Source organism: Emydura macquarii, unplaced genomic scaffold (genome assembly GCF_026122565.2).
Source record: "Emydura macquarii macquarii isolate MOO-44397 ecotype Brisbane River unplaced genomic scaffold, CSIRO-AGI_Emac_v2 contig_2979, whole genome shotgun sequence".
Taxonomy (NCBI): Eukaryota; Metazoa; Chordata; order Testudines; family Chelidae; genus Emydura; species Emydura macquarii.
Window position 1 is genome coordinate 425,368 of NW_027133116.1, and position 70,435 is coordinate 495,802.

General features: G+C 50.3%; 2 protein-coding genes across 5 annotated transcripts in view; one reads left to right on the plus strand and one right to left on the minus strand.

Annotated features, from left to right (window-relative positions):
- ZYX (zyxin) overlaps positions 1–3,485 on the plus strand; it is a 15,402-nt gene extending 11,917 nt beyond the window's left edge. For all 3 annotated transcript variants that reach the window (XM_067570020.1, XM_067570019.1, XM_067570021.1), the window contains exons 5-10: positions 196–729; positions 1,010–1,154; positions 1,265–1,434; positions 1,628–1,806; positions 2,002–2,122; positions 2,308–3,485. In XM_067570020.1, the coding sequence (XP_067426121.1) occupies positions 196–729; positions 1,010–1,154; positions 1,265–1,434; positions 1,628–1,806; positions 2,002–2,122; positions 2,308–2,418 (1,260 nt within the window). In that variant the 3' untranslated portion in view covers positions 2,419–3,485. The remainder of the gene's footprint in view (positions 1–195; positions 730–1,009; positions 1,155–1,264; positions 1,435–1,627; positions 1,807–2,001; positions 2,123–2,307) is intronic.
- Positions 3,486–11,068: 7,583 nt separating this feature from the next.
- EPHA1 (EPH receptor A1) lies at positions 11,069–60,380 on the minus strand. 2 transcript variants are annotated; one of them, XM_067570039.1, is made up of 18 exons: positions 60,143–60,380; positions 54,775–54,842; positions 34,036–34,311; positions 29,977–30,367; positions 23,703–23,858; positions 23,126–23,458; positions 21,538–21,662; positions 21,247–21,406; positions 19,452–19,548; positions 17,957–18,012; positions 17,530–17,655; positions 17,225–17,410; positions 16,701–16,762; positions 16,179–16,388; positions 15,446–15,595; positions 14,324–14,517; positions 13,841–13,996; positions 11,069–12,473 (listed from the first exon to the last, which is right to left on the minus strand). In XM_067570039.1, exons 1-18 carry the CDS (start codon positions 60,237–60,239, stop codon positions 12,395–12,397), a joined length of 2,922 nt encoding a protein of 973 aa, XP_067426140.1. In that variant the 5' UTR covers positions 60,240–60,380; the 3' UTR covers positions 11,069–12,394. The 2 variants fall into 2 exon arrangements, with proteins under 2 accessions (XP_067426140.1, XP_067426142.1); XM_067570041.1 differs by lacking the exon at positions 60,143–60,380 and adding an exon at positions 55,169–55,234.
- Between the last annotated feature and the right edge of the window lie 10,055 nt (positions 60,381–70,435).

Below are 70,435 nucleotides of genomic sequence, written 5' to 3' on the forward strand. Positions count from 1 at the left end.
TCCCGTCAGTCTGTGGGAGTGGAGGAGCTCAGTGTGTGTACCAGGCTGGGGATTGGCCCGCTGCCTGAGGCAGACTTACCCGGGACCTTACGCTGAAGGTGCGTGGTGCGTCGACACACAGTGCAGAGCATGATGGATACTCACTTGCATCATACTGATTGGCTGTCCGTTCTCACCATCTCTTTCCCCTTGCAGGTGTCTCCAGGATCCACAGCTCCCCTGGAGACATCTTCGGCCCCTGAAGGCCATGTAGAAATCATGGCTGTGCCAAAAGATCCCCCAGCGCCTGCTGCTTTCCCCTCCAAATTCACCCCAAAACCCAGTGGAGGCTTCACGCCAAAACCTCCTGCAGTCGATGTGGCCCCTGCCCCGGCACCCTGGGCAGCCCCACTGCAGCATAGAGACCCCCCAGCGACACAGCGCCGAGCAGCAGCCCCACCTACTCCCCCTCTTCCCTCCGCCCAGCCTGCCCCGAAATTCACCCCATCCCCTGCTGCCGGCTCCCCCAAGTTTGGATCCAAACCAGCTGCCAGTGCTCCTGGGGTCCCCCCCAGCTCCGTGAGATTTACTGCCCCTCCCCCTGCTCAGGCCCAGTTCACAGCCCCTTCAGCCGTGGGCTCGGCCCCTAGGCCCCAGCCTCCTAGCTTCACCTATGCCCAGCAGCGGGAGAGACCTCAGGTGCAGGAGAAGCCGCGCCCCCCAGGGCAGCCGGCCGCCCCGCGAGACACGGTAAGCGATCTGGAGCATGGCTCTGCCTCGGTGACGGGGAGACTGGTGGGGGGTGGGGAGGGTTCCCCAGTGTGAGGAAGGTGAGCACCCATCAGAGAAGGGTCAGCTGAGGGAGAGACCTCACTGCCTCTTAGTTGAGGGGAGGGGGAAGGCAGTGGGGGAGAAGGGTATTCCCAAGAGATACCCGGGAGGGGCACAGGCATTGCAGGGTGCTCCTGAGTGGGGGGGGGGGAAGCATGTGGGAGCCTGGTGCTGAATGTCTTCCTCTGCCTTCCTGCAGCATAGGGCTCCTGTGGGCACTGGATCCAGCCCCCCCGGGGGAAACACCTCACTGACCATGAAAGAGGTGGAGGAGCTGGAGATGCTGACCCAGCAGCTCATGAAGGATATGGAGCACCCACCCCATGCAGAGGCCTCCACTTCTGGTGGGTGCCAGCAAGCGAGATCCCCTCTCCCCCTTGGAGAAGTTGGGTATAACAGGCCGGGTTGTGGTGGCTGTCGCCCTTCTCTAACCCTCTCCTCCCTCCCATGGCAGAGCTGTGCGGGCTCTGCCGCAGGCCCCTGTCCCGAACGCAGTCAGCCGTGCGTGCCCTCGACCGCCTCTTCCACGTGGAGTGTTTCACCTGCTTCAAGTGTGAGAAGCAGCTGCAGGGGCAGCAGTTCTACAACGTGGACGAGAAGCCCTTCTGCGAGGACTGCTACGCTGTGAGTGATGGAGGGGCCCGCGGTGGGGGGCGCAGCGGGGCTGGAAGGGGATGTGTAGCTGGGCTGCCCCAATCTCCTCTTCCCCCCGTTGCCTGAAGGAAGGCTGCCTCTCCCGCCCAGTGTGCCTGCCCTGGGGACGCTGCGGGGCTGGGCTGCTCCTGTCTCTGGCTCACTCAGCCTCTCCCCTCCCTAGGGTACCCTGGAGAAGTGCAGTGTCTGCAAACAGACCATCACCGACCGGATGCTGAAGGCCACGGGCAACTCGTACCACCCCCAGTGCTTCACCTGCGTGGTATGCCAGACCCCCCTCGAGGGGGCCTCGTTCATTGTGGACCAGGCCAATCAGCCCCACTGCGTGGATGACTATCACAGGTAGGTAGGAGGCCTCTGGCCAGAGGAGGGGCCAGCCCCACAGCCGGCAGAGCCCTCCAGGGGCGGGGAGCTGCTCCCCCACCCAGTCCTCGCCGCAGGCCAGGCTGCCCCGTAGCTCTCCTGCACTATTGGACTGCATCCCCGCTGGGCAGGCTGCTGTTGTCAGCGTCTCCCCTCCTCCTCTGTGTGCTGCAGGAAGTATGCCCCCCGCTGCTCCGTCTGCGCCGAGCCCATCATGCCAGAGCCTGGGAAGGACGAGACCGTGCGCGTGGTGGCCCTGGAGAAGAACTTCCACATGAAGTGCTACAAGTGCGAGGTAACCAGCCGCTCCTCCCCACCTCCCTCCGTTTCCCCGACATCCATCTCCTGTCCGTGTCTCGCCGGGGCATTGTCCTGTTCCCCAGCCCGTCAAACCTCCCAGGTGTATCTGTCTCCGCCCCCTCTGTCTCCTTCCCAGGAGTGTTAGGTGTCACTGAACTTCCTGTCCTCTTCTCCCCCTAGGACTGTGGGAGGTCCCTGTCCATCGAGGCGGATGAGAACGGCTGCTTCCCCCTGGATGGGCATGTCCTGTGTATGAAGTGTCACACCAGTCGTGCCAAAGCTGCGCGCTGAGGGGCTGGGCATGCCCCCAATGCCTCTCCTCCCCCATCCCGATGGCCTGCGTTCCCTTGCTCTCAATGATCCAGTCCCTTCGCCCCACGGGGCTCATTCCGACCTACCGATACCTGGCAGCAGTCCTCCCTTTGCACGGGGATCGCCACTCCTAACCCTCTCCTCCGTAGCAGGATCCCCTTCTGCAGTGCCTGCTGTTCCTGGCCGCAGTGGGGAGTGAGGGAGACCTGTTTCCCCTGACCTGCCATGGGAGGGAATTGCAGTAGTCCTGGAGGAAATAGGCTGGCCTCTCCCGACCCTGTGTGCGCTCACTCTGTCAGCTCCACCTGCGGGAGCTGGGCAAAACTACCTAGTGGCTGTGTCTGAGGCGAAGAGCGCCTTTGCTTCCTGGAGTAGTGCACTTCCCTGGCATTGTGCGATGCTCCTTTTTCTGCTGGCTCCCTCACGCCCACGCTCCCAGGTGGGGTATTCCTGAGGAGAGTGGCTGGGAGGCCTCGCTCCCTGGGCTGGGAAGAGTTCATCTGGTTCTAGCTTTCCTGCCTCTGGCAGATCTCCCCAGCTGGCTGATCCTGTCTAACATTTTTCCCTGCCGGATAAACCTGTCAGCCTGGGGAGGGGCCTCTCGCTGCGCCCCGGTTACGGGGACCCTCTTGCTCCCCTGACAAAAGTGCTCTGCTCCCCACGTCCTTTCACTCAGTCTTCCTTGGGGCTTGGCCCAGGTGCTGCCGCGTAGCGAACTAGCCACAGGATGCGTGTGTTTACAAAGGACTCGTGGCTGGGGCTGGCCATGGGGGTGGGCTGCCAGCGCCCTGTAGAGAGTGGCCCTAGGGGTGGTGTGGGGGTTCACTGCCAGCACCGGGTGGGAGGGAATGTCTCCCCAGGTACCAGTGGGGTTGCTCACTGTCACTGGGAAGGGTTCAGTGAATTGGGATGTACTCGTTGGCTCTGCCTGTCTCTAGGCAGAGCCCCTCTTCTGGGGCTGGAATTTCTCTGGGACTGGACAGGCATTTTGGATACTGTACTTCCCAGCCACTGTTTGCATCTAATAAAATGGGTTTTTATTGAAACTTCCTCTTTGGTCTGTTTAATCCAGCCTCGTGCATGGGAATGACCATGTTCTATAGGATTGTTTTCCCACAGCTGTTGGTCATTCCCCGCCTGAACCCTGGAGACACGGAGTCTGCCTTTGCCACTGGCAAGGAGAAGGGCTGGGTCTCCCCAGCCTCTGTTGTTTGCTTCCACTTCAAACTGTGTCGGCTGAAGATTGCAAGGTCTCTCTGATCTCAGGGCCGGATTTCAAAGGTATTCAGGCACCTGGAGGTGCAGATAAGCGGGTGCCTAATTTGCTTAGGTGCATAATTCCTACTGCAGCATCTCTAAGAGCCTAAATACCTTCCCATAACCAGACCCTAAAGCCCTCCATACTTGATCAGCTTAATCGTTTGTTCTCTGAACTGAAAGGTGCCCAAACCGGAATGCCTGTCCTTGTTTGGGAGTGTGATCGCTTCTCTGGGCTCTTTCACAACGCTCCTGTTGTATCCTCCGCTCTTGGGGCTAGGTGTCAAAGTCCAATCGGTAGGTGACACTGACATCTTCAGATCCCCACTCAGCTACTGCCTAGTCCTCTAGACACTCGAACTTTCACAACTCAAGTCCCGTAGGTGCCAAATTTCTGCCAGTGAGCACGAGCACGGCCACCTCGGTCTAGGCACCCGGGCACTTCTCTCAGCTACGCCCCAGTGGGATCCTCCGAGTAAGTGTTTCCCCACCTGTGGAGCCTGAGCCAGTCGGCGTTCTCCAAGGATGCCAAACCCCACCCACAATGGTAGGAGGAGAGTGCCTCCCTTATAACTCCTAGCCTAGTGGTTAGAGCGCTCGCTGGCACGTGGGAGGCCAGGTTCAATTCCTCCCTCTGCCTGATGTGGAAAGGGATTGGAGTCTGGGTCTGCGCCCCCTGAAAGTCATTCCTTCCCTCTGGCCCGAAGTCCTGACCTAGAAGGGAATGAGAAGAATGCCCCATGGACCAGTGGTTGGGGCACTTGCAGAGGAGTGGGGATGGGACACAAGTTCCCGTCTCTTCTCCACATCAGGCAGAGGGGACAATTGAGGCTGGGTCTCCCACACCCTGGGTGAGCGCTCGAACTCCGGAGGTAAAAGTTATAAGGGGGAAGGGGAAGGAGCAGCACCACCATCTCCGTGTGCTTGTTTTTAAAAAAAACCAAACCCACTCACCTGGTGTAGGGGCCAAGCCCCAGGGAGGGGTGCGTGGCTGTGAATCCTGAGCCGGGAGAGATGCCCAACTTCCTTTTAGCTCTAGTGTCTCTGAGAGTGTAACCGGCGTGAAAAGCAAGAGAGACGTCAGGCACCACAGTGTGTTGCTGGTACTGTGCTACGCCGGGTGCAGGACTATAGAATTGAGGCGGGGCTGCTTTCTCCGTCCCTTTTCTTGGCAGAACCACCCAGTGACCCTTTCACATGCAGCCTGTTCTGTTTGTTTAATCCAGGCGTTCCCAACCTTTTTGGCTCGAGGGCAACAGGGAAACCACACACGCCTGTTGCCCCGTGCAGTCTGTCTGGGTCCCTAGGCAGTGGCTCCCTTCTGCAGCCAGTGGAAGGTGAGCCGCAGGCCACGTTGAAAGCCCCCATGGGCCGCAGGTGGGAACCCCTGGTTTAATCAATACAGTACAAAGGTTGCCTGATTTTTACAATTCCCAGTGAATATCTGGAGTACGGCGTTTTGATTTTTGAGGCTTGAAAGTCAAAGTATGAATGCCATTTTCTATTTTAGAGACAGGCAACTGTTCCCTCGCTCCAAAGATCACTTTGCAAACAGAAGCAGCTGCTCGCTGAGGCATCCCACTAGCAGCTTCGTGGCCATGTAACTGCTTGACGCGTCTAGCTTGCAAGAAGTTGTGCATCTAATTCATAGGCCTTTCTAGCCTGAATAAGAAGCTGGTGGCAATAATGCTACTGCTTTAAACACCCCCCCTCCCATCCAGTCCATCACTTCACAACCATGGACTGCTGCTAAGCGACGTCAGGGCACAAATGCTCTATCTGTGACTGACTCACTACAGTCAGAAAATCCACTGGCTCTTGTGCCTGCCCTCGTACATGTGTAACCTTTTCTGCCCGGTACAGCTGAGTGTTAATACTTGCAGAGCCGTCATAGGTGCTCTTGCTTTTGATGCTAACAGCTTCTGGTTTGATGTGCGCTGAGCACTGGGGGGGGGGGGGGGGGTAGGTATTATATATGCGTCTTACGAGGGCCTCATGTTCTGATCCCATAACGTTAGTCCTCGCTGTCGCTGTCTCTGGGCTGTGAGACCAGGTGCACAATGGGACACGCTTTTCCCACTTCAGTGCAGTTGAAAGCTCAGCATCGCCTTAGCCTACGTGTATACAGAATGTAACCTAGTGCATGTCAGACATTCATTGTTCCTGGTGTCAGGAGACTGAGGGTGGGAGGGTTTAAAGAAACACACCGCCACCTTGAGACTCCTGTTTCCCTCTGCATGCTTCGGTTCTGTTCTGTTCTAGTGATTGTGTGGGTTATTTGGAGGTGAAGGAGATTAGAGAAACATTCTTGGTTTACAGTGTGCATTTGATAACACTTTCTTGAGCCATTTTTACCGTTGTGTTGATGATTGGTCATCCTTCCTGTCATGCTCTAGCATGATATCACTCTAGTAGTCCTCTGGGGAAGCGCATGTACAGCTTGTTCCCCAGGCTCTGCACAAGAGTGTCTGTCTTGTAACAGCTGCAGCCAAGGTGAAACTGAAGAGGTAGCTGGTGGATAGATTGGGGCTGGGGGTGGAAAGGACAGAGCACTCTTGAACTGGTCTAAAAGACCCTCCCGCATCTCACTGGGAAGCAGAAACCCATCACTGCCTGGATGCTTTGAAATTAGTCAACTTAAATGTAACTTAACGTCCAGGTTTACAGCATCTCTAGTGTCTTGCAGGGATAGGTACGCTGACAAAGCAGTTGCAGCGTAGACGAGGCCCAAGTTCCAGTGCTTGAAGCCTTCAAGGCCAAATAAATTAATCCCTTGCGGTCTGTATGGATGTGGCTATTGCTTGTCACCTATACATCCCATGTTCATAAAACTGTCATAGAACTGTAGGGTCAGAAGGGAACACGAGGGCCATCTAGTCTAACCCCCTGCCACGATGCAGGATTTGTGTCTAGCCCACCCAAGACAGATGCTTATCCAGCCTCTTTCTGAAATCCTCCAGTGAAGGAGGGTCCACAGCCTCCCTAGGCGTCTGTTCCATTGTCCTACTGCTCTTACAGTTAGGACGTCTTTCCTGAGATTCACTCTAAATGCGCTATGCTGTAGTTTGAACCTACTGCCTCTTGTCCTGCTCTCTCTGGCCTGAGAGAACAACTTTTCTCCATCTTTTTATTTTTTTTATCTTTCAAATTATCTGATGACTTTTATCATGTTTCTCCTCCCAATCTCCTCTTTTCCAAACTAAATATATGCAGTTCATGCAGCCTTTGCACAGATGGTTTGCAATCCATCCCTTGGATCATCTTTGTTGCTTGCCTCTGGATCCTTTCCGGCTTCTCTACATCCTTTCTGTACGTTAGTGACCAAAATTAGATGCAGTACTCCGGCTGAGGCCTAATCAGCGCCGTGTAGAGCAATATTGTCACCTGTGATTTGCGTTAACAGAGGCATAGCATGCAACTTAAAATTGCATTTGCTTTTTTAGCAACAGCATCGCATTGCTGACTCATGCTGAGGTTGTGGTCTACCACAACTCCCAGATCCTTCTCAGCAGTGCTGCTGCCAAGCCAGTTTTCCCCCATTATGTATTTTTGCATTTGGTTTTTCTTCCCAAAGGGTAGCACCTTACATTTTTCTTTGTGAAATTTCATTTTGTTGTCTATAGCCCAGTCTCCAATTTATCAAGATCCCTCTGAATTTTAGCTCTGATCTTCCAAAGTGTTGGCAAAACCCCTCCAGCTCTGTGTCCTCTGCAAACTTGATCAGTATGCCCTCTGTTCCTACATCCAGGTCATTAATGAAGATGTTAAACAACACCAGACCCAGAACAGATTCCTGTGGAACCCCACTTAAGACCTCCTTCCAATCCAACGTCATTCCACTAATAGTTACTCTTTGCGTATCCACTTAATGGTAGTTCTGTCGATTCTGCATTTCTCCAACTTACTTGTCAGAATGTCATGTGGGACTGTGTCAAAAGCTCCAGGTATGTTCTGGACCTTGCAGAGCTCCAGGTACGTTGTAGCAGTTGTGTGTAGTAAACAAAAGCCTTTCTGCAATGCATCTGTGAGCTGGGTCAGAAGAAAAGTTGCAATGGGAAATCTAATTCTGCACCTCTTGTGTGCATTTAAACCAGTAATGTGCCTGGATTTTTGTGGCATGCTTCCTATAGAAAGATGCCAAAGTGCTTTAATTTGCATAGAGAGAATTGCCCAGCTACCTAATAGCTGGAATGTGGTTGCTGCATACCTGGAACTCTGCACAACAGGACAAGACATGAAGGATGATATTCCAGCCCATTGAAATGGCGTGGGAGTGATTAGGCGTGCAGGAAACTTTGGGCTGTTGGCCTAGAACTGTGCAATTTTACAGATGGTGAACGGGATCTCTTCCAGAAAACTCCTCTCACTGATCAGTGTGGGGCAGGGAGCACTATGTACAAGCCACACAAAATGCATACGCTGCATCTACTACTTTGACTTCGTGTCCTTCCACAGAGAGTTGCTTCCTGCTTGGTTGTGCTGCTTGTATCTTTATGCTGGGGGTATTTTCATGCTCAGATGGTGTTTCTGCCTAGCTTGCCAGAAATTCTGGGGCTGTGACACTACCATTTCCAAGTACAACACAAACACTCCAGCGACAGATACTGGAGTCTCCATTTGTTTCCCTTCACGCACTAATTCATTGCCAGTTGTGACCAACAGGGATGCAAGTCTGAGATGTGCTTTTCAGAGTGTTACTGAGGCAAGCTGGTTCAAGAGGAAACTGATGAGTAGCTGCCTCAACTTGCAGATCTCGTGTTGAGAGAACTTGGACTAGTGTGTCTTTAGGAAAGGAGGTGTGGAACTGCAGCCTGCTCATCCCTCCTCTTGCAATCAGACTGGGATGTACTACACCAGTGTGAACGCGGGGTGTCCAGATTGATGCAGGGGCATTTTGAGAACTGATTGGTCTTTCGATTTAAGGGTTTTAAAAAATCTTTTTGACCCATACCTTTAAAAATGGCTGTGTGGGGAAACTTGCACTTTAAAAAAACAAAAAACGAACAAAAAATGTCCACCCCCACCTTCAAATCTGAACTGATCTACTTGAAACTTATATGTGACCTTAGGTAGAATTGGGTAGTGATTCCCCTTCCCCTCCCCCTTTGAAAAATGAGACCAGAAATTTTGGTAGTTGAGGGGGAATTCTCAAAAGAAAGAGCTCCATTTATTGGCAATCTTCCTCGGTGTAATAAAAATGTGTAGGTGGAGTGCACATCACTGTCTATAGTGTTAAGGTTGTCTAATACTCCCTGTTATAAACCCTGGTTTTTCAATTACTAAAAACTTTGCCCAACTTTTGTCTTTCGGGCTAAAATTTTCCATGCTTGGGCTTTGTACAAGTTGTGTGGATTTTTTGTTTTGTTTTGTTTTGTTTTGGTTAAGTCTGAGCACAAGCAGTTCAGCTTTCCCAGGGTTGGGGGAGGGAGAAGGTAGTTTTGGCAATGTGTGATTTTGTTTTTAACTGTAACACCTCCAGAGTTTGGAGCAGGAACTCAATAACTGGCCAGTCGTGTGTTTAGAGAAGTGTCTTGCACTGTACCTGTGACATCCAACAAGCATTTTCCAAGTTACATATGCCTGCAGACTGCTCACCATTTGTCTGTGCTCAGCACAACTTACTCTACGTATGTTCCTTAATTTTCAGAATGTTCCACCTGTGTGCCCTCGGTCATTAAAATACCCCTTGGTTGAGGGGAAGGTGCCCCAGGCTCGAAGCCAGCAGAGCAGAGCCTCACAGGTGGCCTGGTGCTAATGTTTCTGTGCACTTCCCAAGCTTCGTTGCTAAGCAGGGCAGCGTGCCCTACCTGCGGGACAGACCGATATTCTTCACACTGTACAGATGGAGGCAACTGAGAAGTTGTGCAAGTTCTTGTTCACATTACAGGCCTTCTGTCTCCCACTCGCCTCCCCTACAAAGGATGGATAGTGGCTGAAGAAGGGTTGCTTGTGGGAAGCCTGCCACACTGGAAGATGTGAGAGAATTGGGGAAGTGATTGCCTGAAAAACGATGGCTTTGTCTTTAAAGTCACCGGATTGGCAATTAGGGCTAGTGGTCAGGGGCAATTTTGGCTTTAATCTCTCTGTGCCTGTGTTAGTTCCTCAGCGCTCATCTCTCCATTTCTCAGGGATGTTAGGAAGCTAAATTCAGTTGTGTGGGAGGCACGCTGACACCATAGAAGAAGCCCAGGAGAAAATGAATAATTGCATGTGCGGTCAATAAAAACCACTGGATAGCTGCCTCGGTGACTCTGCACCACAGTTCCTCACTGAACGAGGGAAGGGTCCTAGGGAAGATACGTAATCCTGTGAATACTGTACCCCGATATATACTAGGTTTACAGCCTATGGTAGGATGAGAGCAGGGAACTTGTTACTAAACTTGTAGATTGTGGCTAAATGTGGCAATGGCTGACGCGGTGCAAATAAACTAGTTGGCCCTGTGTTTACTCTGCCACTTTTGGTATTGAATAGCAACCAAGTGCCATCAAGTTGCTGAATCTAGAGCAAGGAGGTTATCTCATCAGCCTGGGATGGTCCGGTTTATTAAGACAAATGTTTGGTTTCAGGTCAAACTGCCCCACTTGAAATCCACCTAGTCTTAACACCACTGCTGCTGCTTAAGAACCAGTGAAGGCTTTAGTGATGCTGTTGTAGCAGGAGGACTGCGTCCTTTTCTTGCCCTTTGTTCTGCAGGGATTGGGAAGGCAGGAGTCGCTTGAGTTCTCAACTTCCTTTCCTGTACCTGGGGAGGCATCCCACCCAGCTATGGAGCCAACCCCTTATGCGCTGAGCCCTGCGGGCTGAGCGTCCCATAAACCAAGATTAAGGAAACTCTGCATACGAAACCTGCCTGTTCCTTTATTTAAAAGGACTACAGCTCTCCTTTCAGCTGCTCTTCCCTTTTATTCCTCAGCGCACAGGGCCAGCCTTCTTCCTCATGTGCTTGCCAGGAGCAGTCCGATTTCCTGCAGCAGTAACAAGGACCGTACGAGCACAGATCCGCAGGATGTGTGTGGGGGGTGTGTGATCATGTAGTTCAGATAACATTTCTTTTCTTTAGGCAGCTGCAGAACTCAGCCCAGGCAGGGGGAAATGATGTCTTCTGAACAGAGAGCCCGGAGCACTGGTGTCTGGCAAGGGCTCCAGGCCTGCATAGTTCTGCTCTACTGTAATTCAAATGCTACCGTGTGCTTGGGGGTGCTAGGCGCTCTCCCGGGAAGGATTGGACAGGTTAGTGTCTCCCTGGAAAAGGTGGTTGGAGACCCAGTCTTATAGCCACATACCTGCAGTGTCTGAGGCTGGCCTGCAGTGGCGTAGGCTCTCTCCTCCCACTGGCAGGGCTGCGGTGCTGACAGGAGCGTCACTTCCACACAGCAGCTGGGAGTGCCTCTTCCATTAGCTTCCCTTGCGTGCTCGCCTGGCTAACAGCTGTGCCGTGCGGCCTGTCGGATCTCACAAGCCAGGCAGGGGCACAGCCGGGAGATCCCCAGGGACAACACAAGTGGTACAGCATTAATAGCTACAGCAGCAAATCCTGCCCCACCAGGGGCAGGGACGCCTGTGGTTGTATGCCTGTTGGGGAACAGGTCGCGGGTCTGACCCAGCTCAGGTCTGAGTAGTGCGCGGGGAGAGAGCCCATGCCTCGCATAGCTCGCCCTTGCAGCTGGGCACATCTGAAGGGAAGCTCCCAGGAGCGCCTACCTCCTAGTCAAGGAAAGCCATGCAGCCCTGCCTCTGCCACAAGTTTATTTACAAAAAAAGTTACAGCCCACGGCGCCTTCCCCACCGGAGCTCGGATACTTAAAGACATCTATTTCTTCCACACAGGCACAATCCCCCCCTGCAGCAAGAGGAACAGGCTGCAGGGAACAATGGGTATGCAGTCAGGGATCCTGTGCTCAGGATTACCCCTAGGTGACAGGCGGAGGGGAGGTACAGGCCACACCTGTAGGGGCAGGGGTGTGATGTACCTGCTCCAGCAGTAAGCCTGCTTCTGTCTCATGGAAGAAACTGCAGGAAGCACATGGGCCAAGAGCTAGGTACCCCATTTCCTTCTTCTTCAGGCTCCCCCCTCCCTCCCTGGGAGGACGGGCAGTGGGCAGCAGGGGACGAAGTGCACCGTGACTTAGCATTGCTGGCAGATACTCACCTCAGCGAGAGCTAAGACGACGCCTTACCCTGCTCACTGCAGCTGACTCCCTGCTTCCTCTATGCCCGTGCAATGAGGAAAGCCGCTGCACCATTGCAGCAATGGGGAACATACACCACGAAGGTGGTGGGGGAAAGCGGGCAGTGGGGTGTCTGCTGCCCCAGCCCCTGGCTCGGTTGCCTAGAGATTCTCCTCTGTACTGCAGCTCTTGTCTCTTAACAGGGCAGTTACCTGTGTCTGTGCATCCCTACTTTTCCTCCTCTGTGTCGCTCAGGCCCCGGCCAGTGCTGCACACATTATAGTACAGAGAAAGTCAAGTGTTGGGGCGCAGAAGTGGGCCCTGACTCTATGTACAGCAGCCTGCAGGCCCCGGTGCAGCCACGCACATGGACAGAGCAGGGGGAGCGGCGCAGGCAGGGTCTCCGGGAGAGTCCTTTTTGTCCTGGTACCTCACGCTCTCCGCCTGGAAGCAGTTGCTATGGGCATGGCTCCCAGTGATACCCAGTAGGCGTGGGCATGTTGGCAGCTGGAGGGCCTGCGGCCTGGTCACTCCTTGAAGCCCTGGATGCTACAGAGAATCCTCTTCTGGTGCCCTGGAAGTGCCACTCCCATCTTCCTCAAGTCCCTGAAAGAGATTAGGGCGGGAGGAGAGAAAGATCAGCCGGAGCACTGCTCTTGCTCCAGGGGGAGGGGGGAGGGGAATGGCACAGGCTTTTACTGTTTGTGCTGCAGAAATAAAAATCTAGGAGGGGTTCCTAGGTCCAGGCATGTCTCCCTGCCCTTAGCTTAGGACCTGCTGCTCCCAGCGCCCTCCCCTGTCGTCAGGGGATGCTGAGATCCCGCTGGGGCTGCGCCCGGCTCAGCCGCTTACTCTTCCTGCCACCTGCGGTCTTCTTGGCATGCTTATGTGGGACAGGGGGAGGAAGATGGACACCCGGGTGACTGAGCCTAAATGTTGCTGCTGTAACTACCCGTTACACCAGTTGTCTCCCCACCAATACCACCATATAAACCAGCCTCTTCCTACGTCCCACTCCTGGGGCTCCTGCCCATCCTCCGGGCACACGCTTCCCTGAATCATGTCCTTTCCCTACACCCTGGGCCCTATGCACTCTGCTCCCAGCCCCTCCCGTTTCCTGAGTAACATCTGTCCTGCTATCCTCCTCCCTGCTTGGGGGTGTCCTTAACAAAGGGGTCCCTGCTCTTGGGAGTCAGCCTTCTAGTCACGCTAAATGCAGCCCACCTCCCGACCCAGCTCCCCTGTGGGGCCCTGGCCCACACTGACACTCAGCCTGTCATGGATCCTCTCTCCTCGAGAGAATCCTATTGCGCATCAGCTGGCTGGGTTCCCTGCTGTCCAGGTGACATGGACGAGCAACCCCTGGTGCAGGCGCTACGTGACCAAAGCAGAGAAGACCATGTCACTTAGCAGAACCTGCAGAGGAATCTCTCCTCTAAGGTAGGGTCGTGTCTGAGGGGGAGACCCAGCCAGAGCCTTTAGCATCTCCCGCCCAGACATACTGTGCCTGGAGCAGACTGTGACGGCTACTGAGATGCAAAAGCCGGTCGAGCATGCAGTGGCTGGCCAGCTGACTGAGCGAGACCCTGGAGAACATGTCCCTGCGGAGCCGCACGTTCTGCCCTCCCTCCCCGCCGAGCCGCTTCAGTCTGATGCAAGCCCCTGCTCCTCCTTTCCAAAGCCCGACACGGGCTGGGCGCAGGCCCGCTCACCACACTGCCTCTCCGTCTTCAAGTAGAGCAGCTACCCGTGCCCAGGACCTGTGGGTTTTACCACCTTCAGGGAAAGCTCCCCCGCTGTGTGACTCCTCCGAGGAGGCTGGGGAAGCTATGATCCCCCGGGGTAATCTGTGTACCCCTTCTGGGGGAGTGCTCAGATGGGGCACAAGGCGTTTCATGTGGGTCTCAGCCCAAGCCCCCTGTCTCTGCTGGGAGCCAGACCTGCCCGCGAGAGCCAAGGTGGCCTCTGCTTACTCAGCGGTGAGCTCCAGGATGGACTCCATGGTGTCCAGGCCAGCGGTGCGGAAGTTGATGATGTACCGCTTCATGCGGATGGACTCCAGCCATTCTGGGATAGACCGATAGGGGATCCCGTCGGACCCGCTGCAGCTGGGGAGCCGCAGCGTCACTCTGGGGACAAAAAGGCATCGTGACGGCAGCTCCCTGGAACTGAATGCCAGCACCGCACGACAGACACTTCTCTGACGGGCAAGAGAGCCCTCTGCTGTCGCCAGACAGATATGTCTGCTCCATGCACGCACCGAGCCCCAGCCAGCAACAGTGCTCTGTGCTGGAACCAAGGAAACAATACTCCCAGTTTCTGCACACGTGGTCCTGAAGGATCCTCTCCCGTGTTGTCAGTGTCCTCTGGTGAGAGCATCCCTGCTGGAGCCCGGAACCGACTGCATCCTTCCCTCCCAGCTCCGGGGAACCTCCCAGCCCAGCCCCACTACCCACCTGGGGTCGAAGTCTGCGACAACGCGGAGCAACTGGGGGCTGGAGATGAAGTGTTCTAGCTGCCCCTGGATCTCCCGGAAGCGGGGCCGCCGCGTGCGGTCGTGCGACCAGCAGCCTTTCATGAGCTCGTAGAGGATGGATGGGCAGTCCACAGGCGGGGGGAGCCGGTATCCATCCTCTATGCTCTTCATCACCTACACACAGAAGGACAGCGAGAACTGTGACCCGATTCTACTCATGGCGGCGACACCACCGAGATTATCCAAGAGGGGCTGGAATGCCTTCATAGGGGGAGCCAGGCGGACGGTCAGAGTCAGCCCACCGTTTTGTGGGGCTCTGTGCAATGAAAAGCAAATGGGGTCACTTCCTACCAGGTGTGGGGGAAGGTTACTGGGCAGTCTGGCGAGGTGCCGGGGAGCGCATTGATAAGTACAATAGGGTTAAAAGAGGCACTTTGTCACTGTGACCCCCGCCCGGCCTCATACACACGTTCATCTCTCAAGACGGGTGTGAGATTTGGGGGGGGGCTATAGTCCTGTCCCAGGATTGGCGGGGAAGAGGCTAACCATCTCTGAGGAGGAATCCCAGCTGGATGACTTTGCTGAGCTGGGGGGGCAGAGGTGATGGAGTCCGATACAAAAGGGAGAGTGGGGGTGGGAGGAGCCCCAGGGGTTTTCAGAGGACTGGGTGAGGAGAGCTTTTCTCTGTACTGCTGGTGGCCATGGCTGCAGTAAGACATCCTTGCTCTTTGTATGGGATTGTAGCTGAAGACGCCCTGGGTTTGAGAAAACTCTTGCTTAACCAACCCTGCTGGGACCAGCCTGTCACCTGGGAGGGTAATAGAGGTGTGACATTGCAGAGGGCTGGCTCTTTGTTTCCTGGCCCCACTAATGCGAATGAGGTCAGGGTGACGAGTTTATTCCCCTGTCCCAGGGCAGGGGACAGCATACGCTGGAGGCAGCGGCTACTCTTAGGGGACGGGGAGTGTCAAAGCAGGGATTGCAAACAGTGGGTTCCCCACAGTGGGTGGTCCTATGAGACTTGTCCATTCCATTCAGCCCCGCCCTGCCGGCTCAGCGTAGGACCCCCATGCCAACACCACCGCCTCTCCCTCGCTGTTACCTCCTGATTGGTCATGTCCCCGTAGGGCTTGTCCCCAAAGGAGAGCACTTCCCACATGACGATGCCGTAACTCCAGACGTCGCTGGCAGAGGTAAAGATCCGATGGGCGATGGCCTCAGGTGCGGTCCAGCGGATGGGGATCTTCCCGCCCTGCAGGGATGGCCAGAGCACAGCTGGCAGGTCATATTTCAGCGCACTCCACCCCTGAGGATCCCACAGTGCTTTACAAACCACAGGTAACAGTGGGCTCGCTTCACCCACCAGCGAACTGCAGCCACCGCGGGGGTAAATAAGGGAAATAAATCAAGGAGACGCCTACGTCCAGCTGACTCAGCAGGGGGAATGCTAGGGAAGCAGCAGGGAACCGCCCAGGCTGGCATTTGGTCAGGACACTGCGGTTAATGCCCCACAGCTCACACAAAGTGGCCCAGCTCTGACCTGACTGCAGACGGGCAGGACTTTGGTTTTACACCTCGTCTAAACGGTAGCCCGTCCAGCACAGCGCTGGCCAGCACCACGCCGAGGTCCATGCCGACTCCAGAGGGAAAAGCACCACCTTCCGAGCCACCCCCACCACTCCTTGGAGGTCTGCCATCCAAATCCGCACCTGGCCTGATTTCCCTTAGCATGAGACGCAGCGGGCTTTCTACCCACCAAGTCCAATAACGCCATTTAAAAACGATAAGACCCTGAGTGGGCCCCCCAGCCTTCACAGAGGTCGCTGCCAGGTTACCTTGGTTTCGTACGTCCCCTCCACGTCGTTTTCCAGTATCCGGGACAGGCCGAAGTCAGACACCTTGCACTGCAGGCCGTGAGTGACCAGGATGTTGCGGGCAGCCAGGTCCCGGTGCACGTAGTTGCGGTCTGAGAGGTAGGTCATGCCTGATGCAATGCCCTGCAGCATACCCACCAGCTGGACCGAGCTGAGCTTCTCCTCGTTTTCCTGCGGGGGGAGAAACAGGCCATGGCAGGTCACTGGAGGCTGCAGATTCCCGGGCAGTGGGCTTAACAGCTCCCAAGGAGGCTAGGGGCCAAGGATGAATGCACCCTCCCAGGTGAGACGATGAGGAAGGAGGAAGGGGAGCCCTCTGGAATCATAATCAGGGAGCTGCAGTTCAGCCCCTGGACAATAAACAGTCTGACTAGGATCCACCCTCAGCTGCTGCAGCTGGGGCTGCAATTTCCTCGCCGCTCAGTCCAGGCAGGCTGGCAGGTGCCCACAGCTCACAGGCACAATGCAAACTCCAGCCCTCACCCGGAGGAAGGTGTCCAGGGCTCCATTCTCCATATACTCAGTGACGATCATCATCGGCTTCCCTGAGGCAAGAGGGAAAGAGAGCGTCACCTACACTGCGCCCCTTCCTGCTACAGGCCCCACCACGGAGCCGCCCGGCTCCCCTGCCCATAAAGCAGCACGGCCCCTCCCCTGCCATTCATCCTGCAGTGCCCTCCACCCCACGCCCCCAGCTGGGAGCCCAGCCCCAGCCAACTCCCTACCTTCCCGCTACAGCACATCCAACTGCCCATCCTCCCTCAGCTCCAGAGATGAACCCGTACCTTTCCCCATGCTCACAGGAGGCACATCCCTTCTCTTCACTCCCCCACCGTCCCTACTGGGGACTCTGATGGTGGTGTCCCCAGGCTAACGCGATGGCCATCTTCCCCTTCTCCCTAGTGGGCAGCACCCTCTCCGCCAGCTCGCACAGGAATGTGGCCATCCTACCCCCACCCTGGACTCACAGCGGGGCCCCTCACGGCCCATCCCACGTGGGCTCTTACGCTTGGTGACGACCCCCTCCAGGTGCACGATGTTGTGGTGATTGAACTGGCCCATGATTGTCGCCTCACGCAGAAAATTCCACCACTGAGAGTCCGAATACGTGGATTTCAGGGTCTTGATGGCAACCACGATGCGCTCCTTCCCTGGCAGGCGCAGGGTCCCGCAATAGACCTCCCCGAACTCCCCTGCAGCAGCACCAGAGACAGTAGGTTACCAGGGAAGCCAGGAACGGGGTTGGCAGAGAAGGGAGGCGTGAGGGGGAGCCCAGGGATGAGAGCATGGAGACAGCCGCAGGGAGACTCACCCTCCCCAATAACGTTCTCCATGGTGACACAGGACACATCTATCTCCTTGGTGAACTCCAAGACCCCCCTGCTGGGGTCCTCATAGGGCTGGAGATCCACGTAGGGCTTCAACCAGACCTTCTCCTCTATGGCAAAGGGAAACAGAGAAAGAAACACCCTGTCACCAAGATTCCTGCAGAAACAGAGTTGGGATGTCTGGCTTCCCAGCCACAGCAATGGGTGAACCAGCCAGCAATCATATGTGGAGCCCCAGAGCCACTAAGGGAAGAGACAAATGAATGTAGAAAGTCAGTGCTGGCAGCCAAAGAAGTTCATCCAGCACCAGGGCCCTCTAGTCTCTCTCATTCAGAAAGTCTGACCCACCCCAGCCGCCCGCCCTCGCTCCCTCAGCAGTGCTCCCCTCCCCTTCCTGGCTTTGGATCTCACCGAGGTCGAAGGCGGAGGTGTCATAGTCTGGCCGTGCTTGGCGACAACGGCCTTTCCTGGAAGAGACAGACAGTCATCATCAAACCCGAACAATCAGCAGAGCAGAGAAGCAGGGAAGTGAGACAAAGATGAGAGCAGGCCCGCGTCCCTTCCCAGCTGGGCAGGACCAGGGCTCCAGGCGTTCTGCAGCAGGACGGATCCAAGAGCTGCACCCACTGCCCTGCCTTCTGATGCTGCAGGTGGGACATTCTGCGGCAGTTTCATTTACAGTTAGAAATGGAGGTTGTAACTCACTGCACATGGGAATGCACAACACCATCACGCAGGGCCCGGGGAAGTTACTTAGAGATGAAAAGCCATTCCATTTACATGGTCCCACACTTTTCGTTTTCAGTGGGCCCAGCTCCTTCTAGTGACAACACGTAATGGCGGCAGGGAAGTTTTGCTGGAGAATTTGGGAGCTGGGCTGGGGAAAGCTGTCTGTGGCATGCGGGAGGCGGAGATTATGGATGTGCACATGAGCTCGATGGTTCTGCTGAAGCAATTAGTAGCGAAATAAGGTGCCCAGGCTACTGAATAACCACAACAAACTGTCTTTAGGTGTCATAGCTAAGACTCCCCTAGTGGGAACAGAGCTCGTCACGCTCTCAGAGCTGTTGTCCAGGCTGTCTGCAGACCCAGCCGCTGCGTCATTTACATTCTCAACGTTTCCTTTCCAACCGGGAGAGCGAGACCCGGAATGGGGGGTGCAGTTTGCTGCAATTTCTGCAGCTGCAGAATACATGGGCCCTGGTGAAGATACACGGGACGGCTGGTCCCACAGAGCTCTGCTGCTGCGCCTCCGGCCTGCCCCCTGCTCTTCTAGTTCAGACCAGGAAGTTTACAATCTTCATTGGCTAAAATGTCACAGACTTAACCAGCAGCTGCTTACTTCCCCTGAAGGAGCGCTCCCTCACAGCCAAACCAGAGTGGGCGACATCAGCTTTCTACGGTTGGGGGTGGGCAAGGCCGGGGTCAGAATTTGGAGCCCCCCACCCCAAACCCGTATGCCCCACTGCAATGCATGAAATGGCGTCCTGACAAAGCCAGCAGCGAGCTGGAGCCCAAGGGGGCAGGGCCCGAGAGGGAATGGGACCGTGGGGAAGCTGGCGTCACAGCAGTGCGTGCCAGCCTCCCAGAGCTGGCATATAAACCTCATGCCAGCCCCGCAAATCATCTTGTACACCATGAGCACGTTGTCAGTGCCAATGGCCAAGTCCCTCAGTACCCAGTCAAACCCCAGCCGCCTCCTTCAGCCCTGCCATGGCCTCCCACCCCTCACCCATCCAGTCACCCCAACTTCTGTCCCTTCTGCGCCCCAGTGAACAGCCAAGCCCCGCCACCACACTGCCTGCTCCTCTCTGCCCAGCGCCTCACCCACCATACCACCTCCCCCTCCACCCCGTCACCCCTCCCTCTGCCGCACCCTCTTCACCCAAAAAGGGGCAGAGTTTACCTTTGTGTGAAGACAAAGATTCCCACGAGCAGCCCGATAAACAGTAGGATTCCGAAGATAATGGAGACTAGCACCCCGCCAGACGGAGCCCCAGTGTCTGCAAGACAGAGCAACTGTCACATCCCTGCCACGCACAAATGCAACAACCCAGCAATCCCATCCCCAGGCTGGGGTGCCTGGGAAGGTACCGGTTGGCCTCACTAGCAGATGGTGCTGGATGCCCCATGGCCATCTGCCCTCCTTACTGCTGGGCAAGTGTAGAATTACAAGTGGCTGAAAATACCTGTAGGGTCATGTGAGGGAACATGGGAATGGGAGCAGAGAAAGAATGGTGCTGACACATCCTGGGGTGTGGCCATCCGCCAGACTGGCCTCCCAGTGTGTAATTATCCATGTGCAGAGCGCATAGCCCTGTGGCACTCTGAGTGCATACGCCATCGGGTCTGGGCCAGATACCATTATTATTGTTAGTTCACGTGGTAGATGGACTAAAATCCACCTTCAAATAGGTGTTTGGCTGAATCCCAGCTAAGATCCTGATGTTCAGCTCCAACTGAATTATTTTTCCACATACTTTCAGATACCAAATATTTCTCTCCCTCCTTCCCATCTGTTTCCACCTACCCCCTTTGTAGCAGACCCTTCATCCTACTCAAGAACCCCGTCAGGGAGCCTGGCACGTAGGTGGCTTGAGTCTCCAAAGGAGTCTCACTTGTCTTATTCCCCATGCATGCAATTTGTATTGGGAAATGTTCATTTCCTCCCACCCTCTGCGCACATGCATCAAACTCTGAGCTTGGTCCCGAGGCTAATGAGTTCAGTGGCAGCTGTTGGGTGCTCGGCACTTTTGAAAATCGACAGGTGACTAATTATGGACTTGGGAACCCAACTGTAGGCTCCCGTTTTTAAAATATTGGTCCTAGTTTTTATTTTGTGACAGGGGTCATGCCCTGTGTTTGGCTAAAGCAGATTCTCTTCTCCATTCCGATTCTCTAGGCAGAGCCGTTCTAGTCCATAACAGTACATGCATGTTTATCACAGCAAGAGCTAAGTGACTAGGAGAGTTGGGTGAATTATAGTCACTGAACTACTTACCTGACACAACTTCTCAAAGATATTATTTGGTTTTGTTTGTTTATTATTGTTTTTCACCCAACTCTAATGATCACACAGGGCTTTAGAAAATTTAACTAGTGGGACGTTTGAGGAAACACCCAGGAGAAAGAAAAACTAAGGAAATTCCTAGACAAAATGTTTCATTAAAGAAGAAAGAAGGATGAGACTATATTTCATGTACAGCCACTGCTAGATAGACCATTACAGTTCAAAAGCCAAATGGAAAGTATTAAAACTAGCAACAACAGTGTGACATTAAAGAATGGAAAGTTTAGACAATGTCAGGACGTGAGGGTGAGATCTCTACGTCTGCGGAATTGCCTCCCTAAAGGAGGGAGAGGGTGAGAAACGTAGGGAACAATCCTGTGCTGAACTAGGGGTGGGGGTGAGAGGCCGGTGACAGTCAAGGTGCCTCCCCTATGATGTCTCTGCAGCGCTAATCACTGGAGACCTCCCTTCCTTCACCTGCCAGGTTCCAGCTTTTAACTAAGGTCACGGCCAAAATCATGCTTAAGTGCTGGGTAAAATGCGGCAGGGATGGCCCCAGTTAACAAGAATCCCAAAAGTGCCATTCCTCAGTTCTTTCCTTCTACAGCTGTGTGTGATGAGGGATGAACCTAGTGCGTAAGTGAGAAGCTCCTGCACCCCACCGATCAGATAGAGGACAGCTGTGTCTCACCTAGGGAGAGGGTGCGGAACTCCTGCTCCTGGGAGAAGGGGCCAGGGCCCAGGGGCGTGATGCAGCGCACGCGGAGCAGGTAGGCTGTGTCCGGCTGCAGGTCCCGCAGGGTCACGTTGGGTTCGTGGAATTGCTTCACTGTGTAGTGTGCATCCTCTCCCTGCAGGGACCAGAGAACAGGTTACTTGGACAGCTAGCACGCACGTGGAAACAGAGGAGGAAAGTTTCTGGGTGCCACAAACAAAGAGCCGAAGAGACACAGGCAAGGAGCTGAGAGGAGACGCCTCTCACCTTCTCAAAGTACATGATCTCGTACTGCACCGAGCTCCGGCTGCGGTGCCGGGGGGCTGGCCAAGACACAGACAGGCTGCTGTCGTCACGTTGGGTGAGAGTCAGGTGGGCCACGGTTACTGGAGCTGTCGGGGAAAGCAATGGTACGAAACAGAAGCAGATGAGAACACAAAGTAACCCTCCTGCACCCTCCCAAGCTGTGTGTGGTCTGCGTGGCTAGATTACAGCTTCTCCCTTTGCTGCCTCGGGGGAGCCTCCAGCACTGCATTCGACTCATCCTTCTCTGGGGTGCTTGAAGGGAAGCCAGGGGTCCAGCGGTAAGTCACTGCTGGGGGTGAGGGCCCCGCAGGGGGAGTGCACCTCAGCTGTGATTTGGTTGGACTTTTGAAAGGTCCTGCACATGAACAGTAGCTCTGTGAATGCAGCACCACGGCAATGACTGCAAATGCAGAAAGGAATTTCCCGAGTTAGCAAACTCCCGGAGCAACATCCATACACCCGCACCTAACACCATATGGGTGCAGCTCAGCTCTGACAAGTGACAGTGAAATGCCATCCTCAGACTCTACCTTTAGCATCTCTCAGTTAGCCCAGGGCAAACATGCTCTGTGTAGGAGTGAAAACATGGCCCCTAATGGCAACACCATGAATTATCTCAGGATCCAAGAGTCAAGCCACGCTCGTTCCATGTCTCGCACCGTCCTGGGCAATCAAGGCTGCACAAGCCACACGTGGCCTTCAGTTTCAGCTGTGAAACCTCCAGCCTTTGGTGCGTTTGCACTAGTATAATGGGCACTTAATAAACACTTCTGTCCATGTGAGGAGAGCCAGAACAGACTCCAGTTCCCGGGTTCTGAGCTGCCTTAGTTCTGTAGGGCAGACAGGAACAAAACACAGCTAAACACTTATTTCTGTACCCAAACCTAGCCGTGGTGACTCTGGAAGTGCACACAGAGCAGGTTTGCTGAGTAAGAAGGTGCCACTTTTCCACAGTTGCTTTTCCGAGTAAAGCCACTTTTTAAGTAGACACAGGATACCCCAACTAGAGAAGGACAGCCCTGCTCTCCGTGTATGCCGGATGGACAAGTGGTGGTGAGGCAGGGACCTGCACTTGTAAATGTCCTGACTTCAGTGTGTTTAAAGGCTCTATTTGCACCGAGGTTTTGTGGTTTGTTAGTGACGTGGGCGGCAGGGAGGTGTTTCACTCTACAGGCCCAGTTCTGCTCTCTGTTACATGGGGGCAACTCCCGTGGCTTGCACCTGTGTAACTGAGAGCAGACTTGGGCCTCATCGTGTCTGTAAAGCCCCTGGAAAATGTGCTGGTTTGTCTGAACTATTATTACAGCCACGGTTTTGGTTTATAAACAGAGAAGGAGAAGGAGTGCCGGAGACAATGGCAGAACTTAGATGCTAGAGTTACAGGCACCTTAGAAAGAGACTCAGTCCATAGGCGAAGGTAGGTGCCATGCTGACAGGCCAGGTGTAAGGAGAGAGAGAAGATAAAGAAGCCTCAGAGACCCATTGTGACTCTGCTCTGGTCTCCCACTCCCAGAAGGAAATCCCTTCCCCGCCCACCTCCGTGACTCACCTGCATGCCCGACGGCAACCCAGACGTCAGGGGAAGTCCTCTGGGGGGAAGGACTGACCTCCGAGACACCGTTATACGCCTGCACGGTGAAGCTGTAGTTGGTGTAAGCCTCCAGACCATCCACATCCACAGAGGGACTGGTGAGGCCCGAGGCGCTGGGGGAGAAGACCACGCCCGCCTCGCACGGCTCACGTGCGAGGAGGGAGCAGCGCTGGCACGAGACGCTGTAGGTCAGATCCTTGCGCCCGCCCTGGTCGCTGGGTGGCTGCCACCACAGGGAGAGCTGCGTCCCCAGGAGGGAGAAGCTGACATTGCGGGGAGCGGAAGGGGGGCCTGCAGAGAGTGGGGGGGAGAGCGTTAGATCCAGCATACAGGCTCCAATGCACAAACCAGCCCAGGAGTCTCCCTTCCCCTCATGCAGCTCAAGACCTGCCTTCGCCCCGGCCCATGAAGCATTTCCCTCTCCACAGCACCAGCATCCAAAGCATTCTCCCTGCCGCCGGGTCCCTGCCCTCACCTCTCCCCCACCGATCCTTCCTCTTCTCCACCTTGGTCTCCTCCCCCAGCCCTGACTCACGGGAGCAGGCAACACCTTGCCCCTCAGTGGGGGCCCGGTAAAAGCCTGGGTTGCAGGGACAGGCCGTGGCCCCTGGAGCACTGGACGAGCTGTGTGGAGGGCACTTTTGGCAGCGCTCGGTCTCGGTGGAGTGGCGGTAGAATCCTCGCCGGCAGGCTGTGGACACACAAACAACGGGGCAGGGCAGGGTTAGTGGGAAGTAAGCAGCCAGCCCTGCCTGTCTCCACATCCCCCTGCGTCCCTCCCTCGCTCCTGTTCTCAGGGACGGGGAGTACAAGACCACAGCTGCCGGAGATTGCACAGGGGAGGTCCCTGGAAAAACCAAGATAACCCTTAGGATTTGCTCAGCCTCAGAGAGCCCCCTGCGCACATCAATCAGTCCAGCACATTCCCCATTCGCCAACCGGGGCTGCATACGCCAGAGCCGAGTGTGCCTATGCACACGTGTCTGCTGGCACCTCGTTTTCTCGCACTGCACCTTTATGTTTCTAGGGGGGCGCCCTGTGCAACAGGCAGATCAGATGCAGCCTGCTCCCAAGGAGATGCACGCGCTCTCTCCTGGAGACCTTCCTTTTGTTCTTTCTTATTTGATTGTTTCTCCATAATCTAAAATGAAAGTCTCACTGGGAGTGCAGGGTTCTCTTCGGACAGTGGAAATCCACAACAACGAGGGCTGCCCACCGCCGCCCCAGGTTTCAGCCTGGGGACTGTGAGCGTGGAGGCGTTTGCTGATCGTGACTGTTGCACCAGTGCGTTGCCCAGCCTGCCTCAGGGCACGCAGGGATTTCCAGACCGATGGGAACCCCCTGAGCTGCACTCGGATGCAGCCGGACACGAAGCCAGCGCAGACTGCAGAGAAGAGGTATCACATGCTCCCTATGCACAAAACCACTGAGTCGGTGGGCAGCTGTATTCAGCAGCTCAGGAGTCTTCTAGGGAAGCCCAATGAAGAGCGCGATGAGGAGGTGACAGGCACGGGTTGCACCACAGCAATGACTGTAATTGTCTGACCCAAAGAAGACGGAAAGAGGTGCTCCAGGCCACCGATGCTGTCTGGAAATTGGGGAGCAGTTGAGGGGCGCAGAAATGTTTCCAGAATCCAGGTGCTTATTGCCAAAAGGGCAGGCATACCTCCTACAGCAACAGGAGCAGGCCTGATCTCTGCCACACATCCAGGCTTCTCCCTAACTTCTGTCACCACCGCGCTGAGCCTCAGCCTTTCATTCCCCTCCCTCCCTTGTCTTGGCTGGGGAGAGTAGGCAGACTGCACCACCCAGGTCTGATGACACAGACTTGCGTGTCAGGCACATAATAGTGGTATCACGACCCAAAGAGTGTCACAGCCTCACCCATCAGCTGTGGATGCACATTGAGCAGGTTGGGCCACATGGAGTGAAGCCTGCAGAGCACAGGAAGAGGGGACCATCAAGGACGTGTGAGCACATGCCCAACAGCACCCGCTTGTCATCTTTCAGGAAAAAACATTCAAATACGAGCCCCTCTTTCCTGGCCAGGATCTGCAGGTGAATCCACAAAACTACGTGGCCAGTGGTATTAAAGGGTGCTGTCAGGTTGAGAAGCATCAAGCACGGAGCCCTGATTAGAGCTGGTGATTTGTCAGTTCCCGCCAGCAAACTGAAAAATCGGAACGAATATTCAGTTCTGAAAACGTTCTGAACTTGTCAGCAAATCGAAAAGGTCGAAAAAAGTATAAGATTAAAAAAAGCTCTGGATGCCGCAATCAGTTATGCTTGGGAGAGTGTTGCCAGGAACCGGAGCGCTAAGAAATGCCTGGCCATAGACCTGGAGAGCCAGAGAACACCAGAGAACGCCTAGAGAACGCCAGACTCCAGAAATGACCCTGCTCCCCCGATCCCTACCCAGCGATGCTGCTGGCGAGCTGTCAGCAACCTGACAATGGTGGCTGAAGTGATGCAGCCTCAAGGGTGGGGAGCAAAAGCCATCTGCCGTGCATTGCTCTCTCTCAGCTTGCCATAGGCGTGGATAAAGCACCATCCCCACAGTATCTTTAGGTTCAGAACCCAAAGCAACATAACCCAGCGAGAAAGAAAAATACAAGTTCAACCTTCTAATTAAACCCTAGTCAGATCACCAACACCCCGGAAGGGGCAGCCTCTCAGCAGGCAGCTCCCAGACCAACCACTACAGACCTCGCCCTGCTCGTGGACTGGAGGGACAGAAGCACTTGTGTGATGCTCACCCCCCATGGACCTCGAAACCCTTTATAAACCAGGGGGAGCCGCGGTATTATCGCTCCGCTGGAGAGACCGGAAGCTGAAGCACAGAGGGCAAGTGACTTGACCAAGGTTGCAAAGCAAGTCAGTGGCAGAGCCAGGAACGGAACTCAGGTCTCCTCACGCTCCCTGGACCCCACTGCCTGCCAGGTGTGTGTGGAGATGGCACACCTACTCAGCCCCCCCTACCACCAGGGGGAACAAGGGCTGAATGGGGAAACAAAGTGAGAAGGGACTCTTGAGACAACCAGTTTAGGGGATACCCAACCCGCATCCTGACATTGCCCCCAGAAGCTGACTTCCTCCTCCCCACGCTGAACTCCCACTCCTCCAGAAACACCAGCTGCATCCTTTTGGCACCGCAGCAATCCTGCCGCCAAGGGGCTTTTGGGGCCTCCCCCCCGTCCCCAGGTGGCAGAGACTGCCAGTGGTCTGCTAGCGTTCGACAGGGCCTGGTGAAGCAGCAGCCTCCAGGGGTTTCCACGTGCTACAGCCAAGGGAGTGGGACGCGTGTGTTTTTATAGCCTCCTCTGACGCCATCCGGCTATATTTCCTCGTGTACCACCCTCCTTCCCCCTCCTCCCGAGCACGGCTGGTCTTGGTGACAGGGGGCAGGACCATCGGACGACACTGGGAGGGGATGAGGCATCACTTGGTGTGCGGCAGAAAGGAACTTTGACCTCGGTTCACCCCTGGCCCCAGACTTTTGGGCAGCAGATTTGGTCATTGCGCTGCCTCTCTCTCCCTGCCAGCCAGCTACCAGGAAGCAGCAGCAGCTGGAGCAGAGCATGGAGCAAGTTGGGCCCTGATCCTTGTGCCCGGCCAGCCATCGGCGAGGACAGCTTGCCACCTCACTCCCCATTCCCCAGGATAGGGCTGGGCAGCCTCTTTTCCGCCCCTCTCCCGGGACCAGCCTGCTAACGCCCCCCCAGCCGTGACGGCCTCAGCGGGCAGGCGGAAGCCGGGATGCCGCTGGCACAACTTCGCCCTCCCCTCCCTGAACTTTTCTGAAATGATGCCCCTGGGTGAGGAACGCCTAGCTAGACAGGGCTACTGCTTCTCACGGTCGGAAAGCAAGGTGGGAAATGGTAGCGTGGGCCGAGGGAGGGTGTGCTGGAGACGAGGGGCGGGAACCCGCCTAGGAGCTAACAGGGAATTTGCACACCAGCCAGACAGGCTCATGTCACCACCCTGCGGAATGAAGCCAGGCGAGATGCAAGGTGCAGTGGCACCAAGGGCCAGCAAGGGGCAGCACCACCCCGGGAAGGCAGATTCTTAGCCTGTGGCAGCCTGGTTCCCGTCCTGGGGTCCTCAGGGACCCGTGCACCCGCTGCCCCCGGGGCCAGTGCCATTAGCACTCCATGTGCTGGATGGCACGAAGGGGTTACGCAGGATCCCCCTGGGGCCGGGGCGGCAGAGCTGGGGGAGGGGTCCGCGCCAGCGCCCAGCAGTGGGGATATTGTGAGAGCTGATCTAGGCTGGGGTCCCTCCGTCCCTGGGGAGGATGCACTGTCAGACAGGGCAGCCCGAGCCCTGCTTCCCTTGGCACTGGGGGGAGAGTGTGCCTGGAGGCGGGGGCCGGAGCCAGGCTGGGTGGGAAGGGGTGGCCAGGCAAAGCCGTGTCATTTCAGGGGGAGCCGTGTCCCCTCCAGGGCGGGAACCTCTGCCGATAGGCTAGGAGCCGCAGAGGAGGTGGGGAGCAGGCCGCTGGGCGGGGGCCTCGCTGGAGGCCTGGGGTTGCAGTGAGGATGCCATGCTGCTGCAGCTGCTCCAGGTGCCACTTCTTCAGCCTGCCCCTCGTGCCTAGGCCACGGTGGGTGCCTGCCCCACTGCCCTCCCAGCCCCATCGCTACCAGAACCCCGGGCCCCCTGGCACACACCCCCTAGCCCCCCACCCACAGCAAGGTTCCACGGCCGGGCCCCCGTCCCCCGAGCTGCGGAGAGCTCTGAGTCACACCCGGGAAGAGGATAGGAGGAGGGAGCGGTTTGCCTCTCAGAGCAAGCGGGGTGACCCCTCCATGCCAGCAGGAAGTGAGGCAGCCCTCCCCTGCGGGGGCGGCAGCGAGTGTGGGACTGGCCCAGGGCCAGCTGCCATCCCTGCCGCCACGTCCCGCCCAGCAATTATCTTTGGCCAGGCTTGTGTGGGCTCATCAGACAGGAAGAGGCACGGAGAGGCTCTGCCCTGGGTGCACCCGCAGTGGGAGGTGGCTCCCGTTAGAGATGGCAGCTGGCCCCTCCCACACGTCCCGTACCCGGCTCTCTGCCCCCCCTCCCCATCCCTAGCTCTTGCCTTCTCCCCCCGGCCTTCCCAGTGCAGCCCTCAGCGTAGCAGCTGCTTTATCTTTTGGAATGAAAGTTAGAAGGAATCAGAAGAGGGAAAACGGGTTCTGGGAAAGGCAAAGGTCCAGGACCGCCCTGCTGAGGGCAAAGATCAGCGCCGGCTGCACCGCCCTTCGTGGGAATCGCAAGGGTTTATTTGGTGCCCGTCACCAGGGGGACTGGCCACCTTCCCAGGATGAAGCTGAGGCACTCAAGAGTTCAGTAACAGGAGAGCAAAGCACATGCTCCCCGCTGCTTTGCCAGGCAGCCAGGAAACCGGGACCCCACCAGCGTGGAAGGCCTGGGCAGAGAGCTGCACCCTGCACCTTGCATCCACCAACAAGCTGCCACCCCAGGCTGTCCCGTCCCCCTCACACACAGCCCAGCACCTCCTCACTGGGAGGCTGCCCGGTCCCTGCTGTCCCCTCGGGAGGACGGAACACTTCTGGCTTCAGCTGTACTTGGGGTGGGTGGGGGAGTGGGTGGGATCTGGAGGCCGCCCCACCCCATGATAGCGGTGAGGAGGGACCAGCCCGGGCATGATGGGTTCCCTGCCTCTTCCCTGGAGGGCGGGGAGAGTTCAGCGCAGCAGCAGCGAAGTGGAAAAACTGGCTGAGCCATCAGGCAGAGCAGAGGGGCAGGGCAGGGATCCCGTGCTGGAAGACTCCCTTAACCCTTCGTCAGCTCCCAGAGCGGGGCTGGCGCGGGCAGGCCGCGGAGATCCAGTCCCCACGTGGCAGCAGAGACAGCAAGGCCCCTGCAGACGCTAGGAACCCAGCGTGGGTTGCCTGACACCCTGTGCATTTAGGTGCCCATCCATTTGCCCTTTCCTCTTCATTCCTGCAGCTGGAGCCAGGCAGCACCTGGGCAGAGATTAACGGCCTGGGCACAGTCACCACCCCCGCAGCAATATAGGATCAGCAACGTGCCATCCACGTACCCTCAGCACATCCCCTCTCCGCCCCAGCTGCTACAGGCTGGACGGCCTAGCAGCACCTTCCTTCCCTCGCTGGCAAGGGGAGAGGCAATCTATGCTATGATGGGCCCAATTCGGGTCACCAAGAGCTCTTCAAATACAGCAGATGTGCCCAGGCTCTCTCCTGAGTCCTTCTGCCTGAGTGCGGAGCCGGGCCATGCCGCGGGTGCTATGCTCATTCCCCGCAGCAGCAGAACTCTTCTCACTCAGGGAATCCAGGTGCACCACACAGGGGGAGCTTTGACCCCTGCCCACCCATGCACCCAACTTCCTGGCCAGGGGACAAAGTGCTGATCTGTGCATCTGCTCTACCCTGACCGGGCGGCTGCACCGCAGAGAACAAGGCAGCCATTTAATAAGGCTTGGGAGCCAGTGGCGGAGTGAGTCAGTGTCAGTCCAGCTCCCAGAAACCGGCTCTAGACTGAAGGGCTGCTGGAAGGAGACCAAGAGGGTGTGGAGGAGTGTGTACAACTGTTACACCTGCCAGAGAGAGAGATGGGGACAGGAACAAAAGAGAGAGAGAATAACTGAATCACTGACAGACAGACGGCACAGACAGCAGCGATGAGAGACAGAGAGACAGGAGGTAGCAATGTCAGACACACTCGGGTTGGCTCTTGGTCACCTTTCACCCCACTGCAAACACTGCAAACAATGGATCACTCCCCAAAGCTCCATCTCCCCATCTTCTCCCTGGCAGCCCACTGCCCCTCTGCACACCTACCTACACAGCTTCTGTCAGCCTCCTCAAACCCAACAGCACACCGGCAGCGGCCCATTGGCACCAGCCACTCCCCATCAGCACTGCAATGCATCCGAGGTGGGAAGCCTGCTTCTTCAGCCGCCTCCTCTACACAGACGCCGGGCACCTCGGTCAGTCCCTCTGAGCCTGCCAGCGTCTCTTGAAAGTGCGCCAGTCCCCGCACTGTTTCTGGGCAGGTCTTGTAATATACCCGGACAGAGACAAGAGCCACACAGGCCCCAGAGTTTTGGAAAGCCAGGTAGAATCCGCGCTGAGACAGCTTCCGTATCACGCATACTTCCACATTCAGCTGCATAGCACCTGACTCAATGTCCCGGCTTGTGAAACTCCGATCTGCTGCCACTGTGTTGACCTGAATAGGAGAGGAAGAATCAGGATCTGTGGCACCCAAGCAGGCACCAAAAGCTCTTTCTCCAAGGTTACATTTGTCGTGCATCTTTCATCCCAAAGCCCCTGTGACCGAGTGCTGAGGCCCAATAGATGGGTCAGCGCTCTGATCACTGTAGCCTCAATTAGTTTCCCCAGTGACAGCTGACTGAGGAAATACAGAGGAATTAGCTCATCAGCTGGGGAAGCTGGGTGAGTGAAAGAAACACTTGGCCCATCTGCTGACTATCTTGATACAAGGCAGGCAGGCAGGATGGGTTAGCAGGAGGGGAGGACAGGGCTAGCCGTGCCCAGAGTGAAGCAGATCCCAAGCAAAGGAGAGCTCTCTCTCTTCCAGGGCCTAGATGAGGAGGTAATAGGGTCACAGGTGTTAGAATCGTTGTTACTGCTCTGTGCTGTTGGTGCTGGTGGAGGAGTCTTGGATAAATTATATGGAGTGGTCACTAAAAGAAGAGAGTCTGAAGGGTTTTTGCAGTGATCAAGGATCAGGTGAGGGAAGAAAGCCTATGCCCTGTTACAGCCGAATACAGCCTTCATTCTAACTCCTTTTCCTGTGGTCACTCTAGCGCTGGTGCTCTGGATTGCAGGATGCTGCGCATCTTTGTACGTTGATGATGAAGTACAAACACATTGAACCAGTGCACTGGTTCCCCGTTGTTTCTCTCGTTTCATATAATCCCTATGGATTTAGAATCATAGAAGATAAGGGTTACGGACTTCAGGAGGTCACCTAGTCCAACCCCCTGCTCAAAGCAGGGCCAACCCCAGCAAAATCATCCCAGCCAGGGCTTTGTCAAGCCAGGCCTTAAAAACCTCTAAAGATGGAGATTCCACCACTTCCCTAGGTAACCCATTCCAGTGCTTCACCACCCTTACTTCTCCCATCTGCCTCACATGCCTTGTTTCTATTCATTCCTCCCAGCTCTCCATTTAGCTTCCTTTCCAGAGCTGTGTAACTGGTTCATTGTGTTTGTACAGCACCTAGCACAACGAGGCCCTGATCTCAGCAGGGCCTTTGGGCACTCCCACAGCACACTTACAAACGAATGCAGGTGGGTTCTTCTGAGCTGGGTTGTACCTTCTGCCGTCAGCAAACTGTCTGTCAATAAACGGTGGCTCTCTTTGGGTCTGTTTATTTGAAATTACTTTGATGAATAAAAACGGACACCAACAATTCTCAGTCTGGCCGGTGCTTACGAGCAGCCCTGCGTGTGCGTTCAATGTTTCACATCTGTTGATATGGACCCATAGGGGACAGTGGGTGTGCTCCCTGTTCCTGACTAGATGGGCATCACTCCTACATGCAGACTTCTGGCGCAAATACAAAAGTCAGTGGGAGCTGGGCGCCTAACTCCCTTAGACTCCTCTGAAAACCCCAGCCTGAAATGTCCATGCAGTCAACTGGTAATCAGTTCACCAGAAACTTCAAGGATGCTTCACTGCCATCTTTGGATGCAGAAGCAGATATGAGGGGTGGAGAACTGGGAGAGCTGTTGCTGTAAAGCTGGTTGCAAGGAAATAGGTGTTTAAAATTCCACACACAAAAATGTTTCAAGTCACTTCTGCCCCAAAAGGGGGGAAAGAGGAGCTGCAGGCAGTGTTGCCTAGTGGATACAGCACTAAACTGGCACTCAAGAGACCTGGATTCTAGTCCTAGTCCTAGTCCCCTGGATTCTAGTCTGCCACTGGCCTGCTGGGTGGCCGTCAGCAACCCACTTTACCTCTCTGTGCCTCAGTGTCCCCATCTGTAAAATGGGGATATGATACTGTCCTCCTTTTTAAAGTGCTTGGAGATCTACTGGCAAAATGTGGTAAATATCACAGAACATAGGCCATACCGACAGGATGTGGGACTTTGCCCTGGGAAGCAATGACTCTGAAAAAGACTTGGGGGTTGTGGTGGATAATCAGCTGAAGATGAGCTCCCAGTGTGATGCTGTGGCCAAAAGAGCTAATGCGATCATGGGATGCACAAACAAAGGGAAAAGGGGAATCTCAAGTAGGAGCAGAGAGGTTATTTTACCTCTATATTTGACACTGGTGCAGCCACTGCTGCAATATTGTGTCCAGTTCTGTGCCCACAATTCAAGAAGGATATTGATAAATTGGGGAGAATTCAGAGAAGAGCGACAAGAAAGATGAAAGGATTAGAAAACCTGTTTTATAGCAATAGACGCAAAGAGCTCAATCCATTTAACAAAGAGTTAGGGGGTGACTTGTTTACAGTCTAGAAGTATCCACAAGGGGAATAAATATTTGATAATGGGCTCTTCAGTCTAGCAAAGAAAGGTATAATACGATCCAATGGCTGGAAGTTGAAACTTGAAAAAATCAGCCAGGAAATATGATGTAAATTGAACAGTGAGTGTAATGAACTCTTGGAACAATTTACCAAGGGTTGTGGTGGATTCTCTATCACTGACAATTTTTTAAATCAGGATTGGATGTTTTGCTAAAAGAGATGCTCTAGGAATTATTTTGGGGAAATCCTATGGCCTGTGTTATACAGGAGATCAGAGTAGATGATCACAGTGGTCCCTTCTGGCCTTGGAATCTATTAATAAGGGACGGGTGGTGATGATTATCTTCTCTTTAGTACTAGAAGCCCCAACTTCTTCCTGCCTGTCAAAATCCTCAACTACCTCCTTTGCAGCTGCCTAAATCTCCAGCTTTATCCCCTGAAAATGTCTACTATGCTGTTACACGTTGCCAGGAGCAAACACTAGAACCCAGTCAAAACGTGGGGGCAGTGAGAAGGAATGGAAAAACATGCATTTTAAAATAACCATAACTACGTTGTAACTACTTGTATTTTTCATTTTTCCTATTTAATTCAGTGCAACTCTCCGGGCTTGAGTTAACTAGAAGCTGCTGCAGAAATGTCGAGAAGAATTTATCATGAAGTGTTGCTGAAAATGCAGAGGGGAGGCCGGGGTTGGAGTGAGGATGCCATGCTGCTGCAGCCGTCCTAACAGCGCCACTTCCTCAGCCTGCCCCTCGTGTCTGAGACCAAGGTGGGTGCCTGCCCCACTGCCCTCCCACTCCCATCGCTACCAGAACCTCGGGCTCCCTGGCGCACACACCCCCTCAGCCCCAAACCTCTGCAGGAGAAGCGTAGGGTGGCAAAGTGTAGTTACACAAATAAGAATTTGGTATAGTCAATGGGACCAGTGCCTCCACACTCAAAGAAAATGCCATGAAGTCTTTTCTGACCAGGGATTAGAGTAGGAGATTAGAAGCCAGGAGACCTTGGTCCTATTTCTTTATCTGTCCTAACTTGCTTTATTACCTTGGCAGGTCACTTGATCTCTCTTGGTCTCAGTTTTCCTTTTGGTAACATGGGGATTATGTGACTTGTAGGAACAATTCCCAGTCTTGGATAAGTAAGTGCAGCAGCACCATAACTAAAGGTGCTCAGCCCCTCTATTCAGCTCATTGGAAAACTGGCACTGCCTGCAGCGAAGAGGGCCCTGACCATCATGCTGGGACACTGGGGAGGAGCATTTCCTATCGCATCACCCTCTCTGCTCCCTGTGGGACTCTTGATTTCCTTGGAGATCTCCAATCTGGTCAGCCCCATCTTGTTTAGGTTGGGGGGATCTAAAAGGATCCCCAACCCGCACTGCTACAGACCTTGGTGAACAGCGGGCGACGGAACTGGATGCCAACATCCTGCTCTGACTCCATGTAGTAGAGATTGAAGGTCTCTTTGCAGGACACCACCTCGCCCCTGAAGCTTTTGCAGTCACGCACGGTGAACTTTAGCTCCACGTAGATGCGGGAAGCTGCCTCACCCCGGTAGATCCAGTTGGTGCGGAGCCAGTGATCAGTGTCACCCTCAGAGAGCACGCTGCAGTCCTGGTACATATAGATGGGGGTACTGTTGATCATCTGCTGCACCTCACTCCACTGCTCCCGGGAGGACAAGAAAACACACACACAAGCTCATGTTATACAGAAAAGAGACATGTGGCATTTAAATATGCAATAAAACTATGCCCACAAGACCCAAGCCCCTGCAAACTTGGGACTCAGATCCTGACTCACTTCAAGGCCTTGCACACTGAACAAAATCTCTTCTGGTTCAGAGCCCTGAGCCCGCTTTAACTGTGAGCAGGGAGCAATAAATGTAATCTGCAATCCGGGTCTGACTCAGCCCTAGCTGACAATGACTCACCATTGCTCCTGAGCACAAGCTCCCGGTGCAACTCTGTGGCCAAAAGGGCTAATGTGATCTTTGGACGTATAAGCAAGGGAATCTCAAGTAGGCGTAGGGAGGTTATATTACCTCCATATTTGGCACTGGTGCAACCACTGCTAGAACACTGCGGCCATCCCTGGTGTCCACAGCTCAAGAAGGATGTGGATAAATTGGAGAGGATTTAGAGAAAAGCCACGAGAATGATTAAGAGATTGGACAGGATGTCGACTAGAAGAGACAGTTCATGTGTGGTGATCACAGTCTAAACGTTCCCACTGAGCCCTGCCTCCGCTGCTGCTACCACTGTTCTGCTGCTACCCAGATAGTGGGGGACTCACACTCCTAGTTTGTAATGTAGATTTAGCCTAGAAGATACGCTCTGGTTCAAACAGGATTATTCTGGGGGAAGTTCCATGGCCCGTGTTATACTCCAGGTCAGACCAGTGGTCCCTTCTGGCATTAGACTCCATGCATGCTAGGCTGCATTCCATTCTATGCCCTCTTTCTGCCCTGTTGTCTCTGACATTCAACTCTGGTTCCACGTCCCTCTCCCACCATCTCACCCTGGATCCCTTATGCTCCTAACCACTTACCTGTTCCCTCTTCCATTTTCTGCATGAAAGGGAAAAGGAAAGGAAGAGAAGAGAGAGATTTGTTAGGGCCTCCCATCTGCCTCTGAAAATTGTCACCTGACGGGGTATCCGCTCCAGGGTATCCCCCTTTACAAAGACAACAGCAGCTTAAAGGGTGGAGTGGGTGAGGAGATGGGTCTGTCACAGAATCTCATTGTGGCAGGGTCAATCCCAGGGCTTGGGGGAGACAGGAAAATAGTGTAGTGAGGGACAGAGGTATAGGAAGTCCCTATTGGTTTGGGTAAGCATCACTTTCTTATCAAATCTGAGCCTGAACTCTGAACCTCGGGAGATTCTCCAGCTCTAGGTTTTGGGAGGTTTCCTCCCTGGAGGGAGTGAGTAAGGAGTACGTGAAATCAATATTTTTGCACAGCTGGCATACACTCGGGTATGACGAGTGCTCTCGCAGGCACTATTTGCACGAGCAGAATAGAGTTAGTGCATACTTTGCCATGTGCTTTTGCTGGGTTTTATGTGCTTTGAGTTTTACTCCCTGATAATCCCAGAAATTGGGGAAAGGTCATTTAACAGTGAAAATGATTATTAAATGTCGAAAGTCACACATGAGAAATGGAAACCTGGAAAGCGAATAAGGTCTTGTCTACATGGGCAAGTTACACCAGTTTAATGTAAGATATCATTTTAAACCATTATCATTAAACGGGCACAAACCCTTTGTGTGGACACTCTGATTTAAGTTGAAAAGTTGCTTTTTGTGGTTTAGCTTAAACTTATTCCTAAACAGTTGAAGCTAAACTCAAATGATGAAAGGTCTAGAAAACATGACCTCTGAGGGAAGATTGAAAAAACTGGGTTGGTTTAGTCTGGAGAAGAGAAGACTGAAGAGGGAAATGATAACAGTTTTCAAGTAATAAAAGGTTGTTAGGAGGAGGGGAAAAAATTGTTCTCCTTAATCTCTGAGGCTAGGACAAGACACAATGGGTTTAAATTGCAGCAAGGCAGTTTAGGTCGGATGTTAGGAAAAACTTCCTGTCAGGGTAGCTAAGCACTGGAATAAATTGCCTAGGGAGGTGTGGAATCACCCGCACTGGAGGTTTTTAAGAACAGGTTAGACAAACACCTGTCAGGGATGGTAATGCTTGGTCCTGCCTTGAGTGCAGGGGCTGGACTAGATGACTTCTCGCGGTCCCTTCCAGCCCTATGATTCTATTGTTCTATGAAATAAGAGCATCCACACAGGGATTTATATCAGTTTATAATCAGACCTTAAATTAAACTGGGGCAAACTTGGACAAGGCTTCAGTCATCATATTTTTATAGGCCACGAATGCCCAAATGTAAACCCATTGTTGGTTTTGCTCATCTCATTTCACTCCCCACCTCCAGCAAAATTGCCAGCCACTCACATCCCTGCCCCTCATGTCTTGATTCCCCAGCTGCTCCGGTCCCTCTGCCTCCTCTCTCCGGGCCCTCTACAAACCACTGATCTGCTATTGGAAACACAAGGACTAGTTTTCTTCCAACACCCAGCTCCCAAAAACTAAGAGGAGCTTAGCTTCCCTAGTATCATCTGCTTGGGAACTGCTTAGTGTTTTAAGGGTGAAATCTTGTAGCCAATTGATTTTAAAAGGGGATAATTAGTGAAGGATCAGGCCTTGTGACAAATAGACATTTTCCTGGTTAACTGAGTGCCGGTGGCAAACCATCTAATTTGTTGTGACGTAAAAGACAGTGGGGAGCGTAGGGGACTGGCAGTCAGCACTTGAATTCTATCCCCAGCTCTGCCACTAGCTTGCTGTTTGACACTAGGCAAGTCACTTCACTTCTCTGTGCCTCAGTTTCCCCATCAGTAAGATGGAAGTAATGATTCTTGCATATATCACAGGGATATTACAAGACCACATTTCTGCTCCAAAAGCACTCCAACATCCCTGGATGAATGATAGCAGAGGTATAATTTTGTGGACTAAAAATGTTGGCACCTAGAGAATGGGAACCAAATCAAAGCCATATATATGCTGTCAGAGTTTTAGTTGAGTTGTTATTAACTTTTATTAGATCCATGGATTATTAGAAAAGACAAAATAATAAAAGGTCCCTAAGTGGCTCCTCCCCTCTGAAATATTATGATTGGACTATTAATTCAAATGTAAGGCAATTGCGTGGGAGTATATTTTCTTCAAAGTGCAATTGTAGGCACTGTAAAAACACCACCTTCTTCAATAATCTCTCTGTTTCCTGTGTGTCTTCCGATTCACATTGGCTTCTCTTAGTGATAAACTAGCTTTTATGAGTTTTAACATTGCCGCTGTGAAAGAAGCTCCATTCTAGTCTGCCTCTAACATCGACAGCATGATCTGCTAAAGTTGGCTTCCACAATCACTGTAAGGATGGGCACTGATTTCAGTCTTGAGGGTGTTCAGACACCTCGGATAGTTGACTCATTTGGTGCGTTTCAGAAGTGGTTAATGCTGTGTGTTTTGTGTCACTTAAAGCCTCATCAGTTACCAAGAGCTTATTGCTTAGAATATAAATTTGGCTCAAAGGGGTACATTTAAAACAAAGCAATAGGAAGTGCAGAAGATCCAGTGGTGTAAATCATTATGAAATGATGATGCCTTTATTTAACTGTCCACTGCAAGTTTAAAGTTTCTAAGAACTCTGCCTATGTGCAGAGAAAGCAGCCTGGCTCTTCTCAGAGTTCCTAGAGCTTGTTCTAAAGGAAAATACACGGTAATCTTTCTCATAAGGTCGATACTTTTGTTCTGTCCTTCTGTCTTAATCCTCGTCTAAAATGACTTATTTAAAGTATACGGTTACTCCTCGTGCATGGAAACACACAGCTGCTACACCATTGGGTTCGTGTCTGGGCTGGCTATCTCAAGGGGGATTTTAAAGGAAAGTAAATAAGTGTTTTCCACGCTGGAAATAGAAAGCAAAAGATTTATTGGATGGTTTATTCATTCTTTAAATCTATCAGTGACAATGTAGACTAATGTGTTTAGTTGCCTCTTGTAGAAACAGTCTGCTCTTGCTTATTGTTTCTCATAAATATCTTAATTCTTTTAAGGAAACTGACAGACCACTTGCATAAACAAGTAACGTTCACCCCTTTGAGCCAGCATGGTGCTGCAATGGCATCTACTGGATGGACATCAGTAAACACAGGCAGAGACAAAGGAGCCCAGAGATGGCCTGGGGACGGTTTTTGTACAGCAGGCATCACAGGAAGGGTTGGCCAACCATTCTTTCTTCAGGAGGAAGTTATACTTCGGTGATAGAAACATGTCACTTGCAGTAAAGCTTTACCTAAAAGACAAAGTTGCTGCCGCTGCTGAATGCCGCACAGCCCCATCATACGCAAGGCCCTGCATTTTCACTGGTGTAACCCCATTGCTTCCAGGGGAGTCGTTCCTGGTTTACATTGGTGGATGCAAGCTCAGAATCAGCCCCATGTTGCCTATTTGAAAGCCACTGTTTTCCGTGGGAAATCATACATTATTTATTTTGATAGTCTGCAGCAGTGATGGGCAGCTTCTCCTTGCGGTCTGGTCTGCACTACCGACCTATAGCGGTATAATTACATTGCTCAGAGGTGTGAAAAATCCCCACCCCTGAGCGACCTAGTTATACTGACCTAGCCCCTCCACCCCCGTAGACAACGCTAGGTCGATGGGAGAAGCTAAGGTTTTTCAGTCTACAGCAGGGGTACATGCCTGCATGTGTCTGTTGGGAAATACATGAGTATGCTTATAGAGGAGGTCAGACTAGATGATCACAATGGTCCCGTCTGGCCTTGGAAACGATGAATATGAGGCCCAGGAGCTGTGCTGCACAGTTTGCTACAGGCACATTATTTAAGTGTAGTGTTTCAGACAAGTACCACCAGGTGGATGAATGATTTTCATACATTCTGGAGGGAGGGGAAGGGTGACAGAACTTGGAAAGGTTCTGAAAGGTATGTTCTAAAGCACAGGAAGTTAGTCACAAGGATAGGTGATGAAAGGCCATGGTCTAGCTGCAAACAGCACTCAGCTAAAATAAATGAGATCTGTGTAAAGACGCCCATGGACCAGATGACAGTCAAGTGAAAGACGCTGAGGTGGCCACAGCGACAAATATGGTTGGGAAATTCCAAAGCTCTCCATTGTAACACAAGTAACCATGGACATCAAAGGGAACAGTTTCAGACATGGCTTCTGAACATTTGACACCAAGTTCTCTTACTGGACAAGACCACCCAGTCCTCCCCACCTCTGCCTTCCCTAGTTCATCACAACTCAGTGTCTATCCGTTAGACCAGTGGTTCTCCAACTTTTCGCACTGGCGACCATGTTCACACAGCAAGCCGCTCCGTGTGATCCCTGTTATCAATTGAAACACGTTTTTTTACATTTAACACTATTTTAAATGCTGGAGGCGAAGTGGGGTTGGGACAGAGCTGACAACCCAAGCCTCGCCATGCACATGGTTGACAGCTCGCAACCGCCACGTAATTGGGGGGCATGAGCCCCTAGACTGTAAGCTCTTCAAGGCAGAGACTTTCTTTACTTTAGTCTTTTGTACAGTTCCAAGCACACTGCTGGTGCAAACAAATACTGAAAGTGGAAGCAGACCCTACACAAATTAGACCAGATGGATAAAGCAAAGCAGAACGAAGCCATGACCTGTACCTACGAACACCTGCAATTTTTTCCATTAATCAATTAAACTTTTACATTCAGTGAACTATGAAGTATGCAGTATTGATGAAAGGGTTAATCAGCTCACTAGTTGCTAGGCAGCAGTTCATGTCCTTGGAACATAAGCAACCAGTCAGAGTTTATGCCTCTGATGCAATGCTTATTCAGTGTCCTTGCAAAACTGTGTGGGTGAAATTTGGCTCAATCACTCTAAACTACCTGCCCTTCTAGCTTGCCTGCTGGTGGTATTGAATTCATCTCCTCTACCAGTTATTATCTTTCCATTTCATTGCCGCACTCTTTAGCATGACTCCAATCACCACAGTTTGGCAAAGAGGAAAAGAACTGATGTGCTTTAGGAAGAGAGGGTAAAACAGAATGGCCATTTTACCAGGGAGTCTGGATCGTGCTTTTGTGATCCTGCAGAGAGCATTAGCGCTCACAAGAAGCATCTAAGAGTTTCTACAAGCAGGGCCAATATTTTCAAGACAGGATCCTAACATTAGTGGCCTGGTTTTCAAAGAGGGCTAAGCACCTGGACACTCCACCGGAGATCGAAAGGAGTGATTGGGTACTCCACATTTTTGAAAAATCAGCCCACATATTTAGGAACTTAATTTTAGACTCCTAATTAAGAAAGTCTTGGCTAAATAGCTTAGAATAAGCCAGAAGGAGAGCCAAGTTCTCGTCATTGCTGGGCCCAAAGGCATTCGGTCAGCGGACGAATCCAGGATAAAACCAAGTTTAATGTTACCATCAGAGCGTGACATGAGTGAATCTCTCTTAAGATGCTATTGTAGCGGAAGTACCATTAGTTCCCATAGACAGCCACCAGCAGCAAAGCTGTGTAACTTAGAGAAAATGCAACAGGCTTGGGCTTCTATGGACAAGTTTGATTTTATGACAGGAGAACATCTGGGAGGTAAATTTGTTCAGGGGATTATTAGTAGTGAGCTGAGCAGCAAATCAGTAGAGGCAGTGTTTGAGGAAGCCTGGTCTTGGATCTGAACTCTGGCCATTGGGAATAGCTGGGAGACCATTAGATACAGCATTTCATGATTTAACGCTGCTCATTGGCAATTTTTAAATCGAGATGATGTTTTTCTAAATGAAATGGTTTCAGCCTAGTTCAGAGAGGAATGAATTCAGGAAAGGCCTATGGCCTATGGCCAGGTCAGACTAGATCACAGAGGTCCCTTCTGGCCTTGGTATCTGCCAACTTGCAGAATGCTGCTATACACAGGCAAACCGAAAATTCTTATCATAGAGCAACATGGAGCCAGAAAGCAAGACGTATAAAGGAATCGGCTTTTTTGTACACTGATGGAGGAGTAGGCAGTCACTAGATATATTCAGGTTTAAAGCAATTCCAGAACTGGATATGTTCCCAATGGAGGCATATCAAGAATGGATGTGGAATTAGGATAATCCTTCAAACCCCAGGAGCCAGCAGCTCATGGCCCTGTTACAGGGCCCAGAGTAGTGTAACGCTGTTCAGAGGAATTTAGGGCATTGTTCTCAAGCACTGCAACCCACAATATTCTAAGAGAAGTTAGACAGTTTGCTTTCTGCCAGTCCCCTATGTTCCCATGAGCCCCCAAGCCCTCTGGAGATTTGGGGGAGGAATTGTAAGGGAACTACATAAGCACAAATTGTATAGAGTGTATGAAAAAAATCACACCCGGTGCGTGCCCCCAAAGGTACACAGATCTAAAATGGAAACAGACACAGGACATTTTTTTGCCATTTTACAAAGTTTGCAAAACAGCACGTGCAGAAAATGTAAATTGCATCGCAGAAACATGAGCCACCAGAGTCAGGTGAAGACATAAACAAACAATCTTAGAAAACGGCAAAGGACTCTGGCAAAAAAACTGGCAAAAATTGGATTGAAAATCAGATTTCTACCAGACTTGATAATGCACTTAACATTGTTAACTGCCATGGGAGAGGTCTATATGAGTATTGATAGTTTATCTAACAGGTCATAGTCCGAGCACAACTAGTTCTCTCAGACCACCTTTACTTTGACCTACAATGCCTCCCACCCACACAATCACCCCTGCTACAGGGATCCACTTTGGCCTATTTGTAGGCAAAGCTCAACCGCACACCCTCACCAAAACACCCAGCACAGCTCAGAAGGAAAAAGGGCCTTGTATATGTGCGTTGATGGCTTCAGAGCCTGAGCTCCAGCCTGAGCCGCAACACCAAACAAGACAGCTATTTCTTACTTAGTAGTAGTTATCCACCGTGAAACAGCCACTGGGGCAGACAGAGAATGACTCCAGTCCAGTGGTTTTGGCACCTGCCTGCGAGGTGGGAGACCCAAGACCCCCTTCTCCAGCCATGCTTTCATTATTTGGCTACAGTGGCTTCAACAGAAGAGACTGAGCATACCCCACATCAGACTATCCCATAGCTCAGTGGTTAAAACATTTGCCTCAGAGGTAGGAGGCCTGTGTTTCAAATCCTTTCTCCCCCTCAGGGAGAGGGAGGAATTGAAATCATGTCTCCCACGTCCCACGTGAGTGCTCTAGTGCCTGGACTGAAAACCATAAAGTGGTTGGCTGGGCCTCCTGCTGGTGAAGTTTGCATGGGAGCTGAGCTGGCAGGCAGCCTCTCAGCATGCCTATCAGAACAGACCCCGTCCACCAAATGGGCATTTGCTCACCTGGTTTCCCCTGGCTCATGGATTGCTCTGGGGCTTAGGTGGGAGACAGGCACTCAGATGCCTAAAGGGAGGCAGCTGCATGCATGTCCAGAGGCTTAGGCACCAGGGGAACTTTTACCCTAAAAAGTTAGGTGCCACGTGAGTTTAGGGGCCTACTGGGTTCAGCAGGAGTAGTGTGGATCGCCGTGGAGCCTAAAAGTGAGTCTTAGGAACGTAACGCTAGATTTAGGAGCTAACTTTGAGTACCTTTATGGATCGGCATCCAAGAGGCATTTGTTCTCTCTGCTTTTTTCATAATCTAGACTAGGACTGGTGGTGGAAAGGTAGGGTTCAGACATCTCGTTTGATTTGTGCCAACCACTGCCCCTCTTTTTAAAAAATCTCTAATGGCCCCAGTCATTGACCAGTGCAAGTTAAACAAAAAGGTCACCCCTAACGTGCGACTAGTACGTCTGCTGTTTAGGCCTGTGCTACGGACCAGAGATCTGAAAGCAGCTGGTGTTCTAGTTCTGGCAGAAAGATGGACGCCTGGAAGTGATCCTCCGTAGACTGCAAGCCAGCGGGTTGAGCGCACAGAAAACCAAGTATTTAGGATAGTGTCGAATAGATTTGAGGGCTTATTCAGAATATTGTAACCTATGTCAGAAACAGGTTCAACACTGAAGGAATTAAGCACGCAAACCCAACCCTGAAGCTCTGAGCAGTAGCTACAGTTAGCCAGCTGTGACTTCCCTAGCAATTGTAAACTATTATGGAAAACCCATTTTCACATGTGGCTGCTCTGGTACAACATGACCGACTTGATACAAAGAAAGTGTACATCCTGGGATCTGGTATTCCTGGGGTCAAAGTGTTTACTGGAACACGGCAAGTGTTGTGTGCTCGCGTGTTAGAACGTTTTACCTCCACTTTACCTGTCATTTTAGTTTGTGATGCCTCTCCTCTTGGAGTGGTGCTAGGCCCCGCACATGGCATAATGAAATGCCACACACACGCTCACTGCAGTTCACTTACAACCTACCAGACAGCCTCAAAAGTAGTAAATTCTTCAGGGCAAAGGACTTCCATGGTGTGTCTCATACAGAGCCAAGTGCATTGTCAGCACTTGTAAAGAAAACAAGCGCTTTCCCATACACTCGGAAGAGTTCAGAGGAGGAGAAGACAGATGAGTCTGGTTATAAAGGAAGTTTAGTAAAACATGTCCTTACAGAGCCCTAGGGAGAAGCATGTTGCACAAACACTCCATAAACGGGTTAATCACCTAGCAGAAGTTGCTAGACAACAGTGTCATCATCTTTTTAGCACAGGATTTTGTGTTCATGGTGAAACACAGTATCCTTGCAGGAGTGCCACTGCAGCCCCCTTCTTCGTAGCACTGGATTAATTAGACGATAACTTGAGTGCTTCCTGTTTATGGGACCATAACTGTATCCTAGGCCATAGCCTCTCAGCCTGTGGTATGTGTGCCCCTGGGGGTACGCGAGACACAGGCAGGGGGTATGCGGCGAAAAACCAGTGAAGGGAGGCGAACAGCAGCTGCCGACTTCTGGGGAAGCCAGGTGGCAGCCGCCTGTTTCCCGCCTGGTCCCAGCTTCCAGCTGGGAGGCAGGCGGCTCACACAGTGTGATTTGCCCCAAGCCTGCACCGCCCTAGGGATGGCCATGGGGAGCGCTGCTATCCACTCTGGTGGGCCGCTTGTGCCTGCTCGTACCTGACAAGTTCCGGCCTAGGTGAGGAGAACACCAGGTGACCCCGCCATCTGGCCATAGTGACTGGCTGGTGTTGACCTCTGCTTCTATAAGGAGGAAGGGGAGGAGGAAGGAGGGGAGAAACTGCAGGGGGGTTTGTGATCTGCCACAGCCACACAGCACTGCAGAACTCAGCACTCTCCTGCTGTACGAGAAATACAGTCGTCCAGCGGTAAAGGGGGAAAAGGTTGTACTTCTCAGAGTGGAAAACGGAGTGTTGGGGACTTATTCAAATGTTCAGAAGTTAGGGGGTACTTGTTACTTAAAAGGCTGAGAAACACTGTCCTAGGCTACTAAGTTCACCTCCAAGGTTAGGTAACCCGGCACGCAGCGCTTACCAACTTACCGGAGAGAACTCAAGCTATGGCCCTTTCATCCGCTCCCAACTCATGCTTCTCTTAACCCTCCCCTCCTCCCTGTGGTGAGCTGCACCTTAGTGTGAAGAGAATTCTCACCTCTTTTCTCCCCAGCCCGCAGTAAAAGCAGTTCATTTTTCATTCAGCTGAATATTTATTATGAGGAAGAACATGGGATTGCCCCCTCTAGCAAGAGGGAGGGCGTCCCTGGAAGCCAGAAGTGGAGAGCCAGTCCTTGTTGATTTTGCAAGTCAAACAAAAACCTGCCAGTGTTTTAGCCTGGATTTTGTAACTTCCACGCAGAGTCAGACCAGATGAAGGAGCTGCCAAGCCATGTACATTAACAGGACTTCACAGTGAGCCCTGCATCTCCCCCCTCCCCACGCACACACCTTGAGCCAGCCCTTCCTCACAGAACCACATGGAGAGACTCATCAGCTGGGGGACAGACAAGTATTAGGTATGTCATTTCCGCAGGTTATTTCCCCTATAATCTATCAATACTATCTCAGCCTTATCTGGAATAAGCTTCAACCGGCCAGGTCTCTACAAGCCCTTATTTCAGGAAGATACTGAGAAAGCTGATTGATTGCATTGTCTGGGTATGATGAAATAGGCACAGAGCTGGTATTTAGCTGCATAGGGAAGGCAACACAGCCCACAATGCCTCCCTATCTCCCCTAATGACAGTATCTAGCACTGAAGAGGAGTGATGATACACCCTCTGATATCCTGCTTGAGAGAGTTCTCAAGGCAGACGAGCAATCAGCTAACACTGCCCTGTGGGATCTCTCAGAAAGGGAAGGACTGAGTCACTTTAGAGGGGCACTGTCCACCCTTGCCAGGGTCAGCAGGCATGTAAACAATACCCAGTGGTCAGTTGTGTCAAAGGCTGACAGGTCCTTGATCTTCTGTTTGCCAGAGGCTGGGAGTGGCCCACGGGACAGATCACTCTATGTTTGCCTGTTCTGTTCATTCCCTCTGCCGGAAGACAGGATACCGGGCTAAATGGACCAGTGGTCTGACTCAGTATGGCCGTCCTTATGTTCGTCTGTCACCAGAAGAAAATCATTGACCAATGCAGTATCTGTGCAATGCCTGGGATTGAATGCCGGACTAGCAGGGGCAAAGAAAACCGGACAATTCTGGCCACTGCTGAAGTGGTTCTATTCATAGATTCCAAGGCCAGGAGGAGGCATTGTGATCATCTAGCCTGACTGCCTGTACAACACAGGCCAAACCACTTCGCACAGCATTTCCTGTATCAAGCCATAACGTTTCACACCAGTAATGGCTGGAGTGAGTAGTCCGGGCTACTCACCATTTCGTGCCCCTGATCCAGTTCAGGTGAATGGGGTGAGAAGCACACCCTCAGTACAGAGTGTCAAAATGAAACAAAAAGTCTTAGCAAAAATAGACTAAATGAAACCTCCTTCATCCTGGTAAGTAAGTGGTCTGTCAGCATTCATCCTCAGAGCCATCCAAAAGCCATCTGGTTTCATTAGCTTCTGCGGTAAGATCAGTAAAATAGATTCCTTCACTGCAGTGGGAGACGTGAGCTCTGACCATGAAAGAGAGGGTAAGAGCTAGTCCATGACAAGGTTAGATCTCTACCGCTCTCCTCCTCTCTAATCCACAGCATGTCCAGCTACATGCCCAAAATGCCACGAGCTCTTGAGCTAATCCAGAACAGTCACCAAGAGGGATAATCATGTCACCCAGAATAAACAGTCTCAGCAACTCCTAAAACCACGGCTAAAGGTAAACTCAAATCAGCTCAAGCAGAAACGTCCATGGGGTGGCCAATACACCAACACTGTCCCCATCCTAACTCCAGCCCTGTGGCTACACACCAGGTGAGCACATTCACACAAATCCATCTTTGGAATGGGAGATCTCCTGCATTTGAGATCAGCAACAACTAGCATGTTCCCACCAAATCCAGATCCTCCTTCCAGTCCTTTAGCTATTAATCAACCGGGCTGAGCTATTCATTGTTAACCTCGCCCTTTTTGTTTATTAATTTTCTGAACCGATCCTGGTTTGCTTGGAATGGTTATTTCCAATTTTTGGAGGAATAGCTTTCAATTTGTTGAAACTGTTCATCAGCTGTTCGCTTCAACAACATGAGAAAGAACAGCCACACAGGTCAGACCAATGGTCCATCTAGCCCAGTATCCTGTCTTCCAAAGATGGCCAATGCCAGATGTTTCAGAGGGAATGAACAGAACAGGCAATCACCAAGTGACCCATCCCCTAATGTCTGCTTCCAGCTTCTGCCAATCAGAGGCTAAGAACACCCAAAGCATGGGTTTGAATCCCTGATCATCTTGGCTAACAGACACTGATGGACCTATCCTCCAGGAATTTATTTCATTCTTTTTTGAACCGCACTGTAATTTTGGCCTTCACAACGTCCCTTGGCAAAGAGTTCAATAGGTTAACTGTGCGTTGTGTGAAGTACTTCCTTTTGCTTGTTTTAAAATTGCTGCCTATTAATTTCATTGGATGAGCCTATGTCAAGGAGTAAAAATACTTCCTTATTCACTTGCTCTACACCATTCACATTTTATAGACCTCGGTCATATCCCCCCTCAGTTGTCTCTTTTCCAAGATGAAAAGTCCCAGTCTTTTCAATCTTTTCATAAGGAAGCTCTTCCATACCCTTAATCATTTTTGTTGACCTTTTCTGTACCTTTTCCAATTCTAATATATCTTTTTTGAGATGGGGTGACCAGACCTGCATGTTGTATTCAAGGTGTGGGCTTACCATGGAGTTAAATAGTGGCATTATAATATTTTCTGTCCTATTATCTATCCCTTTTCTAATGGTTCCTAACATTCTGTTCGCTTTTTTGACTGCCTTGTACATTGAGCAGATGTTTTCAGAGAACTCTCCACAATGATTCCAAGACCTCTTTCTTGAGTGGTAACAGCTCATTTAGACCCCATAATTTGGTATGTATAGTTGGGATTAGGTTTTCCAATGTGCATTACTTTGCATTTGCAACATTGAATTTCATCTGCCATTTCATTGCCCAGTCACCCAGTTTTGTGAGATCCCTTTGTAACTCTTCGCAGTCTGCTTTGGACTTAACTATCTTGAGTAGTTTTGTATCATCTATAAATTTTGCCATTTTATTGTTTATCCCTTTTTTCAGATCATTTATAAGTAATTTGAAAAGCACTGGTTCCTGTAGAGATAATGCTATTTACCTCTCTCCAGTCCTAATATTGACCATTTATTCCTACCCTTTGTTTCCTGTCTTTTAACCAATTGCTGATCCAAGAGAAGACCTTTCCCCTTATCCCATGACTGCTTACTTTGCTTAAGAGCCTTCGGTGAGGGACCTTTCAAAGGCTTTCTGAAAGTTCAAACACATTATTTCTACTGGATCACCCTTGTCCACATGTTTGTTGACATCCCCCTCCCCCAAAGAACTCTAATAGATTGGTGAGGCATGATTTCCCTTTACAAAAACCATGTTGACTCTCCCCCAACAAATCATGTTAATCTGCATCTGATAATTCTGTTCTTTACTGTAGTTTCAAACAATTTGCCTGGTGCTGAAGTTAGGCTTACTGACCTGTAATTGCCAGAATCGCCTCTGGAGCCTTTTAAAAAAGCTGGTGTCACATTAGCTATTCTCCACGTAACTGATACAGAAGCTGATTTAAATGATAGGTTACATACCACAGTTAATAGCTTTGCAGTTTCTTATCTGAGTTCCTTCAGCACTCTTGGATGAATACCATCTGTTCCTGGTGACTTATTACAGTTTAATTTATCAACTGGTTTAAAAACCTCCTCTACTGACACCTCAGTCTGTGACAGTTCCTCAGTTTTAGTACTTAAAAAGAATGGCTCATGTGTGGGAATCTCCACATCTTCTGCAGTGAAAACTGATGCAAAGAATTTATTTAGCTTCTTCGCAATGGCCTTTTCTTCCTTGAGTGTTCCCTCAGCACCTCGATCGTCCAATGGCCCCACTGACTGTGTGGCAGGCTTCCTGCTTCTGATGGACTTTGTTAATTTTTGAGTCTTTGGCTAGTTGCTGTTCAAATTCTGTTTTGGCCTGCCTAATGATACTTTTACTCTTGACTTGCCAAAGTTTATGCTCCTCTCTGTTTTCCTTAGTAGGATTTAACTCCCAATTTTTAAAGGATGCTTTTGTTCATTGTTTTTCTGCTTGTGGCAACCTTTCATTACATTACAGTTATTGAGAAATAACAGCACAATGATTAAGCAAATCCCTTCAATCTTGTTTGTTGAAATCCATGACTGGTCAGAGGTCAGGGAGTTCCACAAATGAAAAGTAAGTGTGTAGTCATGGAGCAGTAACCATAGAGTCCCTGTCTCAGCAAGTCTGAGTTCAGTGCCCTTTCAGAAGAGTCTCTCAGTTCTCCTATCTCCCTTGCCTCTACTAGTAACCCCGGTACAACCAGGGAAGCCTTTTGGATGCACATTGCATTCTTTGCCGTACTGTCCAGACCATTTTGCAAGCAGGCAGGCTAAAAAGCACTGGTTTATTGTGGAGGCTGACTGTCCTGTAAAAGCCTCCATAAAGTCTATCTGGCAACCTGGAAGCTCAGAATATGCGCTGAGAGTCTTTGCTGCCCAAGATGTACAATTTGCTGCCCACCCCATCTGCCCAAGAATCACGAGTCAGGTCCCAAATCACGAGATTGCAAAATAGAAGGAAAGCTGGGCTCTTTTCTGCGCCTTTGATTTGTCAGCCGTTGGGTACGAGTGGGTCACATTCTCCAGCATTTCTCTGCAACCATAAGAGCTAGAAACTTTTAAAAGGGAAGGTGAGATATTCATGCAATGAAGCTGAGGTTAGTCCTGCTTTGAGCAGGGTGTTGGACTAGATGATCTCCTGAGGTCCCTTCCAACCCTAATCTTCTATGATTCTGATTCTAAGCAGCTGGGGCTTTGGGGAACCCCCCCCCCCACCACCACCACCACCAAATGTTGTGATACCTGACAACGCTACGGCTACTCAAAAATAACTCTGCCACTAACAGACAGAGTTTGTTCTCTCTTCACCACTCCGTCTCCCAAATCCCCTTACTCAAACACTTTAACCAGGCACTCTTCACTCCCTGCTGCCTCATCCTAGGTTTTTCTTCCAACCATTGTGGCTGCACACCTCATCTTCAGTGTCCAAGAGTTCAAAGTGTGGTTTGTATAGTTACCCATCTACTGGAGTGGAGCATTTGGATTCAGTACTCCACATGAGCCAACTGGAAGTGCTCTATCAGTCAAAGCCAGATGGTGGTGGCGAGGCAGGGAAAGACGGCGAAGGCCTAGTCTACACTCAGAAGTGTTACTGGCATAATTCTTTTGGTTAGAGGTGGGCTTTTTTTTTTAAACCAAAATAGTACCACTGGTAAAAGCCTTGGTGTGGATGCTGCTATGCTAGCTTGTTCTGCTTCTTAAACTAGAATAAGCGATACTGACACAAGCACGTTTACACTGATATAACTGGGGCCACACTGGTGTGGGGGTGGTTGCCACATTTTAACTAGACCATTATATAGTTGCTAGTGTAGACAAGCCCCAAGTCTCTGATGTGAGACTCTCCAACTCCTTCCCTCGCCCTCACACTGGCTAACAGGAATTGTCATGCCCTGCAATTGCATTCCCAGCCCCCAGAGACACAGAGAAAGACATTATTTAAGTTTATGCCTGCAGAAATGAAATGTGTTAGTCTTTAAAGTGCTACAGACTCTCGTTGTTTTTGCTGTGTACAGATTAACACGGCTACTCTCTGGAATGATTGAAGCTGCGGCAGCTACAACACAAAGACAGGCTCTGCCTAGGCCTATTCTATGCAGATGAAGGTACTATCTTATCGCCAGCTAGTGACACCCTTCCGCAGGGCCGTATTATCCATTAGGCACAATAGGCACAGTGCCTAGGGCCTACGAAACCTTCAGGGCCTACGAAAAGGTTTTTTTATATATCTTTTTTTTTTTAATTTTAAAAACTATTTATTAATAGCTTAAAATGAAATTCGTTATTTCGGTCGGGGGGGCTACGAAGGCAAGTGTGCCTAGGGCCTACGAAAGTCTTAAAACGGCCCTGCCTTCTGGTGGTAATGGTGTGTGGCTATGTAAGACTTCATTTTACGCATGGTGCATCTTTAGCTTTCTAGTAGTCCGCTGAAGGCATCTGCCATTCTGTGTTCAGTGGGTTCAGATGCCAGACCTTACACAGAAGACAAAATGCTGTCTTCTCACCAACTCTTTGGTTTTGTTCTCTTATTTTTGGGTTTTCCCTCGATCTAAAACAGGAATCATTTTACAGAGGGCACACGGTTGCTTTGTTTGTACAAAACAGATAAGAGAAGAAAACCCAAGCGCTCAGTGAGATATGTAGATGGCAGGTCAGAGTTTGTAGCTCTGGCGACTAGAAAAGTCATGTTATGATTTGTAATAATAATATATAATTATATAAATAATTGTGTGGTGCTTGTCATCAGTAGATCTCAAAGCACTTTAAAAAGCAGCCGGTATCCTTATTCCCATTTTACAGATAGGAAACTGAGGCACAGAGTAGAGAAATGACTTGCCCAAGGATTCATACTGTGAAAGTAGGCCAGTCGGCTACTTATCTCAAGTGCCTGTACACAAATGCAAGAAGCCTGGGAAACAAGCAAGAGGAACTGGAAGTCCTGGCACAGTCAAGAAACTACGACATGATTGGAATAACTGAGACTTGGTGGAATAACTCTCACGATTGGAGCGCTGTCATGGATGGGTATAAACTGTTCAGGAAGGACAGGCAGGGGCGAAAGGGGGAGGAGTTGCACTATATGTAAGAGAGCACTATGACTGCTCTGAGCTCCAGTATGAAACTGGAGATAAGTCAGTTGAGTGTCAGTTGAGGTTAAGCTTAGAAGCAAGAACAATAAGGTGATGTCGTGGTGGGTGTCTGTTATAGACCACCAGACCAGGAGGATGAGGTAGATGAGGCTTTCTTTACTCAACTGGGGAAAGTTTCCAGTTCACAGGGCCTGATTCTCATGGGAGACTTCAATCACCCTGATATCTGCTGGAAGAGCAATACAGCAGAGCACAAACAATCCAGGAAGTTTTTGGAGAGTGTCGCTGACAATTTCCTGGTGCAAGTGCTGGAGCAACCAACTAGGGGCCGTGCTTCTCTTGACCTGCTGCTCTCAAACAGGGAAGATTTGGTAGGGGAAGTAGAAGTGGGTGGCAACCTAGGCAGCAGTGACCATGAGATGGTCGAGTTCAGGATCCTGATGAAAGGAAGAAAGGGGAACAGCAGGATACGGACCATGGACTTCAGAAAAGCGGACTTTGATTCCCTCAGGGAACTGATGGGCAGGATTCCCTGGGAGGCTAATATGAGGGGGAAAGGAACCCAAGAGAGCTGGCTGTATTTTAAGGAGACCTTATTGAGGGCACAAGAGCAAACCATCCCGATGTGCAGAAAGAATAGCAAATATGGTAGGCGTCCAGCTTGGCTTAACAAAGAAGTCTTTGGCGAACTTAAACGCAAAAAAGAAGCTTACAAGAAGTGGAAGCTTGGTCAGATGACTAGGGAGGATTATATAAACACTGCTCGAACGTGCAGGAATGAAATGAGGAAGGCCAAAGCACAATTGGAGTTGCAGCTAGCAAGGGACGTGAAGGGGAACAAAAAGGGTTTCTACAGGCATGTTGCCAACAAGAGGAAGATTCGGGAAAGTGTAGGCCCCTTAAAGAATGAGGGAGGCGACCTAGTGACGGAGGATGTGGAGAAAGCTGAGGTACTCAATGCCTTTTTTGCCTCTGTCTTCACAGACAAGATCAGCTCCCAGACTGCTGTACTGGGTGGCACAGAATGGGAAGGAGGCAAACATCCCGCAGTGCTGAAGGAACAGGTTCAAGACTATTTAGAAGGATTGGACATTCACAAGTCCATGGGGCCGGATGCAATGCACCCGAGGGTGCTGAGGGAGTTGGCTGAGGTGATTTCAGAGCCATTGGCTATTATCTTTGAAAGCTCGTGGCAACAGGGGGAGGTCCCTGAGGACTGGAAAAAGCAAATATAGTGCCCATCTTCAAAAAAGGGAGGAAAGAGGATCCGGGGAACTACAGACCGGTCAGCCTCACCTCAATCCCTGGAAAGATCATGGAGCAGGTCCTTAAGGAATCCATTTTAAGGCACTTGGAAGAGAGGAAGGTGATCAGGAACAGTCAACACGGATTCACCAAGGGAAAGTCATGCCTGACCAACCTGATTGCTTTCTATGTTGAGGTGACTGGCTCTGTGGATGTAGGGAAGGCGGTGGATGTGATATACCTTGACTTTAGCAAAGCTTTTGATACGGTCTCTCACAGTATTCTTATCAGCAAGTTAAAGAAGTATGGGTTGGATGAATGGACTATAAAATGGATAGTGAACTGGCTAGAGCATAGGGCTCAACGAGTAGTGATCAATGGCTCCATGTCTAGCTGGCAACCGGTCACAAGCGGAGTTCCCCAGGGGTCGGTCCTGGGGCCGGTTTTGTTCAACATCTTTATTAATGATCTGGAGGATGGGGTAGATTGCACCCTCAGCAAGTTTGCGGACGACACTAAGCTGGGGGGAGTGGTAGATACCCTGCAAGGTAGGGATAGGATACAGAGTGACCTAAACAAACTGGAGGATTGGGCCAAAAGAAATCTAATGAGGTTCAACAAAGAAAAGTGCAGAGTCCTCCACTTAGGAAGAAAGAATCCCATGCACAGCTACAGCCTGGGGACCGACGAGCTGGGCAGCAGCTCTGCAGAAAAGGACCTGGGGGTAACAGTGGATAAAAAGCTGGATATGAGTCAGCAGTGTGCCCTGGTTGGCAAGAAGGCCAATGGCATATTGGGCTGCATTAGGAGGGGCATTGCTAGCAGGTCACGGGAAGTGATTATTCCCCTCTATTCGGCATTGGTGAGGCCGCATTTAGAATATTGTGTCCAGTTTTGGGCCCCCCACTACAAAAAGGATGTGGACAAGTTGGAGAGAGTCCAGCGGAGGGCAACAAAAATGATTAGGGGGCTGGAGCACAGGACTTATGAGGAGAGGCTGAGGGAACTGGGCTTGTTTAGTCTGCAAAAGAGAAGAGTGAGGGGGGATTTGATAGCGGCCTTTAACTACCTGAAAGGGGGTTCTAGGGAGGATGGGGCTAGGCTGTTCTCGGTGGTGGCAGATGACAGAACAAGGAGCAACGGTCTCAAGTTGCAGGGAGGGAGGTCTAGGTTGGACATTAGGAAAAAGTTTTTTACTAGGAGGGTGGTGAAGCACTGGAATGGGTTACCTAGGGAGGTGGTGGAATCTCCATCCTTAGAGGTTTTTAAGCTGCGGCTTGACAAAGCCCTGGTTGGGATGATATAGCAGAGGTTAGTCCTGCTTTGAGCAGGGGGTTGGACTAGATGACCTCCTGAGGTCCCTTCCAACTCTAATATTCTATGATTCAGGTCACCCAGCCGGCCTGGGGCAGAGGCATGAACAGAACCCAGGTTTCCCCAGTATCAACCCAAGGCGCTATCCACTAGACCATATTGCCTCCCCATAGGGGGAAGTGATCTCTCAAGTGATATTCACAGTCAATTAAAGATCCAGCACATTCAATTTACAACCTGTAAGGCACTGAGGGGAGTGAACAGAGAATCCCACTGATTTTCAAATTGTTCCAAATTCTTCAAAATCATTAGGAATGGAAATAATTCTGTCACGGGTATTTTGATGGGAGTGGGATGCACACACTCCACTTGCAACAAGGGACAGAGGAACTAAGGTGAGCAGATAGGAGGTCAGTTTTATTCTTCCTCCTCCTGTATTTGAGTTCATCATATGAATCCATTTGAAAGATTTCTCATTTAAATACCAACTGCATATAATCACTAAAAGGTAACAACATTACTGTATTTCCTTAGGAAGGGGATCCACGGGACTGGAATAGCAGGGGTGCAGGGCAGGACTGATGGACATTGACACAGCTGTGTGGGGAGCCCATGACTGGAATACTAGGGAAGCTGCAGGTCAGGACTGAGGCTCCCAGAGTCCCTTTTTGGGATTAATCCTTGATTTCTCTCCATAGCAGACAATACTCGAGACCATATGTACTCACCCCTGTTTCTGGAGGATCTGGAAGCCAGCCCAGTTCACTCTGTGCAGTGCTTGTGTCCAGGAGATTCACTGCAAGCCAGAAGGAAAGGATCAGAAACCCAACGCCAATGGTTTACGGAATAGGCATATCAGAGCGTTCCCTTTTTGTCACTGCTTCTTAGGTCAAAAGCACTTTCCCCATTCTGTTCACCGTGACCGTCTCCAGGTCATTCAGCAATGTCTGCAGCTCTGCCCCACAGTTCATAGTCACATCACCTGTCCTCCATTCCTTCCTCTCCAACCAGCAAAAGACCATGAAGAATCTTTGCCTTTGTCCACACCCATTTCCCCCTCCACACACACAACAGAATGGCTAGAGGGAGGATAGCAACAGATCACAAAAACATTGCAGCTACCCAGAAATTCTTTCCAATCCATGCAAACCCAGGCAGGTAAAATCCAAAGAGGAGCCCCTCCTGAAGCCTGACAGGGCAGGTTTCCACTTAGAGCTCCCCACCACCACCATCGTGGGCACTGGAGGTGGGGATGAATTGAAATGGGGATGCAGTGTCCCAAAACTGGCCTGGTAATTGAATCATCTCTCCAAGAATCTCCCTTCAGAACAGGAGAGGCAAAGCCAACAGGCAGAGGAAGAGAGACAGGTGCTGAGGTGACTGAACAAATTACCAACACAAAAGATCAATTAGTATTGCCTCAGGGAACTAGCCAGGGCTGAGGAGGGGAGAGCAAGTGGGGTCATGGGAAGGTACAGTGTAAAGAGACCGCATGAAGAGCTGTAAAACCTCCAGTCACAGCAGCCAAGAGCCTTTAGCAGCTAGTTCATGGATGGATCTATCACCTCCACTACATATGGACCCATCCAACTGTTCTTTGGTTTCTCCGTACTGTATTTCAGTTTCTAAGAATCTTCCCGTCTGCAGGGGAAGCTGCTTGCAGCTCAGACGTAGCTGGTTGCAAAGAGAGACGGACACCCTTCTCTCTCTCTTGGGCAGTCTTTACTTTGGGGTTTTTTCCCTACTGAAAGTATAGAACTGTTCTTTGTTTATGGCAAAGTATAACGCTGAGAACTTTCTCAGTACTTTGAAGGTGCAATGTTGTACTAACATTAATTAATTAATTCCCAGCAGAGAAACAGGACAGTATCAGCCCTCCTGTAACACCTAATTTGATTCTCCAGCGGGAGGGGTTCTGTCAGCTGTGTTTTAGTATCCGCTGTCCACAACCACCCAGTTTCTTTCCCTGTGCATTTCTTTGGGGAGGTGCTTTAACTCAGAGATCTTGTTCGTGTTCATGGATGGGAATAAGGAAGAAATTTATGAGCTTTATCTTAGCATTCACCTTCCCGAATATCCCCCTCACTAACATTCCACTTCCCATCCCACACACCCACACTGTTCAGCTCATCTTCCCCCTTTGTCTTTTTCTCGCCCTGACTGCCACCTTTCATCCCTTCCCCCTCCCAAAGCATTGCCTCAACTGTTTCACACAATAGCTAATTCAGCTAGCCTAGGAGGGCTGCAGAATGCAGTATTGTCACTGCTCCTGGCTTTATCATGAGTCTCAGGCTAGTTGGTGTTTGTCTTAGAGTCCTAGCTCCTGGAAAGTATGCCATTCGATGAGAATCCTGCTTTCAGTTTAGTTTCCAGCCCTCGTGGTTGCTGTGAAAAAAATGAAAATGTGAGCTGAGTGCACCCTAAAGTCCTGGGATCTGGAAGGCAAATAAAAAGAACCTCATCTTTTTAAAGCCAGTCTCCTGATTTTTTTGAGGCTTGGCTCATGATTTTGTAATGCTCTTGTAGTTGGCAATACTGAGACCAGGCCTACACGGTAAAGCTTTGCCCCTCTGTTGGCCAGGGGTGGGAAGAGATATGATCCTTGATCAACAGAGCCGTGCTGAGAAAAGCCCCTAGTGCAGATACAGGTATAACAGCAGAACAGCACTTTTCCATGTATTGCTTGTTCTTAGGCTTGGAAAGATTAGATTTTTATTGGTCAGTGTTGGTAAACATCAAATTCCCACAGACTGAGGACAAAATATTTCCACTGATAATCAAAATGTACAGATAGCCAAAGCAAAAAAAATGCTGCTTGAGAACTTACTGGAGTTTAATTTAAGGATATTTATTTTCTCTGTTTTGCCATGTAATGTTGACAATCTGTGTTTTAACAGTTTAAAGCTTTAACTTTTCGAATCTGACCATCTACTATCATTAAATAATTATTGTCTGACCTGCCCATAATTTCTTACCACCGTGAGAAATGAAACTGATAAACATTGAAAAAAATGATTACAAATTAACATAGCTACTATCATTGAAATGATCAAAAAATAAAAATCGAATTCTGCCAACTCTACCTGTTTTGCTTGGGGTGGGGGATTACGTCTTGGAATAAGCTATACCAGCAAAAGTGTCATTTTGCAGGTGTAAGCTGCATCCTCACTAAGCGCATTTTGCTGGTATAATATTCCATGTCAGGTATCCCAGCAAAGCGCTCCTCGTGTAAACCTGGCCTGAGAATTACGCTTTTGCAGCACAGAGAAAAATCCCTAAAGATGCCCTGTTGACTTGCACTAGCCTCACTCTGAAAGCCATATCCAACCGGACTGGGAATGAACTCGGGGTGATAAAGTGCCATTTAAAGGGCTGGAATCTCCTTCTTGCTATCCCTGACTAGATCAGTGTTGCCTGCCAGCTACAGCCAGCAGAGCAGAGTGTAAAGTGCAGGAGAGACTCTGGAATGAGGAAGCAGGGCATGGCCCAGGATCAGAGATACGGACATGAATCCCTGCACCCCTCCCTTCTTCTTCCCCTCTCCGCTCTATTCTCTCGGGGACTTTTGAGGAGATAATACTTCCATAGTATTGGTAGTTCCACATCCTAGCTGCCCAAGGTACTCCTCACTCCAGTCACTTCCTAGTGCATGCAGTATCTACACCACACAAGTAAGGGGCATGATCAAGTGAGGAAGAAGAGATCTGAGAGGGACAGGCAGTTTTTGTAAGAGTAGAGAGAGGAGAAAAATACTGTAGTGAGCAAGAGAGATTTAAGAGCTTTCTAGGCAAGGACAGGAACCTGCTGGGCAGAAGTTCCTGCTGCCTTCTAGTGCCGTCTGGTATTACAGGATAGCTGCTGTGAGTTGTGGTGGGAACACATACACGCACACACACCCTGCCCTCCTCCCCACATGGAGAGTGCACCAGCAAAGCAGACCTCTAGCTGGGTCACACCCACAAGGCCCACAGTTTGGATGCTGCATGGAGGGAAGGTAGCATTGAGCCACTGACCTGCAGAGTTAAGATGCTGGGGGACAGAGGCCACACTGGTGGGGGCAGAGAGCTCGGCTGTCCATGCCCTGACATTTGGACGTCTCACTGTTATGTGGCAGATAGTGAGGAAGAGACTCTCTCCGAGAGAAATAAAGGCCGCGTCCATCTGGGATCCAAAGAGACTCAAGGGACCATGTGACCAGAGGGGATGAATCCTGTTGGGGTATGTCTGCCCTTCGAGCTGGGGGCATGATCTCCAGCTCAAGGAGATCTCAGGGGTGCTGAAACCATTTGTACAGTGGGGTGCTGAGAGCCACTGAACCGAGCTGTAAACCCTGTATATGATGGCAAGCCATATTCCAGCACCTAGGAGACATACCTGCACTCGCTCTGACTGAGCTAGTGTGCTAAAAATAAAATGTAGCTGCCGTGGCAGGCATCAGCGGTAGGAGGGGCTGGCTGCCCCCAGTACGTATCCATCGGATACTCCAGTCTAGGCACACACTCTGGAGCTGAGTGGAGAGAGCAGCTCGCTGCCCTGAGTCCATGCCTGGTGCCTTGGACTGGTCCGTACTCAGAGAGGCTAGCCCCACCCGCTGCTGCGGCCTCAGTCTATTTTTAGGTCTCTAGCTCCATGCGAAGCAGCCAAGGGTCTATTTCCTCAAGCTGGGAATTACGCCCCCCGTTCACAGTGTCTCAGGGCATGTCTACACGTGTCCTAGGGGCTGGACTTGAGGAAAGGGTCACAGCCACAAGCAAAACACCATAGTCTCAGGCAGGTGAGCTGCCAGTGAAGGGGGCAGGGCAGACATCCTGGAACAAGTCATCCAGCTCCTAAATCCTTCCCACCAGCTATTCTTCCAACCGTCACCGATAGACAAGTCAGTTCCTGGAGTTCACCTGGAGCCCAGCCTAGGGTTCTGTCTAATCTGGCCCTCTCCTCAACGGATGCAGCCAAATGTCTAGACATTTATTTATCCAGAACCCTATTTAAAATGGGCCTGAGAACCACATCCTGAATGAGCAGGGCCAGAGAGAGGCCCAGACCTCTCCTCATAGAATGCTAGGGGAAGAGCATCTCCAATGTCTGAAGCCCGTCATACCAGTGAGCAGAGAAAGATGGCAGAGAAGGGGGGTGAAAAGGAGGGTCCAACAGTTCCACAAGTTCTCTTTAACCTCTCAGAAAGGTACAGCGTCTTCCCCCCCGGTTCTTGTCAGGTTCTCACACACGGAATCCCTCACAAGCACTACGCAGTCTAGAGATAGCTATCACTCCATCTAGCAAAAGGGGCTAAGAGGAGGAGGGAGCTAAGCAGGGGGGAAGTGAAGCAGAGGCAGGCCTAAAAGGGGCAAAGGAAAGAGAAATGGGAGGGGGGAAGGCAAGGATCAAGGGGAAGGCACGGAGGGCAGGGTAAATACATTCTGCTGGGTAGTAAAGCTGAACAAATTCCTCCCCCTGCCATGAGAAAGTGGAAGGGGAGATCAGCACGGATGGTTCGCTAGTGCCAAAATGTCCACAAAAGCTACAAATCAAACAAAAAGCGGTTCTTGCTGAAAGTGTTAATTCCCCCCAGTCCCCAGAGCGATTCCTTAGGGCGTGGGGAAGGGGGTTTATTCATTCGGTTTGTGCTTGAACTTGTAACCCCAGCGTTTGTGTTAAATGCAAAAGGAGAAAAAGCCCAGCTGGATCCACAAATGCTTTAAGGTGTTGTGCTTAAAACTGGCTGCGGGGGAGTGGAGGGAAGGTGCAGTTCCTAGAACCTGCAGCAACATGGGTGCCCTCCCCACCCCGGGAAAATAGTCTGAAAATAGGTGACAGTCTCAAAGAAAAGTAAAGGAGTGAGCCTCCCAAGCAAAGCCCACCTGCCAGTCTCCCCACTCACTGCCTGCCCTCCACACACACATTTCCTGTCTTCATTTTACTATGTTCTCCTGCCCTCCCTCCATACTCCTGCCCCCCTTTGATAAGGCCAGTCAGAGCCCCCTGCAGAGGAGGTCTCCTTCCCCCTCTCCCCTCAGGTCTCCCACGGAGCCTTTCCACCCCGCTCTCAGCCACACTCCCGGGGGCTGGGGCAGGGGAGAGGCCAGGCACTATCCTTACCTTCTTTCCCAGGTATCTCAGGAGGCAGGAAAGCACAAAGCAGGAGAAGGAGCCCAGTGGAGAACCCTGTCCTGCTGCCAGGGGATCTCAACTCCATAGTCCCAGGGAAGAAGCCCTGGTCCCAGCCCTTGCACCCTGGGTCCCTGCTTCCTTGGCTCAGGCCCTAGACACCTGGCACTTGCTCCCTGTGCGTGACTCTCTCCTGGAGCCTCCTGACGGGAGCGCACACATTGCAAAATCCGCCTGCCTGGCCCGGAGTTCTGATGAAAGACCAAAGCGAGGGGTGGAGAAGCCAGTTCTCTCCCTCCCTACCCACTTGCTGCCTTTACCTGCTCTTTAAAGGGGCTGGTTACAGACTTCCCATCTGGCAGGCAAATAAATCCATCTTAAAGGCAGCTAGCCAGCCACCTTTTCCTGGGATAGTCCCTTCACCGGACCTTTGCTCCACAGCTCCTGGATGCCACCTTCTGGGCTGCTATTGCCACATCCCTGGCCTCAGCCAGGGGTTGGGCAACCTGCAAAGCTCTGTGGTGAGTGGACTCGATTCCTGGGCAGAGAGCATTATGTAGGACAGGCAGCACCACTTCTGTTTGGTTTTAGTATGCCCTGTGGGGCAGCCTGGGACTGGAACATCTACATCAGAAACAGAGGGTGATACTGAAACCTTTCAGGGTTCCTAAGCACAAAATACCATGCAAAACGTTCCTGCCCCCTGCATGGGCGATCCACGGGTCAGCGTATGTTCCCGTGTTCCGCTGTGGCTGACCACAGAGGATGTGTCTGTTCCAGCCCCCGTTACTGCCCCTCCTTCTTTAGCGCAAGCTGTTGACACTCACGCTTTTATCTTTGGAAGTCCCAGGTTCAGGCCTTGGTGTTGGCCAAGACGGCACCTGTTGTCCACGGGTGGAATGTGGCACCAGGAAAAGCAGCAGATGCGGCTTGTTTCTTAGTGAGAAAGGCCAAAGAGCAGGAGGGAACAGCAACAATCCTGGCCGACAGGCTGAATGAAGGGGGCGGGGGGGGACTGTCTCCCTGCCTAGTTTTACCAGAGTGTTTGCTTTTTCTTAGGCCTTGCCCCCACCGGGGGTTTGCCCTATATCAGCTCTCGTTGCAGCTGCACCAGCGTAATGCCCTAGGGTAGACAAGGAAAGCTACACCAGGGGAGCTCACCCCTGTTTCAAGCTCCATCAGTACAAATATTGCACCTCGCCTTCCTTACTCGAGGGGTTTGCACTGGTGCAGTTACACCTAAGGTGGGTCATCATTACCTGAAATTGGGGCAACCCCCGTAGACAAGGCCCAAGACAGAGATTACACTGAGGAGATGGAGGGGAGAGAATCAGCAGCAGGGAAGGGGAATTGCACCGGGGATGAGGATTTTAGCTGGGTTCAGCAGCTGGAAGAAGTCACAGCAGGGGGCGAAGTGGGGGAGCTGCGGAGTCACTATAAGAAGTGTCTGTGTGCATGGTGTTTTCACAGCTTCAGAAGGCCACGCCAGAAATTCCGGAAGCCAGTTTATCAAACAGCCATCACTCTGGTATGACTAGCTCAGGAATTTCCTGCCCATGGCTCCTGTACGAGGAAGCCCACCTGGTTGCCATTTCATCAGCCAGCCAGCTATTGGGAGTCGGAACAACAGGGTCTTTGGGTCTTAGCTAATTAGTAGACGGGTCACAATGCCAGGAATAGCATCTGATGGCTTTACTGTTGCTTTAAGTGCTGGAATTTACTTGCCCTTTGTCTATGTTTTCTCCCAGTAGCTCACTATCTCAGGGTGTGCCCAGATAGTGAAACAAAACCTTCTCTGACGCTACATTAAGACCAGGGCTGAAGGAACGCGTTCAATGTAAAATAGGAAGTGAACGCAAACCTCAAACCCAAGTCCCCCAAACTAGCTCTGATGTTTGGGGAAAAAATGCAGTTACGTTTCCTCATCATCCATGCGGACCCATGGAAAATAGAACATGTGGTCATGCAGTTAAAGACTGTGCAAAAAGAAATGCCCACAGGAGCCAACATACGGTTGCACAGGAAAGGTTAATGCTAGCATTATCTAATTGGAGAGCTTGACTGTGCAGCCTTAATAATACAGTTAGCATGTCACAGGTGTATATTCAGCCATTTTTTCCAATCTTTCCTCACCCTGATTTGTCAGTATCTTTCTAGCAAATGTGGTGCCCAGAATCAGCTGTCCTATTCTAGAGGCAGGCGCAGCACAGCCATACAGAAATGCTCCATTGACACAATGCATGTGCCGCTCAGAACTGGTGTCTTTCTGCAGCCATATCACATTGCTAAGTCATGCCTAGTATGTGCACAGTGATCACAGCATCATTTATTTGGTGTTCTATCTCCTCTGTCTGTCTCAGTATCACAGCTCCCCACATTCCTTCCTTCCACTGGGTATCTGTTTCCAACCCCCCTCCCAAACCCTTCAGATGTATTAGTTGCATCTTTCCAAGTTCCATCTTATTCTGTTGGTTTTTGTCCAGGTTTCTAGGTCACTAGGTCTCTTCTGTACTATTTCTCCTGCCATTGTTAGTGTTTGCTGTTCCTCCTGATGTCAGTAACATGTGTGAATTTCAGGGTCTGTTTACTCACCCTTCCAGATCAGGACTGAGGGTAAATAAGACAGTGCCCAGCATTGCTCCCTGTAGTTTCTTGTTAGATACCACTCTCCAAATTGACACACTGCCATTTACCATGGCTCTTTCTTTACAACCATTTAGCCAGTTCTCAGACCATCTGACGGCCAGTCTGAATTCATTTTTTCAGGTAAGATTTTACCTAAATGATGCAGAGCTCCAGGGGCCCAGTTCTCCTCCTGCAGGATACCAATTTTCCTATTTAAGTCCAAGGCAGTTACTCAGATCCTGGGGAAGGAGAATGTGGGGGAGGAGGAACAAGACCCAACAGCTGTGTCGCTGCCAATGTCTTCCCCCCTCATCTGTAAACAAGATAGTTTTCCTTGCAATTTCTTTTTGTCAACCCTTACTGCTATTTCAAGAGAGTTTCTGCCCTTTCTTATGCCCCTGCTCTTCCCTCACCCACACGCCCCCCTGCTTAGCTTTCTAGGATTTTTTATCTCTGAAAGTTTCCTGGCTACTCGCCCAACAGCACTTTAGTACTGTGACTCAGTCTTTGCAGAGGATGGGCTCCTGGTGCCCTCAAGTGGCTCTAAATTCTCACTGCTGTCCAAGTCCTTCAGCCTGAGGGTCCAACGTTATTTAAAGTCAGTCAATTCCAAAGAGACAATCCATTGTTTGGGGCAGGTTCTTCGGATTGTTCTGCGCTCCTCATTCTCAGACACACAGTATTGCCAACGCTGAGCATTCAAGAGTCATATGTCAGGCACCACAAACCATGACATTGGCTCAAAACCATGAGATTTTTTTTTTAAAGTTGGAGTTCTTTTTATTTGCCTTCTGGTTTCTTTGCCTTTAGGGTGCACTTGCTTTGTGTTTTCAAGCTTTTTTTCCTGCAACCATGAGGGCTAGAAATGTACTTTTTTTAAAATGAAGCTGAGATTCTCATGCAATCTTTGTATTCCATGAGCTGAAGCTTTAACAAATACATCAAAAATCACAACTTGCAATAAAATCATAAGGGCTGGTAACCCTGGAAGCCACCTGCAAGTTCCCCCTGAGGGATTCACTCAAAAAGGGGGAGTCCCCACTGGGTGTAGTACAGGCATAGCTGGCTCCTACACCTGCCTATGCTCTGTGCTGGGGGCACAAGCAAAGTGTGTTCTGGCTAATCTCCGTTGGCATATGCCCTATTGAGAACTATACCCAGTTGGTGCAAATTAGAGCAGCCCCCAGGCTGCTTTAACCAGGGCTGAGGCATAGACACAAGTAGATGTAACTGGATGGTGGTTCAGCTTCTTTTCCCCTCTCCTGGGCTACCCTGAGTTGCTGTTGGGAAAGGCAGCCATTCTGCAGCAGGCTCAGGCAAACCCAGTTAAGCTCCTGTTCTGTGTCCTTGGGGTTCCCACAGCCCAGCAGGGAAGCTGACAATAGAACAACCAGAGCAATTCGCTCCACTTTGTGATGCAGTACATGGTCAGCAGGGAAATGTCTGCGGGTGCTCCCAGAACTCCCGGCTCACACCGCACCTACGCCCGGTACTGCAGCGGGTGTAAAGGGAGGCAGCTGGTGTAAGTACACAGCCTGGTAAGCACATTTTTTATTCATTATCAAGTACAAGTTCTCATATTTGTATCATATGCAAAATTGCCCATTCATTACTTCCAGTCCTTCTTTAAAGGCTAGTCCTACTCTGACAATGGCTGCTTTTAAAAAATGGGTCCTTCTTACTTAGCAGATCTGCTTCCTGAGTATCTACAGAAACATTTGTTCAGTTCAGTGGCCCAACCAAGTCTTTGCTTCTTTGTGCTCCTAACAGCCTACACCGCTCAGAGAGAGGGGGCTGGATTTGTTATGTCTTGTGCACGTCTTGTGAAGTTTTCTAAATTCTGGTTACACTGAAGGCAAAAAGGCTGCATACATATCACTGAGGGTGACATTTGAGCTCTATAATCTTGATTACTAGTGATGACAAAGAAAAAGGAAAGCTTAAATTCAAACCATATCTGGATATATTAGGAGCTGGGGGTTAATTAACTGATGCACAGCTTAAATTCTATCTATAGACATCTCTGCTTGGACAGTACATATATCTCTGTATTCCATCATCAATTACTACTTTCAGAGTAGTACATGTTCTGAATGCCACTGAAAAAGTTTTCAGTCTTTGTTTGGAAGGGTTTTTACATTTGTTTCCAAGTATCACTGCCCTGAGGATAGAAGGGAGGAAAAATATACAGAACGGTAGCCCAGATGTCTATAACTATTTTTTATTGTCTAATTTCCCATTGAAACAGCTGAAGATGTGACTTAATGCAGGTTTTCCATGTTCTAATTTTTATGGTATGTCCAGTCTTGTCAAGATAAATTTGGGGCCCTAATACATCATGTTCGCTGAGGCCCCACCCCCTTCTGTTCATTTTATTTACATGGACATTACATTTACACAGACATTGACACATCCTTGAGCTTGGGGATCTGGTTCAATTGTCCCGTTTCACACCTGCTGGACAATGTCTCTTTTAAATTTGCAGCGGTTTTGAGGATCATTTTCTTGGTAAATTCCATGGTCATCCACTATCCACGTGCAATTCAGAGGGGTCACACATTCAGCAATAGACTTGTCACCATTTCTCGTTACACTTATATAATAAAGTCGCCATCCTTGGCTGCCTAATGAATAAGTGAGGACGTTCCAGCCGGTCACTGTGTTAACCACCTTTGTTTGTCCTGGATGAATTTCTGTTTTGATGAAGGACCACAGCCATTTCAACCAGAAGAAGACCACATTGCCATCTAGGAGCTTGAACAACGGCCTGGCACTAACCATAACAGCAACATCTTCCCAACTTCTGTTGTTCACTTGAATGACAAGGCTGGATGTTTCAGAGTCTAAACCAGAGCAAAACATGGAAACTTTTATCATGTGCTGAAAGCCCCACAGCTCCATAACACGATGGAGAAGGTTTTAGACATAACAAAAGCCTGCCTGTAGTGGGGTGGGGAGGGATGGGCAGAGTGAGGGCAGCCAGCTTCAGCAGTGTTACTGAGCATGCTCAGTCCATGTGAGCATGCTCAGTACAAACCAAGCAGCAAATCTGGGGGGCATGTGACCCCACAGGTCCCTGCCCCACATGTCACTTCTGCTAAAGTTATGCTTTGTAGGAATTGCATCTGTAAATCTCATTCCTTATGTCTCTGAGCCACCTGGTCCTCCCTTCCCTTTCTGAATCCTAGTTTTTGTATTTATTTGATATAAAAATCAAAGGCTTTTGGAGTTGGAGCATCATAAAGCTGTGGGAAGACGGCAGAGTCTCTTAAATTGGGAGAAGGACACACTATTATACAATTAATTTTTTTAAATGTCTTCATTATTCCAGAGCCTCGTGCCTGAAATCTTATAAAATTTAACAGAAAATAATAGACATGACATTTTTTTCAGCCATCCTAAGGAATTTCATAGAAAATTATATCCTGGCTTTGGAATTCTATAGGATGGTTCAAAAAACCTACAAAAAGAATCTCATTCCTTATTCAGTAGGACACGGTGGTTCCTACCATACTAAATTTTACAGGACTTTTCCACATGGGCTGTTTTAATTAAAATGTCCCTAACAGAAACCCTGGCTCTTTTTCTCTGATAAGAGTTCATCTTCTCTGCCTGTTTATTTCCCTTGTGATGGCAAAATCCTCTGCATATATTTGTCCCCCTCCTGATCCACAGCTCCCACTTTTGTGAGCTGAGACTTTCATATTGTGGTGGGTAATTGGAATGAGCAAGTCTAACCTCTGCTCTCACTTACTCATTTGCAATCACTCCATGTGCCTGAGACAGCAGTCCACAAGCAGCGGTTATGGATTAGCACCTAAAACTCCATAGGCTTATACACAGCTCTGCTGAATCTCTAGGGCATGTGAAAGAGTGCTAAGACCCTTGCACGAGAGCAAGCTGTCCCGGCAAGACTCCTGGTACTTCCTGGTGCTGGGTAAGCAAGAACGTCCTCTCTTGCGGATATTTCAGTACCTATGCTCCTGAAGAAGAGCTAAACACACCTTTTCAATCCTCAAAAAGTTTAGTTTATTTTGTTTAGAGGTTGTTTCTTTTTTAGATTAATTCTTTCTATTCTTATTACATACCCATTTTTCCAAGAATCTTCTCTGGAGTCACTGACAAAGGAGTAAAAAAAGATCTGCAAAATCAAAAATATTGAATTTATTCCCCTTTTCAGAACGCACACAGGCTATAGCATGGTATCCGAGAGGCAATGAAGTCTAGGAGTCATAGCAGGTTTTGCATTTCCAGTTCTGCCACTGGCTCAGTTAACAAATCACTGAATCATATTGTGCCTCTAATGTGCATGGGCAGTCCTCTTTATCTTCCCTTTCTGGGAAACCAGTCCCCATCCTCAGCTGTCAAAAGCCGTGTAGCTCCATGAGTGACATTTTACAGTGATATGAGAGTGTGAAGTGAACTTTGCTGACTCAGCTTGCCTGCCGGTGTCTAATTATAATAACCCTCTAATAATACTATTTAATTGAGATGATGCAAACTGTCCGAGCCTCTTAAAGCACTTTCTCTGATAAGAAAGGTAGGTGCGTATTATGCCCCATTGTCATACTGTGAGTCAGAGGAAGAGCTGGGAATAGCAACCAAATCTCGGGATTCCAGTCCTATGGAGAGCTTGTTGGAAGGCAGTAAGTATTTCTCATGAAAGAATTTTGAATGAAATAAAACATTTTTGTTGTTTGGAAAAATGTTTAGATAGTTTCCAGTTGTTTGATGAAATGCAGGAAATGTTTGGATTCTTCCATAACGATACAGCAAATGAGAAAAAAGGTCATTTTCCATCAAAACATTTTTTTAAATCAAAAAAGCCAACCTCTCTAATACGCTAGCCCAGGGGTGTAGGAACAATTTTTATAGTAGGGGTGCTGCTGATGGAAACCATGTCTTTGGTGTTTGTTATTACGGCTTCCAGACAGGGGGTGTTGCTGCACCCCCAGCACCCGTAGTTCCAGCACCACTGTACGAGCCAAAAGCCCATACCTTGCTTTCAGTGATTTTTCCCATCCCTTTCCCTCTCTAGGGCCTTTTGCATCGCTGCTTTTAGTCACAGTTCTCTTTGTTCACCACCTTCTCTGTCCATCCCATCTTCTACCACCATTTCCCCAAGTCTTCTACTTCTGACGAGCCAATCTCCCCAGCCCTCCATCCCAACTGACCCAGAGCTCAACTGTTTCCCTCACATACATTTTCTTATGCAATCATAGTAGCTCTTCTCTGAACCTGTTTCAGTTTGTATTAATCTTTCTTGAATACTGGTGATCAGAATTGGATACAGTATAATGCCTTATTTTTCTTGAAATAAATCTTATTTCATTTTTAGAAGGAAAAGGCTTTCCTAAGCATATGGAATATCAAACTGCATTTTTGACTTTTTAAATGGTCCCTCTTGAATTTCTCTTAACATTTGTAATGTATCTATCACCATAGCATGTGGGCAACAACAAATAGCCAGAATTACTTACCACAGCTTTCAGATGATCCTGGGATGGAACAGCTGGATGTTCTGTGTTATCTACAGCTGCTGTGGAAGGAGAACTGAAAGCATTAGAGCAAGCTGAATGCCGCTTGGGCGGGGTGGATTGTAGAGAAATGAAACTTAATGTGTTCGGTTTCTTAATGTGTAAGGGGTGGGAAAATCAAGTTTAATTACCATGTCTGCCCAGAGCTTTGAAGAGCCTCACAGGGGCAAAATATTATAAAAGAATAAAGTTTAAATATAACAGTTGAAAAAATTAACTTTTATTTCCTACTTCTGAGGGTTCTGTCCAAAAATGAATGTAATATTGATCTTTCCCATTCTCTTGTTTGACCCACCTCACTCTATCTACACATAGTAAACATTGGAAATGATACTTCCCTTGAACCTGTGTTTCAAAGTGAGATCACGCCTTCATACATTTTCCCACTACAACCCAGGGTACGTTAGACCTATTGCTGATGCTGTTACAGAAATTATAATCTGCAGCAGCAGGGTAAGAGACAGTAGTAGACCTCTCTTTTCCATGCCTCAGGGCAGCACTACTTATTTGACATTAATAGTACAAAAGCTATACCTTTACTCATCATATAATTGTTTACAGGTTTCCATGCCCCCTTTCTGTGATATTGCACCAGTGAATGACCATTTTAGACCATATGTCCCTCCTTTTGCTCCATCCCCTTTCGGTCCAGTAAGCAGGCTGTATTGTTTTGGAAGTCCCTTCTAACCTTTCCAGGGCCCCACGGTATCACGTTTAGGTATGTGAGTATTTTTGGCACCATCAGCCATTTTGAAAACAAAATATTTTAAAACATTTAATGTAGTTTGTTAGAAATCACCAAGCAGGTTGTCCTTGGGGCGGATTGGGGAGATAGAACCCTTTATTGCCTGCTCGCTCCACCTCGATGACGTGAGTGAGCAACTAGGGGTTACTTTACAATTCTTTTATCCATAACAGTATGTAAATGTATACATATCTAGCAACTCCCCATAGACCTTTATTTGGTTACATTGACACCTGTAAAATGAATATTAACTGCTACATGATGAATACAATTATACCTGCCCCTGTTTGTTGTTTACAGGATTACCATACAGAGGGCAGGCACATCACCTTAAAACCTATACATTTTACACTAACATTCTTTGAAGTAAAGGCATGCCGGGGGAGCGGGTGGGGAGAAGGAAGATAATGCTTTCTTCCCACCCTGGCCTTGACCAGGAGAGGCGATAGTTATTTTGTTAGCCTGATCCCCAGTGCAGATGGCCAGGAAGGAAGGAAAAGAAAAAAGAGATAACAGACTCTAACTAGAATTCACACCAATTAACGGAAACAAGGTTTGCCTAGCCATGACCCTGTTTCCTGTGACCTAGGCCTGACCATATATCCAGCTTTTAATTCTTTACTCTCCTACATATTCTTATTGGAAGCATTAAAAATAAATGAATAAAATATCAGTTTCATGCCTTTCCCTCATTTTAATGGGAAAAATGCTTTTTATGCAGTTAGTACATTTATAAATAAAGTCTGGTAAAGGTATACAAAGACCAAATGACAGCAGAATTAAAGAAAAGTGTTATACATTTTTAGAGAAAAATATTTTCAGTGGAATTAGTATTTTTTTAAATAAAATCTTTAATTGTGCAAAGGCTTAATGACAGAGAACAAACTCTTAATACATATAGAAACATATGCATTTTTCTCCTTTTTAGAGAAAAATAATTTTAACGCAGTTAGTAGATTTCTAAATAGTCATTAAATAATTTACTGAGTCGCCGCTCTCTGTCTGAGCCTGAGGTAACTCTCTTAGCAATCCTTGGACAGAACCGAAGGACTTTCCCCAATGAACAGAGGGATGTTTTAAAGGCTATGTGAGTAAAGGTTACCTGAGTCTGCACATCAATAAAGTTGGATGCTTGTGGTCTGAGTGAGATTCTCACTCTCTATCCATCCAGCAACTGCCTAGCCTACGCTTGCTGGACGATAGATGTGTGATAATGTAGATGTGTATGGTTTATATACAATGTGAAGTCAAGAATTATAGTAATGGTATTATTCGGAACAGTCTCTTGCCATATATGTTCTAGTAGTCAAAGTATTATTTCCTTTACTGTACATCTTCTAACAGTTGTATCCTGTTAAATGTTTATGTCTATAAATG

Excerpts from the sequence above, each read along its gene's own strand:
- EPHA1 (XM_067570039.1), bottom strand. The coding sequence starts at position 60,239 with ATGGAGTTGAGATCCCCTGGCAGCAGGACAGGGTTCTCCACTGGGCTC. Across the intron at positions 30,368-34,035 it reads GTCGCCCGCTGTTCACCAAG|GTCAACACAGTGGCAGCAGA; the intron begins GTCTGTAGCAGT and ends TCTCCTATTCAG. Across the intron at positions 13,997-14,323 it reads GTCGCAGACTTCGACCCCAG|AGTGACGCTGCGGCTCCCCA; the intron begins GTGGGTAGTGGG and ends TTTTGTCCCCAG.